Here is a 70,619-nt window from a genome sequence, read left to right as displayed (position 1 = left end):
GCAGATGCAAGCAATTATATATAGAATGGATAAGCAATAAAGTCTTACTGTAGAGCATAGGAACTATAGTCAATATCCTGTAACAAACCACAGTGGAAAAGAGTATGAAAAAGGAAAATATATACATGTATAACTGAATCACTTTGACGTACTTCAGAAACTCAGACAATGTTCTAAATCAACTATACTTCAATTTTAAAAAAAGAATCTTGAACTTACACACATACACACACACACAAAAGCCCTCTCCACCTGAGTGGACTTTGTCCCATATTTCTGACACCTGACTTCAACTAATTAAGATCAAATGACACCCTCATCAGGATAAGAAGATGAGAGTGGCAAACAGCTGACCAAAGAATCTGGGTCAGGCCTGTAAGGTTGATCCTACTGGTTCAATCAAACTGTTGGTCAAACATCTGTCTTCCTATCATAATGGAAAGTTATTGTTTCACTTCTAGCTATATTTTTGCTCCAATATTCAGGATGGAAAGAAAATGCTCTAGTAAAGTTGTCATAAAGTAGAGTTATTGGGATAAGCCCCTCATAATACCTATCAATGACCGTTCAGATGTTCCTAACGTGATCACTCACCCAGACCAACTGTCCTCTGACCTAATCTTTCAGGTTCAGGTTCTCCAACACACTAATATGCCCACCCCTGTCTGATACCATCCTCTGTTCTTAGAGATTAGACGTATTTTACCCTAGGACACCCTTGCTCTGTTCCTTACTTAATTGAAAAATGTCTCAAAGAGAAAAATGCAAGGAAATTGTGCTAGCAACTTCCTTATATCAAGAGTCTAGTTGACTTTTGGAAAACCTGCAAGAGAAGTGATCCATAGTTTAATAAAATTGTGTTGACAGAACTCTCAGTTCATGAGGCTATCAATGGGAGAACCCTGGCGGGGATCGCCTGTGCTCCCTGGGTTCTATCTTCACACGTGGTTTTGGAACCGACCCAGCTTCCCAAGGATGGGCACATAAATGTCTCAACAGCTGACAAACAGAAGGTTTATGTTTACTAGGACATCACATTGCCCCGTTGTCTACACGTCAGGAAATAGATAAACTTCCTTTCTGTCCTCATTACAGAGCCGAGAGGTCCATGTTAGCAAAAGACACCAAGATGTGTGCCGAGTCACTTCAGTTGTGTCCGACTCTGTGTGACCCCGTGAACTGTAGCCCGCCAGGCTCCTCTGTCCATGGGGTTCTCCAGGCAAGAATTCTGGAGTGGGTGCCATGCCCTCCTCCAGGGCATCTTCCCCACCCGGGGACTGAGCCTGCGTCACAGGCAGTGGGCTCTTTACCACTAGTGTCACCTGGGAAGACCAAGAAACCACGATACCTGGGGGCAAAATATTTTTGTTCTGAATACAAGAATATATGTAAGCAGAGAGATAATTAGAAATCTATGAGCTACCATTGGTCAAACAGCTGAAGAGACTGCAGACAACACCGCAGCACAACAGCGTCCTAAATTCCTTACCCAACGTAGCGTTAGACAGTGGGCTTGCCTTAGAGGGTCTGCTGGCCAGACAAGGAGCCGTTTCTGCTACGCGCACACTGCTTGTTCTACTTATGGCAATGCCTCTGGAGAAGGTGAGACTTGCCTAGAAACAACTTCCCCAAAGGCAAGGTAGTTACAAGACGTCAGGAAGACTGACCCCTTAAGTGACCTGTTCTAGGTAACATCTTTCAGGAGTAAGCTGTTTTTTCCCACTCTGCTTTACAAATGATCATTATATTTATATATATGCTATCATCCTCTTCCTAACTATCAAGCTATGTATGCTATGTATCACTGCTTGCCTGGTCTGCTGCTAAAATCACAAGTATTATGTTTCTGTGGCAATTTGATAATGGTTGATAATACATATAGCTTATAAAATGCTTCCCCCATCGATATATATCCATTGCATTCAATTAGTTACCCCCAAATGAGGATAAGTAGGCAACACTTTTCCTATAAGAAATAAAAATACAAAAAAAAAAAAAAAAAGAAAGAGATTGATCTATGATCAAGGGACATGATGGACCCAAGGCAGGCAGAAATCACCCTGGCATTAAAGGACTAATATTTTTTTGATAATTTAAATTATTTCTTTATTTTTGGCTGTGCCGGGTCTTCATTGCTGCACGGGACTCTTCTCTGGCTTGTCATTGCAGTGGCTTCTCGTTGCAGAGCACAGGCTCTAGGACGCCAGGGCTCAGTGCTCACAGCTCCCGGGCTCTAGAGCACAAGCTCAGTAGTTGTGGCTCATGGGCTTAGTTGCTCCGTGGCATGTGGGACCTTCCCGGATCAGGGATCGAACCCGTGTCCTGCATTTGCAGGTGGATTCTCTACCACTGAGCCACCAAGGAAGCCCCGAGGGACAAATATTTTGATCATCAGTGCTTTCTATAGAAAGATTTACAATCAAAAAAGGGGAAACGATAACAGAAAATTTCACATTTTCTGGCAAGTTATTCTGGCTTATACTTGAGTTAGCTTGAGTCTTATGCTGACTAGAATAGCCTGTTTGCGGTCTATCAAGCATGCATCGCACGTCTGCTTTAATTATTGAAGAAAAGGGCGCATTGACCAGAATGAAAGAATGTCCATGTTAAAAATAAGGATTAAATGCCTCTCTTTCTGGAGCACCAATGCTTGTATTCTTTTCAATGATAAGACTCTCCTCCCAGGTGCCAAGGCCATATTTACTCGCTGGGTATGTACTGATTTGATTTTTGAAACCTTGAGGGAATATGTTCTTGACTTGTGTGATGCTCTTTGTTCCGACCAGACATAAAACTGTGCTGGAAACCATGCTTCTCTGGAGCAGCTTTTCAGAGTAATCTGAGAAACTGGCTTCTGGGCTGTAGTCCTCAGTTTGGCTCAAATAAAACCCTTTTCTGTACCTCTGATAAGTTGTTTATTGATTATTTTCCCCGACAGTAGGAAGGGGGAAGGAAGGAAGGACAGACTTATCTGTAGGTTCCTATCTTAATGCTGTTCCCCAAAGATCTGCAAGACTACGAACGATGCCTATCTTATGCCAGTGATTTTCATCAGGCAGACGCTGTGTCTCCTGCCTGAGGCTGAGCCAGACGTGAGAGATGCAGCTAAGCCTCTGGAGGTGCTCGTACACTCACTTTGTTGTGAACTAACATCTAAGAACTTCGGGGATTTCACCCAAAACCCCAGATTTCTGGTTCTTTGGAAAGTTGGAAGCTTTGGCACCCTGGGACTTATTCCCATGTGGCAGCTTTGCCAGGAACCAACTCTCTGTCATTTGGAGCCTAAGATGGGGCGTGAGTGTTCATGGACGAGAGCCAGTGTCACCCCTGTCCATCCAGGTGTGCGTAGACACCTGTGTCTACATCTGTCCTGTTACTGCCGTTGCCTGCCTCACTGTTTTCTTCACTCATCTATTCATTGGTTCATTCATTCAACTGATATATATCAAATGCCCTCCGTGTGCCAGCTCTCGGGAATTTAAACATTTAAGGCATTGTATTAGTTTCTTGGTGCCGCTGCATCACAAACTGCCTGGCTTAAATAACAGAGGTTTAGTCTCTCGTAGTTCTGGAGGCCAGAGGTGTTGGCAAGGCCGCGTCCTCTCTCCAGCTCCTGAGGGTGGCCAGCAGTTCTTGGCTGGCAGCTGCATCACTGTAGTCTCTGCCTCCGTCGCGTGACCTTCTTCCCTCTGAGTGTCTGTCTTCACATGGCATTTTCCTCTTTGTGCTCCTGTCTCTGTGTCTCTTTCTAGAAGGACAACAGGCATGATGGATTAAGGGCACCCGCCCTCCTCAGTTCAGTGCGACTTCATCTTTATATTTATATACATATATATATTTCTTTATTTTTGGCTGTGCTGGGTCTTTCTTGCTACATGGGCTTTTCTCTAGTTGTGGCGAGCATGGGCCACTCTTCATTGTGGTGAGCAGGTTTCTCATTGTGGTGGCTTCTCTTGCGAAACACACAGGCTCTGGAGCACAGTTTCTGGGCTCTAGAGCACAGGTTCAATAGCTGTGGCCAAGGGTTTAGATGCTCTGCGGCATGTGGAATCTTCCAAATCAGTGTCTCTCATATCGTCAGGCGGATTCTTTCCCTCTGGGTCATTGGGGAAGCCCTGACCTCACCTTGATTACATCTGCAGCAAGCGGCAGCTACAAACAAGGTCTCACTCAGCCTCATCAGGGTCAGGACTTCAACGTCTCTTTCGGGAGGGTGCAATTCAACTCACAACAGACATTAAAAACAAACAAACAAACAAAAACCAACAACTCCGGCTTCCCTGGCGGTCCAGTGATTAAAAATTCACCTTGCAATGCAGGGGACTCTGGTTTGATCTCTGGTCTGGGAATATCCTACAGGCTGTGGGCCAGCTCAAACTGTGCACCACAGCTATGGAACCTAGGCTCTGGAGCCTGTGATCTGCAAGTATGGAGCCCACTGGGTCTAGAGTCTATTCTCTGAAACAAGAGAAGCTGCCACGAGAAGCCCCTGCAGCAGCTCTAGAGAGTGGCCCCTGCTTGCCGCAAGGAGGGAAAGTCTGAGCGCAACAAAAACAACCCAGCACAGCCAAAATAAATGAATAATTATAATGAAAAAACCCACCTCAAACAACCCATGGTCCTTGCTCATCATCCGCTTTGGGAGACAAGACTCCTGAAACGTCAGCAAAGCACGCCAGTGACAAGTTGTGGGGAGTATGTACACTGACGCAGTTTTGTGCCCTCCCAGGTGGATTGCTGTGACTTTACTTTGCAGATGAGGAAACTGAGGCAGGGAAGGGTTACACTGTGAAGGTCACCAAGGAAGCAGAGCTCAGTGTGGAAACAGAACAGTGTTTTCCAGTGAGTGGGTGAAGCTCAGCAAACTGCTTTCCCTTGCCCATCTGACTCTTCCCCTTGCGATGTAGACATCAGACAGCGTGAAGCTAGCCTGTGTCTTGGCCCCCATCATGAAACCTAGTGCTTATCTCATTTACAGTCCCCTCATTTACAGTCCCTGCTGCTCCAGGGACTTCCCAGGGCGATTGCAGAGGCTGTGCGTGTCATGTATGAAAGGTCCGATTGTTTTCTTGACTGGAAGGGTGATGTCTTTACATTTGAACAAAATATAGTCCATATTTAGGGTCAATTTCCTATGCCTCTGTTGCATTCTCTCGTAGATGGAAGAATCATCCAGAAAACCATAACAAGATGCTCTAAATAACCTTTATTTTGTGGTACTGATCTAGCTAAGTAAATATAGTTAGTACCAGATGGGACTTTTGCAGAGCAGAATTCTGAACGAGAGAATGGATTCATTTTGAGTTCCCTTAAATTAGTTGAGAGATTTTTTTCCTGGGGTGATCGACTCCCACATTCAATATTCCCAGTATGACATTTTGTACTGTTAAACTTGGTAAGTTAAGCGCAGCTATTCTGAGCTTCATGTGCAAGGAGTCTGAGCTCAGAGTTCCTTTTTTAGTTTAGCTCATAAAGGCTGCTTGTATGTTTGGGTATTTCATACAGAAAGAAGTCTTCTGGGCTAGGTCACTCACATTTCATACTCTCTTGCTAGGTATATACAAAGTTCATGGCTATTTTTAACCCACAGCTTGGCTACCTTAAAACCACAGTCAGAATTTAAAGCTGTGACTGACTTTTTCAGTTAGGATAATGTCTAAGTGAAAGCTAAGTGAAATAAGCCAGTCACAAAAGGACAAATACTGTTTAAGTCCACTTATATGGGGTTCCTAAAGAGGGCAGATTCAGAGAGACAGAATGTAGAAGGATATTGCCAGGGCCTGAATTGGGGAGGGAGTAGAGAGTGTAAACTTAAAAAGTATTCATAACCTAAAAGTTGAGAGTTATGTTTTATTTGGTGAGAATTTTTGGTACTTCAAGCCTGGGAGAAAGCATCTCAAGTAACCTTGAGAGAACTGCTCCAAGGAGGCGAGGGAAGAAGCCAGTTTATACAGAAGCTTTACAATGACGGGTAGGTAATCTGAGCATCAAAATATTATTGTTAAAAAACAAAACAAAACAAAAAATATTATTGTTAATTTAAGAAAACCAGATATCCCAAGTTAAGGAACTTAGTACTTTTCTATGAATGGGAAAATGTAAGAGTCTGGGCTCACTGAAGTCATTCATTTCATAGGCACCTCAGCAATCCTGGGTCAGTATTCTGTGGTTTTCACATCCCAAGCTCCCCTGGGCTCACCATAGGGAGTGGCTGCAATCTGATGGCCGTTAGATAACGGGTATTCTTCTCCTTCCCGAGTGCTCTTAGGCTCACATTGGAAGGCTAGAATTGCTGATGACTGTTACATCCTTGCTTACTGATATGGCAAGAACTATTTCCATTCTCAAAAGTTAGTGTTTAATAGGGACAGAGTTTTAGTTGGGAAGATGAAAACGTCCTGATGATGGATAGAGGTGATGGCTACACAACAACATATATTATATAATGCCACTGAACAATACAATTAAAAATGGGTAAAATGGTACATTTTATGTTATGTTTATTTTACCACAATAAGGGAAAATGCCTACAATAACCCAAGTCACTATAAATCCATATAATATATATTTATTTTGTTGTTCAGTCATAAGTCATGTCCGACTCTTTGAGACCCCATGGACTGCAGAACACCAGGCTCCTCTGTCCTCCCCTCTCTCCAAGAATTTGCTCAAATTCATGTCCATTGACTCAGGGATGCTATCTGACCACTTCATCCTTTGTTACTGCTCTTCTTTTTTTGCATTCAATCTTCCCCAGCATTGGGGTCTTTTCTAATAAGTCAGCTCTTTGCATCAGGTGGCCAAAGTATTGGAGCTTCAGCATCAGGCTTTCCAATGAGTATCCAGGGTTGATTTCTTTTAGGATTGACTGGTTGGATCTCCTTGCTGCCCAAGAGACTCTCAAGAGTCTTCTCCAGAATCACAATTCAATAACGTCAATTCATTGGTGCTCAGCCTTCTTTATGGTCCAACTCTCACATCTGTACATGACTACTGGAAAAACCATAGCTTTGACTATACTGACCTTTGTTGGCAAATTGATGTCTCTGCATTTTAAAATGCTGTCTAGGTTTGCCATAGCTTTTCTTCCAAGGAGCAGGCATCTTTTAATTTCATGGCTGCAGTCACTGCCCACAGTGATTTTGGAGTCCAGGAGAAGAAAATCTGTCATTGCTTCCACTTTTTCCCCTTCTCTTTGCCATGAAGTGATGGGACCAGGTGCCATAATCTTAGTTTTTTGAATGTTGAGTTTCAAGCCAGCTTTTTCACTGTCTTCTTTCACCCTTACCAACATATAGCTAACATATCTGTATATATACCAAATATATAAAACCTCACATTGCCACAATTAAATATGATATACATCATAAATATTGTTAACAATTACATGTATAGTTTTATAAAATTTGTTCACTGTTTTATGCTTTTCTGTATTTTTTAAGTTAAAAAGTTCCTTGGCAAATATACATAATTTTAGCTCTGACTTTCTGTGTGACTTGGTGCTAGTCTTTTTAGCATTCTGAGCTATTATTATCCTGTAAAATAGGGACACTAACTCTACAGGGCTACCAAAGAGGGAGGGAGAGTTAAAGACATGAAATAGACTCTGCAACACAAGTGGAAACCAAAGTAAATTGAGATCACCCCTTAGTAGGGTTTACAGTGTAAAGGAATCAGTGTGATTCTGGAAATTTCTTAGTCCCTTAGAGCAAGAGTGACAGCAAGGTATGAGTCAGGTAGTAAGGAATGGCCGGGACTATAGAGACTGTGGCTGCCGTGTGTGCTCAGTCGTGTCCAACCCTTTGCTACCCCATGGACCGCAGCCCGCCAGGCTCTTCTGCCCATGGGATTTTTCAGGTGAGAGTACTGGAGTGAGCTGTCATTCCCTTCTCCAGGTAATCTTCCCGACCCAGGGATCGAACCCTAGTCTTTTGCGTTGCAGGCAGAGTCTTTACCGTCTGAGCCACAGGGAGCAACCTTATTTTTTTTTAAACATAGAAAAATTTATTTAATTTCATCTTACTGCCTAGATCAAGTCATCCCATAGTACAAAATTTTTTTATTTTGATAATAGCTGCCAGTTCCCAACAAAATCCAATGCTCAATGGTAGGCAGAAAATTTGATATACTTACTTTATGCCAGTAGCTTTTAAAATTGCAGTTATCTGGGGCTTTCCTGGTGGTTCAGTGGTTAAAATCCATCTTGCAATGCAGGGGGCACTGACTCGGTCCCTGGTCAGGGAAGACCCCACATGCTACAGGGCAACCACGCCTGTGTGCCACAGCTACTGAGCCCGCGTGCCTCAACGTGAAGCCATCCAGCCACAGAGCCCGTGCTCTGCAACAAGAGAAGCCACTTCAATGAGAAGTCTACACACGGCAGCTGGACGGTAACCCTGCTCTCCGCTACCAGAGAAAGCCAGTGTGCTGCAATGAAGACCCAGTTCAGCCAAAAATAAACAAGTATTTTTTAAAAGCTTAAAGAATTGCAATTATCTGTATCTGGTTGTTTGCATTAAAATGCCAAAAGGAGTTCATTGGACATCTTCAGGTCTCTGCTTCTGCTGGGCTTCTGAGAGATTTTAACATGTCTTGCAAAAGATAGATTTTTCTCTGGCTCTTCGGTTATTAACATCTGTTGTGAGAATTTGGATTATTCTAAGAAAACTCTGAACCAGCACGAGCTAGCCTACCTAGAATGCATATGGCCCCTGCAGGTGTGTTGAGCTTGGCGAGGAGGGGAGGAGGGGAATGAAATGCCTGAGGCCATCACGTGCTCTGGGAAGACCAACACACTCCTCCACTCCCCACTAATGACTCTTTCTGTTTATTTACTTATGGCAGTGTTGGGTCTTAGTTGCAGCACATGGGATCTTCGCTGGGGCACCTGGGCTTCATTGACCCTTGGTATGTGGGATCTTAGTTCCCCAACCAAGGATCAAACCCAAGTTTGAAACTCCTGCATTGGAAGGTGATTCTTAAGCACTGGACCACCAGGCAAGGTCGTGATCTGTCTTACTAAAGCAAGATCACAGTGCCGTGCTGTGAAATTGAGATTCTCTAGAAGGAGAGTTCAGAGGTCAAACGTGTCATCTGACCATGTCTGGACAACACCACGTGCGGTCATTGGACCTGGCCCCCTGGACAGGGAACAGATCCATTTATTGCTCTGCCTCTGGCCGTGTGGCTCTTTAGCCAGAGCTTTGGAAGTTGTGTCCTCATGGAAGTGGTGAGCACCGAGGAGACTCAAAGGAGACCCTCATTTAGGAATGGAATTTAAAACCATTCCGATCCCATGCAGCCCAGTCAGCATTTATGGAAGCATCCCCAGGGTCAGGCGCTGTGGGGGCCATCAACATGAATAATCTTCCTAAAACAGTGGCCCATGTCTATTCAACTCCTGCAGATTCTGAGCAAGGTTCTTTTCAAGGGTTAGAAGTCAGACTCCGTGGTGCTAACGGAGCTTTGGCTGCGAGGGGAACTCCGGGGAACAACTCGTCCCAGTTTGCTCAGGACTTTCCTGGTCTTTCCACTCCTCTCTGTCCCAGCAAACCCCAGCAGTGAGCCACCCTGGGGAGGGCACTCGTTTTATCTAAATTATCTGGTATGGCATCAAGTGGAATAATAATAAAAAAGTGGGCCAAAAGTATGATCAAGATCGAGTTCTCTAGGACGTACACTGCAGGGGATGGCCAGGGGTAAAAGCCGTGTAGTGAGGCCAGAAGAGTGTTTGTTAAAATGCTTATTTTTAATTATTTTAGAGCAGCTTTGGGCCCATGGTAAACTGAGCAGAAAGTACAGAGAGCTCCCCTCTACCCCTCGCCTGCCACAGGCTCCCCACAACCCACCCCACACGCACACCCCCACCAGGCGGGACTTCTGTTCCAGTAGATGAACCTCCAACGACACATAATTAGCACCCAAAGTCCATAGATTGCTTTGGGGGTCACTCTTGGTGGACATTTTATGTGGAAGAGCATCTCAAAGAAACTGGAAGGACGTAAACTGGATCACTGGTCCCTTATCAAGCACACCTGTGCCGGGCGGTCACCTAAGATTCTTTCTAACTGGGTTGTGGTGACAGGTGGTTGAGATGCGCTGCTTAGAGTTGAGGGGCCAGGGACACATCAGGCTGAGGAGAACCTGGAAGGCTCCCTGGGGTAGGGAGGAATCCCCGAGAAGCCCCCGGGGAAGGGACTGAAGAGACAGCTGGGAACGTGGAGGGAGGAAGGCAGGACGGGGCTGGAGGACTCGGAATCTTGGGGACTTGGAAGTCGGGGGGTGGGGTGGTGTCAGGGTTTGACGCCTGCTCTGTGGCTCATTGATGTGTGACCCCAGCGCATACTGTACCTCTGGGGACCCCTGCTTGTCAGCCATGAGACGGGGGTGGTCATGGCGCCTCCAGGGCAGGTGGCGTTAGTGTCAGGTGACGCAGTGCCTGGAGTGTGGGAAGAAGCTGTAATATACCTGCTGTTACAGTCAGGCTTTGTTTCGGAAGGTTTGGGGGCAGCCACTCCTAGAAGAGCTGAGGGAGGTCAGAGACGGTGTCTGACCAGGTGGCCGGCAGGTGTGGGGTGCGGGCGGGGATGCCGAGGGCCCAGATGAAAGATCTGAGCTGGGGGAAAATTTGTTTTGGCCATTCTTTCACGTTCTGCTTCAAGGGGCAGAGATCGCCCTGAGATCACCGTGTTTGTTGTATTGACTTGTCCATGGAGTGGAGGTTTGACCTCAGGGCCAGGGGGGGATGTAGATTTTGGGGGCTCCGAGGAGACTCCTGCGGGACCCCAGGCCTCCCACTGTGACATGCCTGGCTCTTTGCTCGTGTAGCTGGAGTTCCCCAGGGTGGGCCCAGCACAGGTCAGGATGCCTTCAGCAGTCAGATGCCATCTTTGGCCACTTTCTCTTTTAAACCAAGTGACCAGGGATGTTGCTTCTTGGCCAGTTCAGCTTGGTCACCTTGGATGGAGCCTATGCTGAATTCAGGGTCGCTGCCACCCCTGGACTGGAATGGGTACCACGTCTTCTTCCAAATGATGCTATGTGCCTTCTCTCTGCCCTGACAACCCCTCTAGCTCTTGCCAGGCCCCTCCTGGAGAATGCCCGTGTTCCCTCCTCCACCTTGGCAAGCCCGTTTTTGTGCCTGTTTATGGACTGTTATCCCCTTCATGGATCACAGCCTTGTCCTTGCGAAGGGGCTTGCACAACTCAGTGAAGCTATGAGCAATGCCAGGCAGGGCCACCCAAGACGGACGGGTCATAGTGAAGAGTTCTGACACAATGTGGCCCGCTGGAGAAGGGAATGGCAGCCCACTCCAGGATCCAGGGCGGTTACGGCTATTTAGGGAGCCCCACATCCACCCAATAGCTTCCTACTGCTCTTTTGAGAAGCGCCATGGCCAATGACTTCCCAGGCTGAACAACCAAGTCTGCTACTTTGAGAGATCTAGACTTTGAAACAAAAAGATCCATTTATCATGCTTCATCCTCCCAAGGGCCATCAGGGGACCAAAGGTTTCTCTGACCCTCTTTGAGACACTCCATTGCTTTTCAGCCAATTTCCTGGTGACCGGATGCTACAATTGGCGTCCAGGTCACTGTGGCACCCAGAAGGTGTCCTGCCGCATCAGCTACTGGGTGCTGAGTATCAGGGTCAGTGATGAGACCCCATCGCCTCAGGGGACGGGGTGTAGTGATACTTGCTACTCAAACAGCTGCGAAAGAGTCATCTTCAGCTGAGGGGCAATGGGCCTGAGACAGCATCTAATGCTAACCTTCAAGGATCTCCCCCAGTGGCCCTGACTTTCCATTCATCCAGCAACACACCTTGAGTACCTCCTCTGTGCCTCCAAGAACACCGACTTTCTATGTCTGATGCAACGTGACAACTGCTAAATCCAGAATACCTCGCGTTCAGAGAAGCACTGTGGGCTGGGGTGGGCAGGAAAGGAGACCCAGCCTCGGAGGGAGAAGGAGAAGGAGGGGTGTTGGCATCTGTCCTGGGGCGGTGAATAGCAGGAGCCAACCACGGGGGTGGAGGTGTGGAAGCAGAGACCGCGTTTGGAAAGAACGTGAGTGGCCCCAGCGGTGGCAGGCAGGGCTGAGAGTGTGCTGGGGAGGAGGGTGGGGCCAGATGCTTGTGGGGCGTGCAGTGTTATAGCCACCGCTTTTGATGGGCTAAGAAATCGATGTTTATCGGCCACCTCCTGAATACAGGCCATGCGTGAGGCCCCAGGATACGGCGATGACCCGACGGCTGTGGTCCTTGCTCTCGGGTGTGGACAGACCTAAACCAGAGACAGTGGGAACCTGATGAGCTGAGCACAAAGCGGAATGCGGCTGACTTGGAAAGTGACAGATTCCACAAAGCCGCACATTCTGAGCAGCAAGTGGCCAGAGGAACAGAGCGGGGGGCGTTCCAGGCAGGGAACCGCAGGTGTAAGGGCTCACAATGAAACAGGGACACGGGCTCGTGGAGGATGAAGAAGCGGTGACGTGAAGTGTGAAGGGTGACCGCAGGTGTGTGCCTGAAAGCGGTGGAGGGAGAGCTCCCCGAGGTGCCTAGCAGCGCGGTGGCCGCAGGGGAGCTAATGCTGGGCAGCGTCTGCCCTTCTGAGGCCTGGGGCGGGGCGAGAGGCAATGGGCCTTGGTCCGGGTGTGGTGAGGGACCAGGGGGATGGATGAGGGGAAGGCGGGGTGCGGGGTGACCGGTCCTCTGGTGTCAGGCTCTGGGAAATCCCAGCAAACTGGCCGCTGTCCCCACTCTCGGGACCTGTGGCCCGTGGGGGACTCCGAAGCCCCCAGGGGCCGCCCTGGACCTTGTATAGGGCAGGTGGAGGACAGCTGGGCCCTTGGCAGATTTTTTTTTTAAAATATTTATTTATTTGGCTGCCCTGGATCCTTCAGTTGTGGCAAACTCTAGTGGGATCACTACGGGACCACTTAGTGTGAACTCAGGCTGGATCTGAGTTCCCTGGGCCCCTGCATTGGGGGTGTGGAGTCTTAGCCACTGGGCCACAGGGAAGGCCCATGACAGGTTTTTATAAAGGGCACCTGTGTGCATTCCTTCCTACGGGCCACAAAACTCTCTGTGTGTTACCCACTGGGCTCCAGATCTTTTACCTCCATGCTGTTTTTTTTCTGTCAGTATCTGAAGGATCGATATCTGAAGGATGAATTGAAATCTCTTCCTAAGACAATGGCTCTGTGCCTTTCTCTCTTAAGTTCTCTCAGCCTTCACTTTAGAGATCTTGAGTCTGTGTTATCACTTACACATTTTATTTTCATTGAAGTCTGGTTGGTTTACAACATTGCTGGTTTCTGCTGTATAGCAAAGTGACTCTGTTATGCACACAGACACACACATATATATATATTCTTTTTTAAAATATTCTTTTCCATTATGGTTTATCACAGAACATTGTTCCCTGCACTCTACAGTAAGACCTTGTTGTCTGGTACACACTTGTTTAAAGTCACATCACTGTCTTGGTGACTTGGTCACTTTTCTGTCATTTACTGACCATGTCTATTCCTGGCAAAGCTGAATAATAATATCTGTGTGTGTGTTAGTCGCTCAGTCTTTGCAACCCCATAGACTGTAGCCCGCCAGGCTCCTCTGTCCATAGAGAATCTCCAGGCAAGAACACTGGAGTGGGTTGCCATGTCCTCCTCCAGGGGATCTTCCCAACCCAGGGATCGAACCCAGGTCTCTTGCATTGCAGGCAGATGCTTTACCGTCTGAGCCAGCCAGGGGAGCCCAGAGCCACCAGGAAAGCCCAGTATTAAGGTGTAACTCAATACAGTAAACTGCACATGTTTAAGATGTATAATATAAGTTTTGACACATGTCTGTGCCTGTGAACACGTCCAAGATGACAGAGCAGAAGGACGTGCGCTCATCCTCTCCTTCGAGAACACCAGAATCACAACTAGAGGCTCACAGCCATCGACAGGAGAACGTTGGAACCCGCCAAGAAAGATACCCCATGTCTCAGGACAGAGGAGACGCTGCAACGAGATGGTAGGAGGGGCGCAATCACGTTAAAATCAAACCCCATACCCGCCAGAGGCTCTTGGAAGGCACAAACAAAACCTTGTGCTCAGCAGGACCCAGGGGAGAGGAGCAGTGACCCCCACAGGAGGCCGAGCCAGACCTGCCTGTGAGTGTCTGAGGGTGTCCTGCGGAGGCGTGGGTCAGCAGAGGCCTGCTGCGGGGTCAGGCGCACTTACAGCACCAGTCAGGGGAGGTGCGGCATGTTAGCTTCAGTTCTCATGGTGCGGGTTGCTGTTAGCCTTATCATGGAGGCTGTAATGCTACCACAGAGACTGCGGACTGGGCCACCTCAGGCCAAGCTACAGGGAGGGAGCACAGCCCCACCCATCAGCAGAAAACTGGATTAAAGATTTACTGAGCTTGGGCCTGCCCACCAGAGCAAGACCCAGTTTTCCCCAGAGTCACTCCCTCCCATCAGGAAACTTACACAAGCCTCTTATTCTCATCTGTCAGAGGGCAGACAGAAGAAGGAGGAACTGGTATCCCACGACCTTCAGAATGAAAACCACAGAAAACTAAGCAAAATGATCACATGGATCACAGCCTTGTGTAACTCAATGAAACTACGACCCACGCATGCAGGGCCATCCAAGACAGACAGGATCACGGTGGAGCGTTCTGACACAACGTGGTCCACTGGAGAAGGGAACAGCAAACCGCTTCAGTATTCTTGCCGTGAGAACCCCATGAACAGAATGAAAAGTCAAGAAGATATGAAACTGGAAGATGAGCCCCTCAGGTTGGTAGGTGTCCAATATGTTCCTGGGGAAGAGCAGAGAAATAGCTCCAGAAGGAATGAAGAGGCTGAGTCAAAGCGAAAATGATGCCCAGTTGTGGATGTGTCTGGTGGTGAAAGTAAAGTCTGATGCTGAAAAAAACAGTACTGCACACGAACCTGGAGTGTTAGGTACATTGGAAGTGGTCAAACAGGAGATGGCAAGAGTGAACATTGACATTTGAGGAATCAGTGAACTAGAATGGATGGGAATGGGTGAATTTAATTCAAATGACCATTATATCTACTACTGTGGGCAAGAATCCCTTAGAATGAATGGAATAGCCCTGATAGTCAACAAACCAGTCCGAAACGTGGTACTTGGGAGCAGTCTCAAAAACGACAGAATGATCTCCATTCGTTTCCAAGGCAAACCATTCAACATCATAGTAATCCAGATCTACGCCCCAATCACTAAGGCCAAAGAAGCCAAAGTTGAACAATTATATGAAGACCTACAAGACCTTCTAGAACTAACACCAGAAAAAGATGTCCTTTTCATTATAGGGGATTGGAATGCAAAAGTAGGAAGTCAAGAGATACCTGGAGTAACAGGCAAGTTAGGCCTTGGAGTACAGAATGAAGCAGGGCAAAGGCTAACAGAGTTTTGCCGAAAGAATGCAGTGGTAAGAGCAAATACCCTCTTCCAATAACACAAGAGATGACTCTACACATGGACATCGCCAGATGATCAATACAAAAATCAGATTGACTATATTCTTTGCAGCCGAAGATGGAGAAACGCTATACAGTTAGCAAAACCAAGACTTGGGTTTGACTGTGGCTAAGGTCATGAGCTCCTTATTGCAAAATTCAGACTTAAAGAAAGTAGGGAAAACCATTAGGCCATTCAGGTGTGATCTAGATCTTTTCTCTTATGATTATGCAGTGGAAGTGACAAATTCAAGGGATTAGATCTGATGGACAGAGTACCTGAAGAACTATGGACAAAGGTTTTTAACTTTGTACAGAAGTGGTGACCAAAACCATCCTCAAGAAAAAGAAATGAAAGGAAGGCAAAAGAGTTGCTTGAGGAGGCCTTACAAATAGCTAAGAAGTAATAGAAAAGAAGAGAAGTGAAAAACAAAGGAGAAAGGAAAAGACATACCCAACTGAAAGCCGAGTTCCAAAGAATAGCAAGGAGAGATAAGATCGCCTTCTTAATTGATCAATGCAAAGAAATAAAGGAAACAATAGAATGGGAAAGACTAGAGATCTCTCAAGAAAATTAGAGACACCAAGGGAACACTTCATGCAAAACTGGGCACAGTAAAGGACAGAAATGGTATGGACCTAACAGAAGCAGAAGAGATTAAGAAGACGTGGTAAGACTACACAGAACCGTGCAAAACAGGCCTTAATGTCTCAGATAACCATGAGGGTGTGGTCACCCACCTAGAGCCAGACATCCTGAAATGTGAAGTCAGTTGGGTCTTAAGAAGCATTGCAATGAAAGCTAGTGGAGGTGATGGAATTCCAGCTGAGCTATTTCAAATCCTAAAAGATGATGCTGTGAAAGTGCTGTACTCAATATGCCAGCAAATTTGGAAAACTCAACAGTGGCCACAGGACTGAAAAAGGTCAGTTGTCACCCCAATCCCAAAGAAGAGCAGTGCTGAAGAATGTTTAAACTAATGGACAATTGAGCTTATTTCGCATGCTAGCAAGGTAATGCTCAAAATCCTTCAAGTTGGTCTTCAATCGTATGTGAACCGAGAACTTCCAGATGTACAAGCTGGATTCAGAAAAGGCAGAAGAAACAGAGATCAAATTGCCAACATCTGTTAGATGGTAGATACAGCAAGAAATTTCCAGAAAAACATCTATTTCTGCTTCATTAGCTATGCTAAAGCCTTTGACTGTGTGGATCACAACAAACTGGAAAATTCTTAAAGAGATGAGAATCCCAGACCACCTTACCTGTCTCCCGAGAAACCCGCAGGCAGGCCAAGAAGCAACACTTAGAACCGGATGTGAAACAATGAACTGGTTCCAAATTGGGAAAGGAGTACGTCAAGGCTGTATCCTGGCACCCTGTCTATTTACCTTATATGTCAAGTACATCATGAGACATGCTGGGCTGGATGCATCACAAGCTGAAATCAAGATTTCCAGGAGAAATAGCCACAACCTCAGATACAGAGGTTCCTTGGTGGTTCAGATGGTAAAAAATCTGCCTGTGATGCAGGAGACCTGCGTTCTATCCCTTGGTTGGGAAGATTCCCTGGAGAAGGAAGTGGTAACCCACGACAGTATTCTTTCCTGGAGAATTCCATGGATGGAGGAAGCCTGGAGGGCTCCAGTCCGTGGGGCTGCAAAGAGTCAGACTCGACTGAGTGACTAACACACACTTCAGATATGCTGATGATACCACCCTAATGACAGAAAGCAAAGAGGAACTAAAGAGCCTCTTGATGAAGGTGAAAGAGGAGAGTGAAAAAGCTGGCATAAAACTCAACTTTCAGAGAACTAAGATCATGGCATCTGGTCCCATCACTTCACAGAAAATCAGTTCAGTTCAGTCTCTCAGTCTTGTTCGACTCTTTGGGACCCCATGAACCACAGCACGCCAGGCTTCCCTGTCTATCACCACCTCCCGGAGTCCACCCAAATTCATGTCCATCGAGTCGGTGATGCCATCCAACCATCTCATCTTCTGTCGTCCCCTTCTCCTCCTGCCCTCAGTCTTTCCCAGCATCAGGGTCTTTTCCAATGAGTCAGGTCTTCACATCAGGCCAAAGTATTGGAGTTTCAGCTTCAACATCAGTCCTTCCAATGAACACCCAGGACTGATCTCCTTTAGGATGGAGCATATCTGAGGTTATTGGTATTTCTTCCCCAATCTTGATTCCAGCTTGTGCTTCATCCAGTCCGGTATTTCTCATGATATACTCTGCATATAAGTTAAATAAGCAGGGTGACAATATATAGCCTTGATGCACTCCTTCCCCAATATGGGACCAGTCTGTTGTTCCATGTCCGATTCTAACTGTTACTTCTTGACCTGCATACAGATTTCTCAGGAGGCAGGTAAGGCTGTCTGGTATTCCTGTCTCTTGAAGAATTTCCCACAGTTTGTTGTGATCCACATAGTCAAAGGCTTTAGCATAATTAATTAGGCAAAAACAGATGTTTTTCTGAAATTCTCTTGCTTTTTCTATGATCCAACAGATGTTGGCAATTTGATCTCTGGTTCCTCTGCCTTTTCTAAACCCAGCTTGAACATCTGGAAGTTCACAGTTCACGTACTATTGAAGCCTGGCTTGGAGAATATTGAGCATTACTTTGCTCGTGTGTGAGAGAACTCAATTGTGCAGTAGTTTGAGCATTCTTTGGCATCGCCCTTCTTTGAGATTGGGATGAAAACTGACCTTTTCTAGTCCTGTGGCCACTGCTGAGTTTTCCAAATTTGCTGGCATATTGAGTGTAGCACTTTCACAGCATCATCTTTTAGGATTTGAAATAGCTCAGCTGGAATTCCATCACCTCCACTAGCTCATGGCAAATAGATGGGGAAACAGTGGGAATAGTGACAGACTTTATTTTCTGGGGCTCCAAAATCACTGAGGATGGTGACTGCAGTCATGAAATTAAAAGATGCTTGCTTCTTGGAAGAAAAGCTATGACAAACCTAGATAACGTATTAACAGGCAGAGACATCACTTTGCTGACAAAGGTCCTTTTTTGGTTTGTAATTTCCAGTCATGGCTGCAATAGGTGTGTCATTGAATACATTAAAATCAGGGTATAATGGACTCAGGGTCTCCTGGAGGTCAGATTCAAGGCCATATTGATTCCAGTTTGTGCCATCTGGTTTTTGTTTGTCTCTCTCTAGAGCTTCCTTTCTTATCTCTAGAATCTGTGGCTTAAAGATTTATTAACTCATGGTAAAGGTGGGGGATGGTAGGTTTTGAGCAAGGGCCTGGCACAGCTCTGGCAACAAAATTGGCCATATTTAAAATTTATTTTCCTTTAAATAGAACACCATTTAATTAATTTATTTATTTTTAAAATATTTTACTTATTTGTTTGTGTGTACTGGGTCTTAGTTGTTGCATGTGGGATCTTCCATCTTCATTGTGGCACGCGGGACAGTTTTCTGTTTTCTTTTCTTTTTTTTAGTTGTGGCATGTGAGATCTAGTTTCTTGACCAGGGATTGAACCTGGGCCCCCTGCATTGGGAGTGTGGAGTCTTAGCCACTGGACCACCAGGGAAGTCCTTTGTCCATCTTTTTAATTTCAGCCTTTCTAATAAATGTTTAGCAGCACCTCATTGTGGCCTTAATTTGCAGCTCCTTAATGACTAATGATGTTGTGCATCTTTTTATATGCTTTTTGCCATTTGTGTGTCTTCTTTGGTGAAGCGTCAGTTCAAATTTGTTGGCCTTTTAAAAAATTGTGATGTTTGTTTTCTAAGTTTCAAGAGTTCTTTATATATTCTGAATAGAATTCATTTTTATTTTATTTTACTTTCGTCCTTCTCAGGACTCGACTTATTCTTTCACCGTGAAGACTTGAATCTCTTTTCTGCTCTGAAAAGTTTTATCGTTTCTCCCCTTTATTTTCCTCTTCTGAAAAGTCCTAGGAGATGACGGTGTAAAGACGCTTAGGTTTTCCCTCCTCTGCTCCATCGTCCCCTTGTTGAATGCAGGTGCCCTTCCTGGTTCCTGGGGCTTCGCTGGTAAGCAAATTGATACCCGGCCCGCCTTGTTCTTGTGGAGTGGGGAGGCGGCGTGAGTGATGCTGTGAACTGTATCCTTGTCGCAGAGGAAACTGGAGCAGAGGGAGGGGGAGGGGAGGCTGCCCCAGGAGCTGGTGGTCAGGGCCAGGCATCTGGGAAGAGCTGCCGGTGGAGGGAACAGCCGTGCAGAGAGACGGGGGCCGGGGGCCAGGGCAGAGGGAGAAAAGGGGCTGCAGACGATGTCTGGTCAGACAGGAGCAGGGTCAGGCCACAGGTGGAGGTCAGTCTGGTTGCGGCATTGAAGGACAGACTCTGGGGGTGGGGAGCTGGGAGGAAGGGCTTGGCCACTGTCCGGTGAAGGATGGGGTCAGCTAAGGAGGCATGAGGCCTGGCAGCTGGTCTCTTTATTTTGCTTCCCTGATAGCTCAGTTGGTAAAACATCCACCTGCAATGCAGGAGACCCCAGTTCGATTCCTGGGTCGGGAAGATGCCCTGGAGAAGGGATAGGCTATCCACTCCAGTATTCTTGGGCTTCTCTGGTGGCTCAGCTGGTAAAGAATCTGCCTGCAATGCTGGAGACCTGGGTTCGATCCCTGAGTTGGGAAGATCCCCTGGAGAAAGGGAAGGCTACCCACTCCAGTATTCTGGCCTGGAGAATTCCATGGACTGTATATAGTCTATGGGGTCTCAAAGAGACTGAGAGACTTTCACTTTCTGAGAAGCAAGGGAATTAAAAGTTTGAACATGAGCATGTCTGTGGGAGGGAACATGAGGAGGTGGGCAGCCATGCAGGTCTGACCCCAGGGAAGGAGGGGAGGCTGATGGCATTCTGGGAGGTCTGCAGCCTAGGAGAGGTCCTGCCAGGCCATCAGAGGAGCTGGCTCCTAGGAGCAGGCCTGCTTTCTCCACCTTGCTGCTCTAGGTCCCTGACTGGGAGGGGCTGCGGGGAGCATGAATTTCAGACTCAGCGGCTGAGACCCTGGGTTGATTACCATTTTTGGATCTGTGGGGTCCACATTCCCTCGCCCACGACTGGCCTGGACTGGGCCCCTCCCTTCCACCCCTGTGATCCCAGGTGCGGTGGTCCAGGGGAACAGTGGCCCTAATCAATGCGTTCATTTGTCACCAGTTCCTGCTTGCTGCCTGATGTGCATGTCCTTTGCTTGGAGGGTCAAAGTCCCTGTTTGATGGGTATGGGGGTTAAAATGGAACGTGATTCTATTGCTACATGGAGGTCCCAGCAGAGAAAGAATGGAAAATCAGGTCAGGAGATCTAGGAAAGAATGTGGGTTAATTAAAATTTAAAACACAGATGTCTCTGCAGTGGTTCCGTGAGTCAGCGTGGAGCGTAGGGAAGGAGGCCCAAGATGCAGGAACTGTGATGAGGTCCCGCCTGGGGGTCGCGGCCGCTGGCTGGTGCCCACACCACTGTCCCCGCTGGGGAGGGCAGCCCGAGTTTGCTTTTAAGAAACATTTAAATTCACCCCTGTACATCCTGGCCTGCCTGGGAAACATCCTAATTCAAGCCGAGAATCTGGGTCAGCTGTTTGTAAGAGCAGTCTTTGCTGGATGGAGCTAGCAGCCGGACAGCGGGTGACTTCTTGGGGAGAAGGAGGGGCTGGACGGAGGAGGGATTTGGCCTCTGCTCTGTGCTTTGCTGTTGTTCCTACTCTCCGGGCCTTGATCTGAGTGCAGAGGCTGCTGGGTGCCGCCTGGAAAGATGGCTCCCTGGGGCTTCCCTGGGGCTGCGGATGTGGTGAGAGCCACCGGTACCTGCAGCACAGGTGACATAGCGTCTGTGACCTGGTCCACACACACACACACACACACACACACACGGCTCACTGGGGCTGGGTGGGGTTTCTCCGCAGTGGTTTTGGGTGAGGCGAGCCCCCGCTCGAGCCCCCCGCTTCTGGGCTCCTGCCTTGATGGTCCCGTCTGGGTTTGAGCTCTTCTCTGGGTGGGGCTGTAGTCACATCTCCTGGATTCTGACGGGTCCCGGGACTCTGTTTTCTTTGTCTTTTTTAAGATTCAACATCCATCTCATGGACCGAATTGTGTCCACCCAAAATTGGCCGGTTGAAGTCCGAACCCCCAGTGTCCCAGAACGGGGATGTATTTGGAGACGAGTCTTGACAGATGCTGTCAGGTCAAGAAGAGATCACTAGGGGGGTCCTGATGGGCTACGACTGGTGTCCTTACAGGCAGAGGGGATGAGGACTCAGCTGCACCCAGAGGGAGGATCATGGGAGGTCGCAGAGAGAAGACGGGTGTCCCCAAGGCGAGGAGAGAGGCCTCGGGAGAAACCAGCCTTGCTGACACCTTGATCTTGAACTTTCCAGCCTCTGAGACTGTGAGAAAATTCTCTTGTTTAAGACCCCCAATCTGGGGTAAAAGTAACATCCTGGAAAACAGTGCCTGGTGTATTTGGGTAACTTAATAAACATTTGCGGAATAAGTATAGGTGGGAGCAAACTTTTAAAAAAATCTCTTATTTACTTATTTTTGGCTGCGGTGGGTCTTTGCTGCTGTGGGGGCTCTGTCTAGTTGCGGCAAGCCGGAGCTGCTCCGTAGTTGTGGTGTGTTGACGTCTCACTGCGGTGTCTTCTCTTGTTGTGGAGCACAGCCTCTAGGCATGTGGGCTCAGTGGTTGAGGCATGCGGGCTCTAGAGCTCGGGCTCGGTAGCTGCGGCTCGGAGGCTTAGCTGCTCTGCGGCGTGTGGAATCTTCCTGGACCAGGGATCGAACCTGTGTCCCAAGCACTGGGAGGTGGATTCCCATCCACTGGGCCACCAGGGAAGTCTGAAATAATTGACATATAGCTAATGCACCATGTCGTGTTAGTTTCAGGTCTACTACAGAATGATTTGACATGCGTGCATTGTGATCATCAGGGTCAGTCTGGTAACCATCTGTCCCCGCGCAGAGTTATTACAAGATCATTGACCATATTCTTTATCCTGTATGTTGCATCCCAGGACTTATTTACTTCCTAACTAGAGGGTTCTCCCTCTTGATCCTCTTCTTCAAATCACTTCCCTCCACCCTCCAGCACCCAGCCCTTGTTCTCTGTCTGTGAGTCTGTTTTCATAAGGCGGGAGCCATCTTTAGTAAAATCACCAAGTGAAGTGAAAGTTGCTCAGTCTCTTTGGGAACCCATGGACTATACAGTCCATGGAATTCTCCAGGTCAGAATACTGGAGTGGGTAGCCGTTCCCACCTCCAGGGGTTCTTCCCAACCCAGGATTCGAACCCGGGTCTCCAGCATTGCAGGCAGATTCTTTACCAACTAAGCCATCACCAAATCCTGGTGTAACTCTGCAGTGGAGGCCGGTGAGGCCCTGGGGAGGAACCCACGGCTGAACTGGATGTTCTGGCTGGAGCTCAAGTCCCAGGCCTTGCGTCCTCCTGAGAGTTCTTTCTTTCTGAGTGGGGAAAGGAGGGGCCGCGGTCCCTGCTCTCCGCACTTCCCACTGAGCTTGGGGGCGGGGGGGGCGCTGCCCCAGGAGTGGGGGCAGGGGTGCGGGTCACACCTGGGCCTGAGGGTGTGTGTGCTTAATCACTCAGTCATGTCCGGCTCTTTGTGACTTCGTGGACTGTAACCCACCAGGCCCCTCTGTTCGTGGGATTCTCCAGGCAAGAGGACTGCAGTGGGTTGCCATTTCCTCTCCAGGGAATCTTCCCTACCCAGGGATTCAGCCCTCATCTCTTATGTCTCTTGCAATGGCAGCCAGGTTCTTTACCACTGAGCTTTCTGGGAAGAAGCCCTAGGCCTGATCACTTGAGCTCAAAGCTGTGTCTCCTGTTGTCAGGCCCCGAGGGCCCAGTGCTGACCCCCGAGTGCTCTGGGTAATAATGGAGGCAGGTTTCTTTCCGTGGGTCCCAGTTGAAAGTGATGAACTTGCAGAGGGGCTCTGCCTTGGACTCCATCTCTGTGTGGGTGTGCTCCCCATCTCCTTAAGGCAGAGAACTTTCCAGCAGTTCCCTAGGATGATGAGAGAAAAGCCAGAAGAACACCGGGAAGACTCACTCACAGGTCTGTAAGGTCTCTATGTCTCAAACTCTCATCAGCACCCTCCCCCGTAGTGTAAGGCTGTTGACGTTTAGGAAGGTGTCCAGCAGTGTGGCCCACACTTTGAACCTGACGGATCACTTGCTCGGGGGCCGTGGACTTGCCCCGGTGTTCCTGGTGACCAGCTTGGACCCAGGCTCAGTCTCTGCCTTTGGCAGTGCTGGGCACAGAGGCGGGAGCCCAGGCGAGGTTCCGGTTGGCCGGGCCTCAGTTGGTTTGAGTGTGGGGTTTTCTCTGGCTGGGAGTGACGGCTGCAGGATCAGGTCTGTAGGATAGCTCTCTATCCTGGTGCTGGCGTGACTGCTTCCTGGTTTGTGTTGGCCCTGTTGGCCTTGTGTACAACCTGGGACAATGTAGTAAGAGTTCTCGTAGGGAGGCAATGAGAAAATTGACTTGAATTTGGGAGCTCCAAGATGGCATTGAGAGTCCCCTGGACTGCAAGGAGATCCAACCAGTCCATCCTAAAGGAGATCAGTCCTGGGTGTTCACTGGAAGGACTGATGCTGAAGCTGAAACTCCAATACTTTGGCCACCTGATGCGAAGAGCTGACTCATTTGAAAAGGCCCTGATGCTGGGAGGGATTGGGGGCAGGAGGAGAAGGGGATGACAGAGGATGAGATGGCTGGATGGCATCACCGACTCGATGGACGTGAGTCTGAGTAAACTCCGGGAGTTGGTGATGGACAGGGAGGCCTGGTGTGCTGCGATTCATGGGGTCACAAAGAGTCGGACACAACTGAGCAACTGAACTGAGCTGAACTGAACCAAGGTGGCATTTGGGCTTCCCTGATAGCTCACTTGGTAAAGAATCTGCCTGCAAAGCAGGAGACCCTGGTTTGATTCCTGGGTTGGGAAGATCCCCTGGAGAAGGGGAAGGCTACCCCACTCCAGTATTCTGGCCTAGAGAATTCCATGGACTAAGTCCTTGGAGTCGCCAAGTGTCGGACACGACTGAGCGACTTTGACTTTCACTTTGACTTTCAAGGTGGCATTTAGGGTGTCAGTGATTCTCCCCCTGCTGCCTAGATGTTAGGACCCCCGCTCCTCCACCCCCTCCCCAGATGGCTCAACCCTGCATCTTCCCCTGCTCCCCCTCCCCTTACACCAGCCCCCTCTGCCGGTCCTGGGCACCCTGTGCCTGGGTTCCCATCCACTCTGAGCTCAGCCCTGCCCCTCCCACCACCCCAGGCTGTCCTGGGGTCCAGCAGAGGGTCCAGAACCTGGGCTGATGCCTGGTGGGAGAGCAGCTGGTTGACCTGAAATACCAGAGCAATGAGTTAACATCGGGGTGCTTGCTGCGAGATTCATGCTTTGAGGTAAAACTCTTTGAACCCTATTGTAAAAAGTCTACTCTACTTGGGCCTGCAGAGAAGCGAACTTTTGGCTTATGAGTGTGGTATCCAGAGGAAGACAAGCTTGACTGACTTTCAAAGCAAACTTTGGAGCTTTTTACTGAAGTATTGAAGAAAACAACAGAAGGGGAAAAACTAGAGATCTCTTCAGAAAAATTGGAGATATCAAGGGATCATTTCACCCAAAGATGGGCACAATAAAGAACAGAAATGGTAGAGACTTAGTAGACACTGAAGAGATCAAGAAGAGATGGAAAGAATACACAGAAGAACTGAACAAAAAAGATCTTAATGAACTGGATAACTATGATGGTGTGGTCAGTCACCCAGAGCCAGACATCCTGGAGAGCAAAGTCAAGTGGGCTTTAGGAAATACTTCTTTCAATAAAGCTAGTGGATGTGATGGAATTCCAGTAGAACTATTCAAAACCCTAATGGATGATGCCATCAAGGTGTTGTGTTCAATGTCAGCAAATCTGGAAGACACAGCAGTGGCTACAGGACTAGAAAAGGTCAATCCTCATCCCAGTTCCCAAGAAGGATAGTACCAAAGAATGTGCTAACCATAGGACAATTGCACTTATCTCCCATGCTAATAAGGTCATGCTTAAAATCCTGCATGCGAACCAAGAACTTCCGGATGTCCAAGCTGGGTTTAGAAGAGAAAGAGGAAACAGAGATCAAATTTCTAACATTCGCTGGATCATAGAGAAGGCAGTGGAATTCCAGAAAAACATCTACCTCTGTTTCATCGACTACCCCAAAGCCTTTGACTGTGTGGATCATAATAAACTGTAGAAAGCTCTTAAAGAGATGGGAATACCAGACCATCTTACCATCTCCTGAGAAACCTGTATGCGGGTCAAGAAACAACAGTTAGAACCCTGCATGGAACAACTGGTTCAAGATTGAGAAAGGAGTACAACAGGGCTGTCTGCTGTTACCCTGTTTATTTAACCTACACACTGAGCACATCATGAGAAATGCCGGGCTGGATGAGTTACAAGCTGGAATCAAGATAGGTGGGAGAGACATCAACAACCTCAGATATGCGAATGATACCACTCTAATGGCTGAAAGCAAAGAGGAATTAAAGAGTCTCTTGATGAGGCTGAAGGAGGTGAAAGAGTCAGCTTAAATATTAAAAAAACTAAGATCATGGCATCCAGTCTCATTACTTCATGGCAAACAGAAGGGGAAAATGTGGAAGCAGTGACAAATTTCCTCTTCTTGGGCTCTGAAATCACTGCGGATGGTGACTGCAGCCATGAATTCAGAAGACGATTGCTTCTTGGCAGGAAAGCGATGACAAACCTAGACAGTGTGTTGAAAAACAGAAACATTACTCTGTGAATAACAGTTTGTATAGTCAAGACTATGGTTTTCCCAGTGGTCACGTACAATTGTGAGAGTTGGACCATAAAGAAGGCAGAACACTAAAGGACTGATGCCTTTGAACTACGGTGCTGGAGAAGACTCCTGAAAGTCCCTTGGACAGCAAGGAGATCAAACCAGTCAATCTTAAGGGAAATCAGCTCTGAATAACCCGTTGGAAGGACTGATGCTGAAGCTGGAGCTGCAGTATTTTGGTCATCTGATGAGAACAGCTGACTCATTGGAAAGTCCCTGATGCTGGGAAAGACTGAGGGCAGAAGGAGAAGAGGGTGTCAGAGGATGAGATGGCTGAATGGCATCACTGATGCAATGGACATGAACTTGGGCAAACTCCAGGAGACAGTGAGGGACAGGGAGGCCCGGCGTGCTGCAGTCAATGGGGTTGCAAAGAGTCAGACATGACTGGGCAACTGACCAACAACAAAACTGAAGTATGATCTACACGCAGAGTGCATGGCCCCGTGACTGACTGACTGACCCCTGTGGGTACCAGTGCTCAGATCACGAAATAGAACCTTACATCTGCACTTCGAAACCCCGCTCTTGCCCGGCTCTGTCACCCCAAAGGTGATATCCCGAGGTGTTTGGAAGGCTGATTTTCTCTAACCGTAAAGATGGCTGGACTGTGCCGGAGGCAGACCAGTCCTCCTCCTCTCCAGCTATGGACATGCCTCCCTGTCCTTCCCACTCAGTGCCACTGCTCCCCAAAGTGCTCATCTTCTTCAAAAGGGAGCCGGCAATGCTTTATCTGGAATGAATTGTTTTCTACTGAGATTCAGGAGGCGGACAAGTGGTCACCGATAAGCGGTTGTCATGGACGGGTTTCTAAAGAGGGTAACACTTGCCCCCTCTAGGACATGGCTTGGTTCGTGGGTGTGCGTATACGTGTCCATCTGTCTCTTTCTCCCTCCAACATCTGCATCAGCACAGCCAGTGGTTGCAAAGAAGACACTTCTGTGCCAGGACCAAAGACCCACCATATTGCCAGGTAATGTTTTGTTCATTACTGAATTGAAGTGTTTGAAGCATTTAAATATGTAGTTTTAAAAGTTTAAGAGATTTTACTTAAACTGGTTTGTCAGGGAGACAGAACATCAATCAAAGAAGGCCCCTGGTAAATGACTGTTAAAATTGACTGGATTTATAAAGGGGCTTCCCTGGTGGTTCAGCTGGTAAAGAATCCACCTGCAATGCAGGAGACCCCGGTTCGATTCCTGGTTGGGAAGATCCCCTGGAGAAGGGAGAAGCTACCCACTCCAGTTTTCTTGGGCTTCCCTGGTAGTTTAGATAGTAAAGAATCTGCTTGCAATGCAGGAGACCTGGGTTCGATCCCTGGCTTGGGAAGATCCCCTGGAGGAGGGCATGGCAACCCACTCTAGTATTCTTCTGGAGAATCCATGTGGATGGAGGAGCCTGGCAGACTACAGTCCGTGGGGTCTCAGAGTCAGACACAACTGAGCGACGAAGCACAGAACATAGAGTTTATAAACAGTAAAAGATTTTTAAGTTGGACGTCAGCGCTTAAGGAAAAGTTATGTTTTTAAATGTAGTATTTTAATAAATTGAATGTTTATTTAAAAAACAAAGCGACTGCTGCTAGTTGTTTCTGCACACAAAAGTCATCTTAAAAAAAACTCCAGAGTGCACGTGGCCACAGTGGCTGGTGTGGGATTGAGTCAGTCATGAGACCCGGAGCTGTGGACCAGCGGATGGCCCGGCGAGCTGGCGACAGAGTGGCGGGTGCGGGGTTCAGGAGGCCTGGCCATGCCTCTGCCACCCCCACCCGCAGCCAGCCACACGCTGTGGGCATGCCCTGGCTCTGTGCTGGTTCCGATGGCATCCGCCCCTGCGGCCACGGCAAAGCACAAGCAGATCCTGTCAAATTCAAAGGCCCCTTCACAGATGCAGTCACTACAAATCTTACTCTGAGAAATCCATCAGATCAAAGGGTGTGTTTCAAAGCGAAGACGACAGCACCTCGTGGGTCCTGTGTGAGGCCCAACAGCGGAATCACTGACCCAGGGTGGACGGTGACCCCAGTGAGATGAGTAAGCACAAGTTAACGGTACAGACCATCTTTGCTCCACCAAGCGTTTCAGACATGGAAGCCGTGTGGAAAGAGGCAAAACCCCATGAATTAATGGGTTCTCAATTGAGATTCTTGCCTGGAGAATCCCATGGACAGAGGAGCCTGGCAGGCTACAGTCCATGGGGTCGCAAGAGTCGGACACGACTTAGCGACTAAACCACCACCACCACAACTGAAAGGTCGGGGCATGCCCCCGGGAAAGTGCTACAAGGCAAATTCCGGAGGCTGGCTAAACTTTCAGGGGCTGGCCCCCTGCAGCCTGGTCCAATCAGGTACCAACACAGAGCCCTCGGACACTGACCACCGCTGTAGCCCGCGCTTTCTTCCTTATATGAAAAGACCTGGCCTGGACGCCCTGCCCGGACTATAAAACCCCTCCCCACCCCTCATACCTTGCAGACTCCCTTTGTCTCCTCACTCACCAGCCCCCGGGAGTTCTGCCCGAGAGCGAGAGCGACGCTTAATAAAAAGGTCTTTACCACCGGTCCTTAGAGGCGGCTTTTTCTTTCTCCCGCGGCGTTTTCTAACAACAACTGAGATGTGTATTTGAGATGCCCAGTGCAAATGATAAATAGAAGGACATGGAACCCAGCAAAGCTGTTCCTCTGAACGCTGCGAAGCTGGACAACCCCTGCCAAAGCCGCACTGTGTTACCCTCAACAAGACCGAGACGAGGAAGCTCATGGAAGAGTGCAGGAGGCTCCAAGGGGAGCTGGAAGAAGAAACCCAGCCCCTGAGGGAGGAGGCTGAAGCTCAGCAAGGGAGCACATCCGGATAAACCCGGATCCAGCTCAGCTGGGGCCTCTAGAGAGAACGACACCAGTCTCCTGCCTTCACTTCTTGTTGTCACCACAGCCATCGTCATTGGATTCTTTATAGGGAAGTTCACCTTGAAGAGTGACGTGTACAGAGTGCTATTTCTTTGTTTCCTTTTGACCAGAAAAGATTCATTGCAAAGACTGAAGCTGAAACTCCAATACTTGGGCCACCCGATGCAAAGAACTGACTCATTGGAAAAGACCCTGATGCTGGGAAAGATTGAAGGCAGGAGGAGAAGGGGACGACAGAGGATGAGATGGTTGGACGGCATCACTGACTTGATGGACATGAGTTTGAGCAAACTCCGGAAGATAGTGGAGGACAGGGGAGGCTGGTATGCTGCAGTCCACGTGGTCACAAGGAATCGGACGCAACTGAGCAACTGAACAACAGCTGCCTTACTGGTGCTGTGGTCCACGGTGCCCATGCTCTGCGTTCAGCGTCCTGTGGGCTTTGCCAGCAACGGTCCCGCGGTTAGAAAGAGACGTGGGCGAGCAGAGCCTGGGTTCCAGACAGCGCCATTGTCACCAGACCATCCCTACCGGGTGTGATTGCACATTCAGTCCTTTATGAAACTCACAAATAAAGAACTGTTCTTTCTTTGTGGTTTTAATAAGAGTCCAAGAATTGTCCAGAGTCTTGCAAATGTTATTTTAATGATCCCTTTGAATTTTATCTGTTGCTGTTAACACTTGAAATATGATCTATTTAGATTGCTAATCCCACTCATTCAGGAAATGCCAGGAGGTATTCTATGGGGAAATGGTGCCTTATACAGTGTAAATTTTCTCCTTCACCTTTGCTCATATCATGGCAGGATTTTTCTCATCCCTTGTAAAGCGGTTGTTGACTGAGTTTTTCATTTTTCCAATCTGGCCCCATGGTATTTAACACAAAAATAATAAAATTGTTAACAGATTCTTGCTTGATAAAAAAAAACCTGCAAACCTTTTACTGCAGCAAGTGCAGGCCTTTGGAGGGGTGGGGGTGGGGGGGAGGGGGAGGAGAGTGTGACTGCTGGGAGGGGTGGTGCCCACAGGCTTCAAATCTAGTTCCTGCACTTAACTTGCTTGCTAAGTCACTTCAGTCGTGTCCGACCCTGTGCGACCCCATAGACGGCAGCCCACCAGGCTCCCCCATCCCTGGGATTCTCAAGGCAAGAACACTGGAGTGGGGTGCCATTTCCTTCTCCAATGTGTGAGAGTGAAAAGTGAAAGTGAAGTCTCTCAGTCGTGTCCAACTCGTAGCGATGCAATGGACTGCAGCCTACCAGGCTCCTCCGTCCATGGGTTTTTCCAGGCAAGAGTACTGGAGTGGGGTGCCATTGCCTTCTCCAGCACTTAACTTGGTTTCCCCATAAAAAAGGAAGTGCTGCGGTCCTGTCACCTAAGGGGCCTGAGACTCACTAATGACATCAGGTTAGGGGATTGTGACCAGCATTTTAAAGGGCTGTCAGGTAAAATACAGGAACTCTGTTAAATCTGAATTTCACACAATGAAGGCATTTTTTTTTTCTGTATAAATATATCCCCAGTATTATACAGGGCTTACACATACTAATAAAAAGTCTTTGTTGTTTATCTTAAAGTCAGATTTGACTGGGAGTCCCATATTTTTATGGCTAAATCTGGCAACCCTAAGTGGTGTAGAAGTGAAAGCCTCAGAAAGGGCCTCACAGTGTGGGAGTAAATGTTACTTCAGGTGTCTGTGTGAGTGTGCACAGGGTCACACCTGAGATGCATCTCCTACCATGGACTGGGGTGTGAAAGCCGCTGTCCCGGGTGGCCCTGTTAGTGTCAGAGAACCACAGAGGAGGTAACACTGCCTGGTGATAATAAGGGCACTGCTGCTGTAATAATCAGTGTTGCCCCATTCTCTGCCCTACTCCACGCTTTTGTTTTGGAGAACATTTCTCTCTTAAAAAAAATTTTTTTTTTTAATTTGGTTGCACCAGGTCTTAGTTTTGGCATGTGTTGACATGTGGGATCTTTTTTTTTTTTTTTTTTTAAGTTGTGGCATGTGAACTCTTCGTTGCAGCACGCAGGATCAAGTTCCCTGATCAGGGATGGGAACCCTGGCCCCCCTAGCATTGGAAGCTCGGAGTCTTAGCCACTGGACTACCAGGGAAGCCCCATGGAGAGGATTTTTCTTGAAAGAACTCTAAGCTTTCAAATGTTGACTGCAATAGTACTCCGAAAGTGTTCCCTGTTGATCAGACTCTCAGCTCTCTTTGGAAGGAAAGGGACCAGTTCCACGCTCTGGGCTCACCCGGGAGCAGACGCCCCCATGTGGGCAATGCGCCCTTCCCATCGAACACCTGCACGCTGGACCACGAAGTGGCGGCCCGAGGCTGCGATCTGGCCGAAGCGACTCCGCCCGTCAGGCGCCGGCACCGCGGTGACGCGCTTCCGGTCGTCCCCGCCAGCGCCCCCGGGGCGTGCCCTCTGCTCACCCGGAAGCTACGGCCCGGGGGGAAGAAGCCCTCGGGAGTCGGGAACCGCCCGGTGAGCGTGGCCCGAGGGCGCCAGGCCTGCGGGCACTCCAGGTGCCGCTCCGGGACGGTCCGCCCCAGGGCAGGGCGGCTGGGACCGGGTTAGAAGCGAGCGAAAGGCCGCGTAGCCGAGAGGAGGCGCCCGGGGCAGCTCCCCGCCGTCGCCCCGGTGTTGTCCTCGCCTCGCAGCCGCGCCCCCTTCTCCTGGCGCACCTGCTTCCCGCCACCCGCCCAGTCTTTTCGCTGCTGGTCTCCGCCGCTGGTTTCGGGTTGGTCTCCGCTCAAACGGATCTCCAGGCAGAGCAGCGGGAAGAGGAAAGAGCCCACGAGGAAACCAGAGCTCCAGTATAGACAGAAAACCTTCAGAAGTCACTGCAATCTTCGCCGACTTAAAATGAAGCTTGCTGACTTTACCTTCGTTTTCCGTTACTCGGAAGTGTAACCATGACCGTGGATTATTGAGTCATCCGGTAGCAAGTCTGATGTTTCCACTTTCCACTTCTTTCACGTTGTCATTTCTCCTTTTGTCACTTAATTGGTTTGAATAAATCCGTGTGCGCGCGCACGTTTGTGTCATTCGCTGCAACTTTTGCATATAGTGGTTTTTTTGGTCTTAATTTAAAAATCTGGTGAGTTGAATCTTTTCTAACTTTCTGCTAAAATAGTTTCCAGATTTGATTCAGGTGACCAAATAACCAACAAAACACCAATATTGTGTTTGATTTATTTAACTCTGTTGAGATAACTAATGGCCCAGCTACTCAACACTGCTGGAAGGGGAGCCTCCTTGAGATATTCAGGTGTTTTGTTCTGGGAGGAGGCCTTTCCTCATTCTAGATCTGGGCTCCCAGCCTCCACACCCCAGCCCTGCACCCACATCTGCTCTACTGCCAGGCTTCTGGGAGTCGAGGCTGGGTGAAAGTCTGGGCCTGGAGGAGAGGCGGTGGCTTCTGGGCGTAGGGGGAGGTGGGGGTCAGTCAGGGTGCATTCACACTCTGACGGGGGTGGAGAGGGGGTGCTGGAGTGACTGCCCACCCAGTGGTGCCAGCCTGGGCCCACGTGGGCCCTCAAATGGGCTCCTCTGCAGACATGAGGGTGGATGAAGGCTGGAGCATCCACCCCCACCCTCTGGGTGCGTGTTCTTTAGGGTCTGAGGACGGAGAGGGGTGTTTCCCGTGGCCTCAGCCTTTGGCCGTGGGAGCTGAGCTGGATTCCTCAGAGTCCGTTCTTACCTGGGCTGGACAGACTGACCCCGGGCACCCGAGGTCTGGGCTTACCCTGTGTTTCCCACCTGTGCCCACCCTCCACTACCCACGGCCTTGCCTCCACTGGGCCCTACTCAGCTGGCTGGGTGTCACCCTGCTCACAAGACGCCCGCCTGCCTCAGGCAGCAGACCCAGGCGGGGGTGGGGCCAGACAGTCAGGTTTTGGAAAGGAAAGTGGGTGTCAAGATGAACCTTGAGAGCTGACAGTTCTGTGGCAGGCCTGTTGTACGATTTTGTTTCATGAGCATTTAAGATGTGGGAGAGATGATCCCAACATGGTTCCATCTTTCCCTTTCCTGGAGAGGCCCATCTCTGTGTCCTGCTGGCTGTTGTAACTGAGTGGACCCCACGGGCCTTCCCTGGACAGACCCCTCCCCCAGGCCCTCTGCTTTAGCTCTTCTTTGAAGTATCCAGATAATAGTACCTGGTGTACATTTCCTGAGTTGTTTTTACAGGTGCTAAAATCACCCCAATGGGCGAAATTAACTATTAATACTTGATGAGCATGAGCACATAAGCCCCCAGACCTCCTGGAGCCTGAGGATTGATAATGTTAACCCTTGTGACATCATCCTGTTCTTTCACCATCAACCAATCAGAACTGTGCACGAGCCATTCACATACCCTACAATTTCCTTCCCCTCTCTTGCCTTTTAAGAGGCCACTCTGGGACTTTCAGGGTGGTACTGTGGATAGGAGTCTGCCTGCCAATGCAGGGGAAATGGGTTTAATCCCTGGTCCAGGAAGATTCCACATGCCATGGAGCAACTAAAACCTGTGGGCCACAACTACTGAGCCGGAACTCTAGAGTCCACGAGCTGCAAGTACTAAGGCCTGCACGCCTGGAGCCTGTGCTCTGCGACAAGAAAAGCCACTGCAACGAGAAGCCTGCACGCTACAGTGGAGAGTAGCCCCTGCTTGCCGCGACTAGAGAAAGCCCGCACACAGCGACGAAGACCCAGCGTAATAGAAAAGAAATACATAAATAAATTATTTTTAAAAATGACTTTTAGAAAAGGCTGCCTTGAAACTCACTGGGGAATTTGGGCTTTTTAGCATTATCTGTTCCCAGCTCCTTGTCGGGAGCCCTGCAATAAATGCTGTGCTTTCCTTCACCTCCACCTGGCATCAGTAGATGCTTTAGTGCATGTGGTCAAGCAGACCAACACTGGTTCAAAAACAATTCTGTGTCCAGGGTGGAGCCTGAGTCCCAAGTGGACATCCCCCTGGTGGCACACTGGTTCCTGGGCACTGGTGGCTCCTCAAAGGGGAGCTGCATGAGTGTGTTTGTCTCCGGGACAGCCCCAAGGGCTGGCTGCCAATCAGGTGTAGCTGACCGTCAGCACCTTTGATTTTTTAAAATTAATTAATTAATTTTAATTGGACGATAATTGCTTTGCAATATCGTGATGTTTTTTGCCATACAGCGACATGAATCAGCCATGGGTGCACATGTGTTCCCCCATCCTGAACCCCCTCCCACCTCTTTCCCCACCGCATCCCTCTGGGTGGTCCCACAGTGCCGGCTTTGAGTGCCCTGTTTCATGCCTCGAACTTGGACTGGTCATCTGTTTTACATTTGGTAACATACATGTTTCAATGCTATTCTCTCAAATCATCCCGCCCTCACCTTCTCCCACAGAGTCCAGAAGTCTGTTTTCTTTTGCTGCCTTGCATATAGGATCGTCATTACCGTCTTTCTAAATTCCATATATATGTGTTAATATACAATATTATTGTTTCTCTTTCTGACTTACTTCACTCTGTATAATAGGCTCCAGTTTCAACCGCCTCATTAGAACTGACTCAAATGCGTTCCTTTTTATAGCTGAGTAATTCCATGTACATATCCAACCATTCCACTACGTATATGTACCACAACTTCCCTAACCTTCATCTCTGCTGATGGACATTTAGGTCGCTTCCACGTCCTGGCTGTTGTAAACAGTGCTGCAGGGAACACTGGGGTGCACGTGTCTCTTTCAGATCTGGTCTCCTCGGTGTGTATGCCCAGCAGTGGGATTGCTGGTTTGTATGGCAGTTCTATTTCCAGTGTTTTAAGGAATCTCCACACTGTTCTCCATAGCAGCTGTACCAGTTTGCAATCCCACCAGCGGTGTAAGAGGGTTTCGTTTTCTCCTCACCCTCTCCAGGATTTATTTTGTAGAGTTTTTGATGGTGGCCATTCTGACCAGCGTAAGATGGGACCTCATTGTGGTTTTGATGTGTATTTCTCTGATAATGAGTGATGTTGAGCATCTTCTCATGTGTGTATTAGCCATCTGTAGGTCTTCTTTGGAGAAATGTCTGTTCAGTTCTTTTGCCCACTTTTTGATTGGGTTGTTTGTTTTTCTGATACTGAGCTGCATGAGCTTCTTGTGTATTTTGGAGATTAATTCTTTGTCAGTTGATTCCTTTGGTATTGTTTTCTCCCATTCTGAAGGCCGCCTTTTCACCTTGCTTATAGTTTCTTTCATCATGCAAAAGCCTTTAAGTTTAATTAGGTCCCATTTGTATATTTTTGTTTTTATTTCCATTACTCTGGGAGGTGGGTCATAGAGGATCTTGCTATGATTTGTGTCAGAGAGTGTTTGGCTATGTTTTCCTATAAGAGTTTTATAGTTTCTGGCCTTATATTTAGATCTTTAATCCATCCTGAGTTTATTTGTGTGTGTGGTGTTAGAACGTGTTCTAGTGTCATTCTTTTACATGTGGTTGGCCAGTTTTCCCAGCACCACTTGTTAAAGAGATTGTCTTTTCTCCATTGTATAGTTTTGCCTCCTTTGTCAAAGATAAGGTTTCCATAGGTGCATGGATTTGTCTCTGGGCTTCCTATTTTGTTCCACTGATCTGTATTTCTGTCTTAAACACATTTGGGTAACTCCTTTGGTCTTTACCTTTGGCAAAGCAGTAGAGGGAACAGGGCTCTCGCCTGGGCTGACTGAGATGTCTGCGGGAGACTCGCAGGTGATGACCCCAGGGCATCCTTCCCTGTTGCGTTGGCTTCACCTCCCGTAGAGCGCTGGCTGGGATTTTCCCTTTTGAACTTTTGGTCATTTGACTTGGCTGGGAATCTTTTCTGTGGCTGGAAAACTGTGCTCCTGAGAGACCGATTTGCATTGTGCTGGTTTGTTTGTTTGCTATTTGCCAACACCAGCCATGAATAATTAAGTGTGAATAATCAGAGCTCTGTTCCGTCTTGTAGTCCCCTTAGGGTGTATTTTGCAAAACTGGGAGATCTTCAGTTACACTCCCATAAATGAAAGAAAATGATCCTTTGGTTGTAATACTCTTTGGGTTTAGTACTCCCTGATACCTGGAGAACAAAGACCCCAAATAACTCTGCAGTTACAGCAAAGTGAGTCTTTCGGAATTGGTCTGGCTTTGTCTTGGGTACGTGTGTGAGTGTCTCTGTACCTGAGTCCATATCCTGTTCTCTCTTCCTGGCTAGACATTTGTTAAGTGTCTTGGTAACTTGAATGCTGATTCATGTTCCTCTTTCTGAAAGTGAAGGATGTGAATGTGAGTGAATGATGTGTGTTATTGTTTATTACTGTTAGACAGTAATCGACATATTTGGAAAGTGAAAAAAAAATCCCTGAAAATGGCCAAGGTGGCTGAGTTTTGCCTAGGCTGTTAGAAGAAGCCAGTTTTCTAGGATGAACCTACTTTTGGGATCTAAGTGGTCTACCTGGCTCTCAGGAACTTCTGCTTAATTATCTGTGATCCCTGAGACTGCAAAGAAAAATAAAGGGCTTTTAAAATTTAAGCAGGAAAATTTTGAGTTCTTTGTCTATATGGATGGATGTCAAAATTAATTTGCAAATGAGCTCTTTTTAAGTGCCTTAAAGGAAATTGAGCACATATACAAATTCTCAGAAATACAAAAGAAACTGACCAGAATGAATCATTAAGTTAATACCTTGTATGAAAGCTAGCTTAAGTTCATAGGTTTGATTAATATGAACATGTATTTAGACTCATTAAAGTTAAATATAGTACTTCTGTTGTACCTAAGTTTGTGCTGTGCTGTTCTTGGTTGCGTCTGACTCTTTGTGACCCCATGGACTGTAACCTGCCAGGCTCCTCTGTCCGTGGGGATTCTCCAGGCAATAATACTGGAGTGGGTTGCCATGCCCTCCTCCAGGGGATCTTCCCAACCCAGGGATGGAACCCAGGTCTCCCATATTGCAGGCAGATTCTTTACCGTCTGAGACACCAGGGAAGCCCAAGAATACTGAAATGGGTAGCCTATCCCTTCTCCAGGGGAATCTTCCTGACCCAGGAATCAACCCAGGGTCTCCTGCACTGAAGGCAGATTCTTTACCAGCTGAGCTATTAGGGAAGCCCTGTACCTGGTTACTAGAGGTCAAATAAGACCTTATATCTGTTGCAAATTTGTCAGCAAGAAAACTAATTTGATGTGATAAAACTCAAGAAAATTATATGTAAATAAGATAGTTTTTTTGGGTGAACTCTTTTGGAATAATTATGTCTTAGGAACGTCTACTCAAATATAGTCTCCCCAGATTTTGGCAACTTGCAAATAGCAAAATCTCATTGACTATGTGGATCTCTTCAAAGAGGACAAAATATTGGAACATCAATTACTGGGTGGTTCTAAGTTTACTTACCTTTGCCTTCTTATGAAAAGAAAACTAAGGATGTTTGGGTTTGTTAGACACATGTCTTATATCACATTGAAGAAAGAAATTCTGCTATGAGTAAAGACATATTTCAAGAAGTTAGGGAATATGTTCATAAGTTCCATTCAGGAAATGTTAGTATGACAGACAGTTCACAACTGCTTGCTTCTTGTTTTTTCCTGAAGATTAAGGTTTTTAGGGGCTAAAATTATAGTATATGTAAATAAAGCTACTAAAATAATACGAGAAAAGTTTCAGTATGCCAGGAAAGTAGGATTGAAAGAAAGCATGAAGAATGAAAAATACATTCAAAAAATGTCTTTATTTTTGGCTGCACTGGGTCTTTGTTACTGCATGCCGGCTTCCTCTAGCTGTGGAGGGTGGGGACTGCCCTCGAGGTGCGGTGCTCGGGCTTCTTGCTTTGGTCACATCTCTTGTAGCGCACAGGCTGTGGGCACGCAGGCCTCAGTGGTTGCTGCCCGTGGGCTCAGTAGTTGTGGGCTCCAGAGCCCAGGAGATGTGGCGCACAGGCTTAGTTGCCCTGCGGCATGTGGGATCTTCCCGGACCAGGGATTGAGCCTGTGTCCCTTGCATTGCATGGTGAACTCTTAACCACTGGACCACCAAGGAAGCCCGAAAATACATTTTTCTCAAAGGGAAAAGGGTAATTTTATCCTAGAGCTAGTTGCTTCTGGAAGGAAGAATAAGGGCCAATTAACATGGACACAAAAAGTTGTGAAAGGTCTGTAGAAAGGGGAGCCCTGCAAAAGGAGTTTCGTGTATGGACAGGCTGAGATTAGATGGAATTTAACTAGGTAAATTGATTCTGTTATTAACAGTAGGCCTATGCAGGACTTGGTTCAAAGTTTTCTTGGAATGCTGCCTTTGATAACAGATCATGTGAACTTCTTTGCCTTTAAGTGATCTGTATTTGCTTTTTAAATCTTTTGTCACTTTGATTAAGTGAATAAATATTCCCAGTGACCCCTGATCTTATTTGACCAAGTGTTTTGAAACTGATACTGTTTGACAAACTTCCTATTAAATTCTAATTAAAGTTCTTTTGACCTCCAGCTAACTTTGGAATGCTTCAGAGGGCCCCTAAGGCATGGCAGAGAGAAATATTAAACGAACGAGGAATGGTTGGTATGTTAAATTAAATGGGAAGCTTTGTAAAGGAGTGACAAGCCTCTGTAGATTATACTGTATTGGTAAATGCATTAAGATAGACATTCTAGACACTGTGTACATTTCTGAAATTCGGGTATGTCCTGGTATAGTGTTACCAGTCATAATTCTAGTTGTTATCTTAAAATATTGTATGTCATAGCATCTTGGTTAAGCTTCTTTGTCAAAAACGTTGTAATCAAATCTTTAGCCTTGTCTTTTAAACACTTAAAAACATGTATTTATTATTTCTTTTGGCTGCGCTGGGTCTTCGTCTTCACTGCTGCTCGAGGCCTCTCTCTCTCTGGTTGCAGCAAGTGGGGCTCCTCTCTAGCTGCGGTGCGCGAGCTCCTCGTTGCGGTAGCCTCTCGTTGCAGAGCACGGGCTCTGGGCGCGCGGGCTTCGGTCGTTGCTGCGTGTGCTCAGGAATTGTGGCTCACGGGCTCCAGAGCACCGGCTCAGTAGTCGTGGCACACAGGCTTAGGTGCCCCATGGCAGGTGGGACCTTCTCGGACCAGGTGTCAGACTGGTGTCCCCTGCATTGCAAGGCAGATTCATAACCCCTGGACCACCAGAGATGCCCTAAACAATTTTTTAATTGATGTATAGTTGCTTTACAGTTATGTTAGTTTCTGCTAATTATGTTAGTTATGTTAGTTTCTGCTGTACAGTAGTGTGAATCAGTCTGACTTTTCAGAGGCTCTCTGCCCTTTCATTTAGATTTAACCTCTCAAAAAGACAAGACTCTCTTGGAGATGTATTTCATCTCTCAGTCAGCCCTGACACCCATTGCAAACTCCAGAAATTGAAAAAGGGCCCTCAGACTCTCCAGTCCAAACTCACTAGACTTTAAGGTCTTTAACAACTGAGATGAGGATGTATGAAAGGAAAAGAGGGAAGGACTTGAGAACCGAGATAATCTTTCCAAATGATTGCCACTGCTATCGATCAGCGAGGCCTTCAGGATAAGACTGATCCAAGGCCCCCTAGTCAGCGAGAAGGGAAACAGCCACTGAGCCCCACTGCTGGCTTCTACTTCAGCTGCAAGCAAGTGGGGCACTGGAGTTGAGCTTGCCTGGGAAAGCTACCCCCGGGACTGTGCCCACTTTGTAAACTAGCAGGGCGCCGGAAGCGAGATTGTCTCTCCTTGATTCGAGGGGACAAAATCTGCTTCTGGAACCAGCGATGCCCCTGAGGTGACCTCCCCTACCCCCATGACTCTTTGAGGACTTCTACAACCTTCTACCCATCCGGCCCCGATGCTGGTCCTGGCTCCACGACGTCAGATTGACTTGGCCAAGCCTCCGGTAACTCTCTTCATAGCAGGTAAGAAAATCAATTTCTTAATTGATACGGAAGCCCCTCACTCTGCTCTTCTTGAGCTTTCGGGTCCCTTGATTCCCTCGCCTATCACCGTTATCAGAGTAGAAAGCAAAACTCAACCTATGTTCCAAACCTTTGACTTAGTATGCTCACTGGAGGTCAGATCTTCTGGCATCCTTTCCTTGTCTTTCCCAATTGTCCCACCCTACTCCTAGGCGGGGGCCTTATGATCAAATGAAGGACCCAGCCAATTCTCCAGCCATAAGCCTCCTTCCCTGGAATCTTAGGAGGCTCATCCTCTGATGCTCAGCACTCCCCTCTCCCACTAGAAATAAATAGATTCCCTCATTTGTGTGGGACATCAACCCCCTGGAGAGGGCCTCTCATCTAACTTCCTGTCACTATCACCATGAGGGACCTCTCTCACCCTCAACATCCTATGAAAGTGGAAGATCTGAGGGGGTCTTAGATCTCAAAGACCCCTCGATAACAAATTTCTAAACGCTGGACTCCTTGGACCTACCAACTCCCCTTATAGCTCCCTATTCTCCCCGTCAAAAAGGCAGGTGGCACCTATGGCCCAGCCCAGCATCTACTCGTAGTTAATGAGGAGGTGGTCCTTCTCCACTCTGCAGTCCCAAATCCCGATACCATCCTTGGTTCAGTTTCTCCTAACACTCGGGTCTTTACTGTCCTCCCTCTAAAAGATGCTTTCTTCACTATCCCTCTCTCCTGAGAGTCTCAGGATATATGTGCTTTTACATGGACGGACTCTGACACTCTCAACAACTCACCTGGCCTTCCCTCCTTCAGGGATTTAGAGAGCCCCCACCTCTTTGGTCAAGCCCGAGCCTCTGATTCATCCACCCTGGTGCTTCCAGGCAGCACTCTTATTCAGTATTTTTTTTTTTATCAGCAGACTTTATTTTTGGGCACTTAAATTTACAGAAAAAATTGAGCACATCATACGATAGTACCAATATGTTACCCCCCATCTCTGCCCACATTGCTTCTATTAGTGACATTTTACATTAGTGTGGCATATTTGTGACAATTAATGAGCCAATATTAAAGCATTATTATTAACTTGGGGCTTCACTGGTGGCTCAGATGGTAAAGAATCTGCCTGCAATGCAGGAGACCCATGTTCAATCCCTGGGTCAGAAAGATGCCCCTGGAGAAGAAAATGGCAACCCACTCCAGTATTCTTGACTGGGAAATTCCATGGACAGAGGAGCCTGGTGGGTTACTGTCCTGGGGTTGCAAAGAGTCGGACATGCCTGAGCGAATTAGTACATATATATATTATTAAATTAAGCCCACACTCTATTCAGATTTCTTTTGTTTTTCCCTGATGTCCATTTTCCATTCCAGGACATCATCTAAGACACTACAGCTAATTGTGATGCCTCCTTAGGCTCTTTCTGGCTGTGACAGTTTCTTAGACTTTCCTTGTCTTCAAAGACCTTGACGTTTTGAGGAGTACAGGTGAGGTATTTTGTAGAATGTCCCTCAATTTGAATTTGCCTGTTCCTTTTGTAGTTGGAGGACAATTGCTTTACAATGTTGTGTTGGTTCCTGCCATATAACAATGTGAATCAGCCATATATATGTATATACACCCTCCCCCGTGAGCCTCCCCCCAGCCACCCGCCATCCTATCCCTCTAGGTCATCCCAGAGCGCTGGGCTGAGCTCCCTTGTTATCCAGCAGCTTCCCACTAGCTATCTATTTCACACATGCCTCATGTTTTTTATTATGATAACTAGGGTTTTGGGTTCTGGGAGGAAGAGCTCAGAGGTGAAGTGTCATTTTCCTTACGCTGTATCAACAGTATAGATGATCACCATGAGCCGTAACCATCGATCTTGACCTTCCTCACCTAGCTGAAGCAGTATTTGTCAGGTTTCTCCAGCGGGAAGTGACCTTCTTTCCTCCCTTTTCCATAGTGTTCTATTTGGAAGGGAGTCACTATTCACAGCCCACACTCAAGGGATGGGTCATCACATCCTCCTCCTTTAGGTGAAGTGTCTACACAAATTATTTAGAATTCTTCATGGGAGATTTGTCCAGCTTATTGATTTGCTCAATCATTTATTTATACCAATACAGACCCATGGATAGTGATTGTATACTTTGGGTCATAATTAAGTATTATTTATTGATCTTGTTCAATTGCCCAGCTCTGGCCATTGAGAACACTCTCAGTTGGCTCCTTTGCCACTTTGAAATACTCCCATAAATGTGTTGTTATTGTTGTCATTTGAGAAGGCACTAGAAGGCTTGTATATATCCAACCCCAGTCGTAGAAGCAGCCATTGATCCAAAGAGCCCCAGCTGCTTCTATTGGATCATGGACTTAGAAACCAAAGTTTGTGCAATGGACCTACTTGTTGCCAACAGGTGGTGTTTGCTTAGGCCCTCTCAGCTGACAGGGACAAGAAATATGAGTGTGTACTAACCTGTGTGTGGTGGGCTGAAAATGCTCCCCCACCTCCAAAAAGAAGATATCTACCTTAAATCCCTGGATCCTCTGAATGTACATTTTTTGGGAAAATGATCTTTGCAATTGTGATTAACTTAAGGATCTTGCAAATGTGGAGATAACCCTGGATGATCTGGGTGGGCCCTAAGTGCCACAGCATATGTCCTTATAAAAGAGACAGAGAGGAGAGATGCTCAGAGAGGAGGAGGTGATGTGATCCTGGAGGTGAGACTGGGGTGAGGCAGCCACAAGCTAAGGAATGCATGAAGCCACCCGAACCTGGAAGAAGCAAGGAACAGACTCTCCAGAATCTCCAGAAAGAGGGCAGCCCTGCTGACATGTTGACCTTGGACTTCTGGCCCCTGGCATTTTGCTTGCTTTAAGCAACTGTGGTAACAGTTACACAGCCACAGCAATCCAAATCACCGGTGTATACACATAGGCACATATTTCTATCATTTGTATCTACATTAAGTTAAACACGCGTTCTTACTGATATCTCCAACTCTAATCCATTACATGGGTCATTCTCGCCTCCTACCCTTGCTGATTTGTAAATTCCCACTTGCTCAGAGAGAAACCTGGCTCCTGCATTGTCATCCATTCATTAAACTGTTCAAATCCTCTATGCATGTAGAGCAAATCTTCCCCGGTAGCTCAGTTGGTAAAGAATCTGCCTGCGATGCAGGAGACCTGGGTTCGATCCATGGGTTGGGAAGATCCCCTGCAGAAGGAAATGGCAACCCACTCCAGCATCCTTGCCTGGGAAATTCCGTGGACAGAAGAGCCTGGCAGGCTACAGTTTATAGGGCCACAAAAGTCGGACACGACTGAGCGACTAAACTGCCACCGTGCACGTAGAGCCGCATCGCAATTCCCATTCTTCCAAAGGAAACAGTTTTGTCAACCGTGGTATGCTACCACGTGCAGTTTCTTTTGCCCTTCACCTTACAGATTCTTCACTTCAAAAGTTAAGTCAGCAAATTCCCCCGTCCCAATTTCTTCATGAGGTTGTTTCACATATTTGTAATACAGTTAGAGTCTCTTGATTCTGCATTAGAGTCTGCATTTTTCATGATATTTCCTGATCTCTCCAATTTTTAAAAAAATTTGCTTACATTACAGTTCACTCTTTGTGCTGTAGGGCCTGTCAGTTTTGACAAATAAATGCTGTCACATATGCACCATTGCAGTGCCATGAGAACAGTCTCATTGCTCTAGAAAATCCCCTGTGTTCTCCCTGTCTAGCCCACTCCCTCCCCAGACCCCTGGAAACCACTGATCTTTTTGCTGCTCTCTCTCTAGTTTTGCCTTTTCCAGAATGTCATATAGTTGGAATCCTACAGTATATAACCTTTTTAGACTGGATTCCTTCACATAGCAATATGCATTTAACATTTCTCCATTCCTCGTTGTGGCTAAGTAATTTGTTTCTTTAAAACATTTTTTAATTGAAGGATAATTGCTTTACAGAGCCGTGTTAGTTTCTGCCGTACAACATCGTGAATCTGCTGTGGGTGCACATATATCCCCTTCCTCTTGAGTCTCCCTCCCCCCATCCCACCCCTCTAGGTCACCACAGAGCCCTGAGTTGAACTTCCTGTTCCATACAGCGGCTTCGGGCTAGCTGTCTGTTTTACAAAGGGCTGTGTCTACATGACGATGCTACCCTCTCAATCTGTCCCATCCTCTCCTCCCCGCGCCGCACCCCCCCCGCCCCCGCCCGCAGTGTCGAGTCCTGCCCCAAGGCCACAAAAGTGGAGCCCAGAACCAAGGTCACCTCCAAAGCTGACTAAGCACCTCTGTAACCATTGCCAAGAGCCTCCTGATCATCACTAGCAGGTTTCCTGACTCCAAAGTAGGCAAAGATGCCCGCTCCAATAAACACCCTATAGCACCCTAACCAATCATCTAATGCCAACCTTCCAGCAGAAATTTTCTTTGTCTTGAGGCTGTAAAAATTGACTGTTAACTCAAAATACCTGTCAACTCTCCCTGGTCTGTCAGGAGGTTGGCCCACAGTGTTCACATTATCTTTGCTCTTTGTTCTTATAAACTCACTCCCTTCTGAAATGCTCTCTGTCTAGAAATTCTTTTCCGACCTGCATTCACTGCCTCAACACACAGGCCCATTCTCTGTGTCTGCATCTCTCTTCCTGCCCTGCCAATAGTTCATCAGAACCATTGTTCTAGATTCCAAATATATACACTAACGTACAATATTTGTTTTTCTCTTTCTGACGTACTTCACTCTATATGACAGACTCTAGGTTCATCTGCCTCACTACAACTGACTCAAATTTGCTCTTTTTTGTGGCTGAGTAATATTCCATTGTATATATGTAGCATATCTTCATTATCCATTTATCTGTCAATGAACAGCTATGTTGCTTCCATGTCCTGACTATTGTAAATAGTGCTGCAATGAACATTGGCGCACATTTGTTTTTTTGAATTATCATTTTTCTCAGGGTATATGCCCAGTAGTGGGATTACTGGGTCATATGGTAGTTTAATTCCTAGTTTCTTAAGGAATACGCTTCTCTACAGGGGCTGTATCAGTTTACATTCCCACCAACAGTGCAAGAGGATTCCCTTGTCTCTGCATCCTCTCCAGCATTTATTATTTGTAGATTTTTTTGATGATGGCCATCCTGACCTGCACGAGGTGATATCTCATTTTAGTTTTGATTTGCATTTCTCTAATAATGAGCATTTTTATGCATCTTTTCATGTGTTTGTTGGCCAACAGTATGTCTTCTTTGGAGAAATATCTGTGTAGGTCTTCTGCCCATTTTTCAATTGAGTTGTTTGTTTTCCTGACATTGAACTGCTTGTATATTTTAGATGTTAATCCTTTGTTGGTTTCTTCCTTCGCAATTATTTTCTCCCATTCATAGGGTTGTCTTTTCATCTTATTTTTAGTTTTCTTTGCTGTGCAAAAGCTTCTAAGTTTAATTAGGTCCCACTTGGTCATCTTAGTTTTTATTTCTGTTACTCTAGGAGGTGGGTCAAAGATCTTGCTGTGATTTATGTCAGAGAGTATTCTGCCTGTGTTTGCCTTTAAGAGTTTTATAGTTTCTGGCCTTATGCTTAGGTCTTTAATCTGTTTTGAGTTTATTTTTGCGTACCGTGTTGGGAGTGTTCTAACCTCATTCTCACACATCTTCTGTACTCTGCTGACGGCCTGCTCCTCTGTTGCCGGGACCACCCTTACTGACACCACCGCCCTCCTCGCCCACTCAGCTCTGCAGGGTTACCGAGTTTCTCCTTCCAGAGCACAAACTAACCAAGTCCCAGTCAAACATCTAGAATTTCTCTTGTCCCCAGGACAGCAAGCAATCATTATTCAACACAAAGAGCTTATAGCCTCTCTCCTGCCTCATAACGAAAAGGAGTTAAGGGTGGTTCTGGCCCTCACTGGTTCCTTTCGCATCTGGATATCCCATTGTGGCCTGATAAAGGAACCTCTTTCTGAGGCCCTCCAGGGACTTGAAAATGAACCCCTGGAAGGGAACTCTTCTCTCCCGTCAGCCTTTTCCTCCCTCCAGACAGCCCTCACCTCTGCTCCGGCCCTGGCCCTCCCAGACTCAGAGAAGCCCTTCTTAACGATACAACTGTGAGAAGAGGGATCACCCTGGGGGTCTCAGCACAAACATATCACCCCAGTTTCACCTCTCAGATTACCCAACAGGTGTCTCAAGCTCTAGACATTAAGAAGGCGTCCGAGGTGGCTCTAGTGGTAAGGAACCCACTGTCGATGCAGGAGACATAAGAGACAAGGGTTTGATCCTGGGTTGGGAAGACCCCCTGGAGGAGGAAATGGCAACCCACTCCAGTATTCTTGCCCGGAGAATCCCATGGACAGAGGAGCCTGGCGGGCTACAGTCCGTGGGGTCGCAGAGTCGGACACGACCGAGCGACTAAGCACGCACAACGACATTCTCTTTGAACGAGCGACCCTCGTGGGACTTCCGTTTGTCCTCCTGGCAGATGCGCCGCCTGCCGCCTGGCCTCGCCTGTAGATAACCCGTGGCACTTTCCCTACCCAGGTGAAAGTAGGACCTGTCCCAAGTACATCGGCTCTTTCTTTCCCCCAAAAGCTTGGAGCTTTGATTTTCAATAATAGCTTCTCACATAGGAAAATAACACCTCCAGCCTTCCCAAAGTGTCTGCCTGCTCAAACCCATTGGCGGGACTTGCTCCAACTGTCATCTGCCCCCTGCTAGAAGGCTCAGGTACAAGCTTCTGAACATGACTCTTAGAGCCTGCATACCCTCCTTCCGGACCTTGGCGTATCTCTGTACGCCTCCTACCTGGATCCAAACCCGCACCACCGTACTCCTGTGACCCCGATGCACCCCCGCACCAGGCCTGGGCCTCTCCCCACCTTTTCCGATACTGGACTAAACGAGAACCTCTGTCGGTCCCGGTAACTGAGGCCACAGCTCTGGCTTCAGGCGCCAGCCCTGCACTCAGCCATAACTGACAGACTCTGCTCCTCCATTTGGGCTCCTGTCTTTTTTCTTTCTTAAATCCTTACTTCTTTGTTTGGCCGTGTCGGATCTTAGCTGCAGCATGGGGACCTTCGTTGCCATGCTGGATCTTTCCTGGTGGGGCCCAGACCTCTAGTTGCTGAGCACAGGCACTTAAGTGCAGGCTCAGTAGTTGTGGAGCGTGGGCTTATTGCCCCTTTGCATGTGGGATCTTAGCTCCCCAACCAGGGATGAACGTGCATTTCCTGCATTGCAAGGAGGAGTCTTAACCACTGGACCACCAGGTAAGTGCTCCAGCCCCTGTCTTATCAGGTTTCTCCTCTCTTTTCTAAAAAAAAAAATCTCACTGCCCTTACCAAACCTTTCTTCAGGGGTCTTGCCTTTCAGATCATTCACCTCCAAGACAACCCACCTGGCCTCCCAAGGAAAATAGCTCTATTCCCAGCTCAACAGGAAGAAGTTATGGAAAAGGAGCCCTCAGCCTCAGTTCTGCAAAAATGGGTCAGCTGGGTTCCATGTAACCCTGCGGTACATGCATGCTCAGCTGCCTCAGTCGTGTCAGACTCTGACTCCACGGACGGCAGCCCGCCAGGCTCCTCTGTCCATGGGATTTTCCCAGCAAGAATACTGAAGAGAGTTGCCATTTCCTCCTCCAGGGGATCTTCCTGACCAGGGATCGAACCCAGGTCTCCAGAATCTCTAAAACTGTAGGCGATTCTTTACCTTTGAGCCATCAAGGAAGCTCATGTAACACAAGAATAAGTTACTATTCAGAGGAGGGAAATGAAAACTCATCTAACACTGTTCAAAATAGAGTAACATCTGTCAAGGGCCACTATCAAGTCTCATTCAGACACCCAAGGACTGGAAAATTACTGAAGACAAGAAGTTACAGATTCCCAGAAAAACCACATCTTATAGAGAGCAGCCCGCCCGGATACTGCTAGAGACCAGAATAGACGTGAGCGCGCCCCCTCTTTCCTGAAACTTGCTCCTTAAACTCAATAAAAGACTCAAACCCCCCACCTCCAAGGCCAGAGCCACTCCATGCCTCTGCCCCTTTCCTCCCTGGAAAAGTGAATAAAAACTTTCTTTTCTTCTCTTGTTAACACTTCTATGAATTCTTTCACAACCCACCTTGATTCACCTAACAGTTAAAATGGTAAATGAGGGCTCCTGGTCTGCTGGTTAAGAATCTACCTGCCAGTCACATTGAGCAGCTTCAGCTAATGCAACAAATTCTGATAAATTCTGTTTTCATTCTGTTACAAATATTTTCAAATTTCCCTTGTTATGGCTTTTTAGATAGAACTGTCATTTAAAAGTGGACATTTAAATTCCAAATACCTGGGGTTTTTAAAGTATCTTTGGTAGTAACTTCTCATTTTGATGTTAATTTCTCATTTAAATGCTTTCTTCTTTGCAATCATCCTCTCTCTTTTTTCAGTCTTATGACTTTGTTGAGGCTTTCAATGGCTAAGTTAAAGATCTCTCTTGGTAAACATCACATTGCACTTGAAAACAAGTGAGTTATTTTCGAATATCTTTTGATGTTGATTTCTAACATAATGCTACAGTGATAAGAGAACAGACTATGGTTTCAATGCCTTTGGGCAAGGAAATTTTTGCACCTTTGTTTTTTATGTACCTGGATATGTTCTGATGTCTCCTGGTTTATAGCCTATGGGAACTTGAATAGAATTGTTATCCTACTGTTGTGTGAAAATTGTATGAATCTTACTTATGTTGATTTGGTTCAGAGTGCTTTTCAGGTCTACTCTAGCCTTCTACTTTCCTGTCTATTCATTGTTTATTTTTGAGAGTTTGATATTGAAAGTATTAGTCGCTCAGTCGTGTCCAACTCTTTATGACCCTATTGACTGTAGGGTCTTCTGTCCATGGGATTCTCCAGGCAAGAATACTGGAGTGGATAGCCATTCCCTTCTCCAGGGGAATCTTCCTGACCCAGAGATCGAAGCTGGGTCTCCTGCGCTGCAGGCAGATTCTTTACCATCTGAACCACCAGGGAATCCCTCTAATTACATTGAATCGGTTCATAGGCTTTTCAGGTGGCTCAGCTGATAAAGAATCCACCTGCAATGCGGGAGACCTGGGTTCGATCCCTGGGTTGGGAAGATCCCCTGGAGAAGGGAAAGGCTACCCACTCCAGTATTCTGGTCTGGAGAACTCCATGGACTGTATAGTCCACAGAGTCGCAAAGAGTCGGACTGAGCAATTTTCACTTCGTCCCCCTCTCCACCTTGGCTGCAACTGATGGGCTTCCCTGGTGGCTCAGAGGTTAAAGCGTCTGCCCACAATTCGGGAGACCTGGGTTCAATCCCTGGGTTGAGAAGATCCCCTGGAGAAGGAACTGGCAACCCACTCCAGTATTCTTGCCTGGAGAATCCCATGGACGGAGGAGCCTGGTGGGCTACAGTCCATGGGGTCGCAAAGAGTCGGACACAATGGAGTGACTTCACTTTCTATCTTTCTACTTTTCTATCTACACATTCTATTTATTTTTGAGAGTTTGATTTTGAAACTCCAACTAAAAGCTTAATTTACTTACTTAAAGGAGTAATTGCAATAGGGAACCCGCCTGCCAATGCAGGGGACACGTGTTAGCGTGCAGGTCTGGGAGGATTCCACATGCTCCCAGGCAGCTAAGCCTGTGCGCTAGGGCTTGTGAAGCCAGCGCCCCGAGAGCCTGTGCTCCGCCACAGAGGGAGACCCCCGCAGTGAGCGGCCTGCACCCCACCTAGAGAGGAGCCCCGCTCGCAGCGGCAACCGAGAAAGCCCTCGGGCAGTGATGACGAAACGGCACAGCCAAAAATAAACACATAAAACTTTAAAAAATCAGCTCCTTATTAGAGAAGATGGTAAAAGATATGTGTGTTGTGACACAATAAAATAATTTTTAAAAGTGAATTGACAATAAAGTTTCGTATATTTTAGAAAATATTTATTTGTTTGGCTGAGCCGGGTCTTGGCTGTGGCACACGGGATCGATCTTTGTTGACACATGCGTCTAGTTCCCCGAGCAGGGATAGAACCCAGGCCCCCTCGCTTGGGACTGCAGAAGCTTAGCAGGCGGTCCACAGGGAATGGTCATAGCGCTTATATATGTATATATATATATGTATGTATTTTTTTTTTTTACAAGGAAGGCAAGTCCAACACATGCTATAACATATATGAACCTGGAGGACTTTAAGCTGAGTGAAGTAAATCATCACTAAAGAACAAATACTGTTTGGTTCCACTTACACCAAGTTCCTAGAATACGCGAATGCATGGAGATAGAAAAAAGCAGAGGGGTTGGCAGGGGCTGGGGGAGGGAGTGTGGGGATTTAGTATGGAGACAGTTTCAGTTTTGCAAGAGAAGAGTTTTGGAGGGGCTGGTGGTGGTGGTTTTGCCCCAAAATGTGTATTAGTTAATGCGGTTCAACTGTACACTTAAAAATGATTGAAATAGAAATTTTGTGTTGTATATATTTTACCACAGTTTGTTTTAAAAGGAAAGAAATCACAGCTATACGTAATTTCTCATTAGTGACAGATTAAAAAAAACAACCTAAACAAAAGTGCGTTCTTACTACTGACAGGGATGGGGTGGAAGGATGGTGGTGGCGTGGTCCGCTGTGAGCACAGGATTCGTGTGGCCTGCCCAGTTGCATGGCCTTTGCTCCATCCTTGGCTTGACCCAAGACACCAGGGAAATGTTCCTGGGTTAATGAATGGACCTGCCACTCCCGGGGTGCTCGGAAGGGAGCTAGAAAGTTGCAGAGGAAGCTTCTCAGGCTATCATGCAACGTCCCGCCCTTAATTTCTTTTGTTTGATAGAGACTGACCGGGAAAGTCGGTGACTCAGAAGCCTCGGCGAGGCTGTCTGCCCAGCTGGACGGATCAAGGGAGTGAGATGGGCCGGCGGAAAAAGAAATCAAGAGAGGAAAGAGAAGGAGCAGACAGAAAATTCAAAGGCCAGCCCAGAAACAAAAGATGGAAGATTCTGGCCTGGTTCCGCAGGCATCGAGACCCCCAGACTGCTGCTGTTCCTCTGGCAGAGAGCTCTGAAGGTACCCGGGTCACTCTCACCTTTTCCATCTGGCGGAAAGTGGCGTCTGCCCCTTCCTTCTTTTGTTCCTCATCCATCCCTTCCTTCAGTATTTATTGCACGCCGCCCTCGAGGCTGTCATGCGGAGGGTTTGGGGGGACCTGGCAGAGTGATGAGACTCCTCCTTCCCAAGCCTGGAGGACCGCACAAGATGCGGGGGTGCTGGCTTGTTGATGATAGCTGTGATGGGGGTGGGATGGAGCTGAGCCCCGGGCCGGGGGCAGGGCGGGGGGGCCTCGGGCTCACACGGAGGGGCAGGAATGGTGCCCACAGAGTCCATCAGCCAAGAGTCGTCCCTCTCCTGAGACCTCACCGTGGATCTCACGTGAAGCTCGTTTCAAAGCTGAGGCAACGCAGGTTCCGAGAGGCTGAGTCACCTGCCCAGCAAGTGAGGGGGTCAGTGTTCCAATCCAGACAACCAGAAGTGGGTATGGGGTTGCGCCCCCGGCTCTGTGAGAGTGAGAGAAGAGGAGCAGGGGCTGGGCGTGTCTGGTCTGTGGGGGGCCCCATGTGTGTGTACCCACAGCCCGGCTCGGCTCTGTGTCCAGGGAAGCTCACTGGATGGCCTTGAGTGGGGGAGTGGGGCTGGACTGCCCTGTTAATTAAGGCTCTGGTCTTGGGGGGCGTTTGGGGAAAGGCTAGGGGGGTTTTTTTGGAGGAGCTGGTGTTTTTAAAAGCTAGAGAGAGTTCTCTTGAAGAGAAAAGGCTTCATGCTTTCCGTGTGGGCAGTGGAAAGTTGCAGAATTGCAGTGGGAGCCCAGGGTCGTGGGGGCCGCTGTCTTTATATCTCTGATATCTGGACGGTGAGCATCATCATCACCTAAGGGACAAGCATTTTTCAGTCGATTCACAGGAGATGGGATCTCGGAGGGAGTCTCCCGGGTCCTTACTAGCCTGGTGACGTTGGGGCACTTTTGCCAGGAGGGTCACTGTGCCAGGGTCATTCCCCTTCCTTTCCCAACTGTGGTGGCCAGTGTGTGGCTGGTGGGGAAACCAGGAGATGGTCAGGCGGTCGGGGGCAGCCGAACTGTCCTCGGGTTCCCGGCCGGTGGAAGGCATGGTGGGTGCTGGCCAGGCCCATCTGCCTTCACTCAATCGCTCGGGTGTGTGTGGAGACAGCAGGGGCCACCACCCCATGTCTGACCTTCGTCAGCCTCACCCTGTCCCCGCCAGTGTTCCTGCTGACAGATAGCATCAACACAGCCGTGTTCGTCGGAAGCCTGAGGGACCTCAGGACTTTGTAAGGGTGGCTGGCCTGTTTGGGGAGGGGGATCGGTGCTCCCACCCAGAGGGGGGCCAGGGTGGGGTGGGATCAACAGGGGTTTCCTCTCTGAGGTTCAGGGTGGGGGGATGCATGAGCTCCAGGAGGGGGTTGTCCTGTAGAGACACAGCGTGAACCACACACAGGAAGCTTTTGTAGTCACGGGAGCAAATAAAAACAGAAATAGGTGAAATTATTTTACTGATATAGTTTACTAGGCTAAAGCAGTATGTTAGCATGCTTCAGCATTCAATCAGCATTATCACTATTAAGATGTTTTAGAGATTTCCCTGGTGGTCCAGTGGTTAAAGACACTGCCTTTTCCCATGCAGGGAGCCTGGGTTCCATCCGGGGCCGGGGAACTAAGATCCCATGTACTGCGAAGCATGGCCATTCAGACAAACAAACAAAACCTTGTGAGATATTTTGCATTCCTTTTTCCCTATGCAGTCTGTGAAAACTGATGTGGGTTTCGCACGGACAGCACAGCCCAGCTGGACAGTCCAAGTGCCCAGCGGCCACGTGTGGCTCGTGGTTGCTCCCTGCACAATGCCTCTCTGGAAAGAAGGGCAGTGATGCCGGGGTGGCCCTGAGGCTGCTAACATCACAGAGACGCCAGGAGCTAGATTTCCTGTTTTCGAATCTCACCTAATTCATTATCATAAAGGAGCCAAGCGGGGGAATGAGTGGGACAGATTGAGAGAGTAGTATTCGCATAAATACGCTACCATGCGCGTAAAATAGACAGCTGGTGGGAAGCTGTGTAGCCAGGGAGCCCGGCCTGATGCTCTGTGATGACCTAGATGGGTGGGAGACTCTAGAGGAGAGGATATATATGTAGTTATGACCGATTCATGTTTTTTTTTTTCGGCAAAACCCAACACAACAGTGAAAAGCAATTGTCCTCCAGTAAAGTTAATTAATTAAAAAAAAAAAAAAAACGGAGCTATTTACTAGGAGTACGTAGGGGCTCTTCACCCCTGCCAATGTAGTCAAATTGGAGGCTGTCCTCATCCAATATGTCCTGGTTCAAAGGTTTTCGTTATTATGATGTACATTCACCTGCTTTCCCTGAGAGCCCCAACAAAACAGTGGTTTAAGCAAGATAAAATTTACATTTTTTAGGGCTTGCCAGGTGGTTCAGTGATAAAGGATCCGCCTGTCAATGCAAGAGACTCAGATGCTGGTTCAATCCCTGGGTCAGGAAGATCCCTTGGAGGAGGGCTGGCAATCCACTCCAGCATTCTTGCCTGGAGAGTCCATGAACAGAGGAGTCTGGTGGGCTACCGTTCACAGGGCCGCAAAGAGTTGGACATGACTGAAGCGACTTAGTGCGCACACACCGGTGCTCCAGAGAGCTCAGTTCAGTGCGGTTCAGTCGCTCAGTCGTGTCCGCAGCACACCAGTCTTCCCTGTCCATCACCAGCTCATGGAACTTGCTCAGACTCATGTCCATCAAGTCAGTGATGCCATCCAACCATCCCATCCTCTGTTGTCCCCTTCTCCTCCTGCCTTCAATCTTTCCCAGCATCAGGGTCTTTTCCAAAGAGTCAAGTTTTCGTATCAGGTGGCCAAAGTATTGGAGTTTCAGCTTCAACATCAGTCCTTCCAATGAACATTCAGGACTGATTTCCTTTAGGATGGACTGGTTTGCTCTCCTTGCAGTCCAAGGGACTCTCCAGAGTCTTCTCCAACACCACAGTTCAAAAGCATCAATTCTGCGCTCAGCTTTCTTTATAGTCCATCTCTCACATCCATACATGACTACTGGAAAAACCATAGCTTTGACTAGATGGACCTTTGTCAGCAAAGTAATATGCTGTCTAGGTTGGTCATAGCTCAGCGCCCATAGAGCTCAGGGACCCAGACTTTGACCTTGAGGTCTGCTGCCAGACGCTACGAGGGGGGGCTCCTGCCTCGTAGCTCAGGGGGGCTGCCCTGCTCCTGTTTTCATAGGTGCGTCCAGTAGTCAGGAAGCAGGACTGGGGAAGAGAAGAACATGCCTTTGCCCTTGACAACGGAAAGGCCCAGGACCCAACTTGAAATACAGCTCCCTTCCCACTTGGGAAATTCAGGAGTTAAAGTGAACGCCCTTTCAGGCTAAAGTCCCTGAGAATGGATGCTGAGGTGTTCAGGTGCCTTTGAATTGCCCTCCTCCCACCGCTACTCCTTTCGGCTGGAGTCTGATCAGAACCTCTTCCTGTGGCTGCAGGCTGGGCTGTGTCGCTGAGGACCTTTGGAATCCAGAGCGGGTTTCTGCCCTTCTGGTCTCTCCCTGCCTGGAGGGGTCCTTGGACCATCCCTTCCCTGCCTGACACCCACAGCATTTAGGAAATAAGGTCATCCCTAGCCCCTAAGTGCTTTGTCCTGGAACTTCAAGGTGTCATCCTTTTTCCCTCCAGCATTTTCAAAACCTCTTCCTTTCATTCTTTTCTCCAAGCCGATTCTTGGCACCTTTGTGCTTACTGAGGGGGAGCTGAGAGGCAGCATGGCTGCCACCTTCATCATGAGCTGCTGCCCCCCACCCTACATACTGAGACGCTGAGGCCTTTGAGGCCGTCAGCTGCTGGACCGTCCAGATGCTCCTGGGCCCTGGGTGGCTGCCCGCTGGGGGGTAGCCTCTCTGGCCCTCCGGGTCCCCAGTCCAGGGTGCGGCACCCATGGGCCCAGCAGGACAGTGGGTGACCCTTCTTGTCCATTATTGCCCCAGCTGGCTCCATGCTGGTGGGCAATCCTGACCCACTCCCTGGGGTCTAAGGGCCTCCCATCCTGTGCCCCCATCACACACCCCTTAGTCCTGGAGAGAGCCACCCCCTGGGCCACGTAACTACGGGTCTGGGTGCCTGCTTGGGTGAAGTGGTCTCTGAACAGCCCAGGGTGGCCAGGTCACAGGTGGTACTGGGGCTCCCGAGAATGGGGTGCTTAGATGGGGAGGGGCAGGCAGGGCAGAGGTGAGAATGGAGATGAGGGGACCACGGGGAGGCCACCCTGTGTCCAAGGGCGCGAGTGGGCACCAGCCCCAGCAGAGGGACTCTCCTGTCCATCCACCTGTCCGTCGCTAGACTGGCCTGATGTGGCCAAGGTCACTCTTTTTCTCTGAACTTTTGGGGAGAAGACCAAGCACCTCATCTCGGAGGCTTTGCCTCCAGCTGCTGCTCAGGCCTGGGCTGCTTCCTTGTCTGGAGAAGGGGCTGAACCTGGGGAGTCCCAGGCACCCGGGGAGGGGAATGGAAGGCACAAGCTGCACCCCACCCCGCCCCTCCGGGGATGGTTCTATGACAGCTGGATCTCTGTCTGTCTGTCTCTATCCTCTGTCATTTGTCTGTCATCCATCCATTGTCGATCCATCATCTATCACCTCCCTGTCGTTTACTATCTTTTATCTGTATCTGTCATCTGTTTCTTCTCTCTGTATCCATCAATCATCTCTCTCTCTACCTGTCCCGCGTCTCTCTACCTGTCCCGTGTGTGGAAGGAAGCGGGGTTTGGTTGCCCTTGGATACTGTTGAGAGGCAGGTCTCAAGTGCGATTCCGGGCCCAGCACCTCCTGCCCCACCTTGAAACCTGGCAGGAAAGCAGACTCCCAACCTGGGTGCGGATGGCCCCAGGGGGTCCTGATGGGCCTTCATGCGGAGAAGCCCTGTGCTGGAGTATTTGCTACCAGCTCTGGGGGACTTCCTCCTGGCCGCCTCTGTGTCCTGGCAGGGTGCTGATAACCATTCAGTCATCTGATGGGGACTCAGGTCTTGATCCGCCCTGGAGCGTAGAGGCTCACAGATGTCATGGCGGGCTCTGAAGGGGACCACATGAAAAGTTCACTGGGAAAAACCCTGTGCCCTTCTGCTCCTGTCTGGTCCCTAGACCTGGGCCCCAAAGGCTCTTCAAGCAGGCCGCCTCGTCTTCTTGCCAGTACCTCTGATGGATAGGCGAGTTCAGCACAGGCACCCCCAGGCAAACGAGGTCGCCCTGAGGAGCCCCACGGCAGCCCCCCGCCCCCTCACCCACCGTCCTCTCCTGCAGCCCCCACTGAGCCACCGGCCTCGGGTTCCTTTCTTCCAGGATTCTCACAGCTGGTCTTGGAGGGCCGCTTCCTGGAAGCCTGCTGGAGCATCTCATCCTTGGCAGAGGATGGGCAGGACCGTGGCTCCCAGTACCAGATCGTGGCCCAGGGCATGTGGCAGGTCATCCGGGAGGCGCTGGAGGGCGGCGGGGGCAGCCGGGAGCTGCAGAGGCAGCTCGGGTCGGTGGCGGCCGCAGTGGAGTGGGCCCGGGGCTCCTCACGGGAGCTGGGTGGTGACCTGGCCTCCTGGGACTGCCAGCTGAGAACACAGCTGAGGAATGACGCCGAGAACCGGGTGCCCCCGAGCCCCGGAGACCGAGTGCCCCTGAGCCCGGGGGACCAGCTGGGCGGGTACCTGGCGGAGCTGGCCGAGGCCGTGGATCGTGGCCTGGACCCCCGGAGGGCAGGCTGGCTGGGAGCCCGCCTCTCGGCGACCGACAGAGAGTGCTTCCAGGAGGTGCTCCTGGACCGTCTCTCTGTGCTCCTGACCTGCAGCGGAGACCCGGACAGCTGCCGGGAGCTCTACACCTGGGCCAGGAAGACCTTGTTTGGGCAGCTGGCGTGAGTCCGCCTCGGGGCCTTGGGGTCTTGGGCCAGGACACCGCCGTGGCATGACGATCCTCGGGCTGGGGCGGTCAGAAGGGCCTCCTGGGGCGGGAGCGAACTCAGGGGACAGCATGAGCACACACGTGCGTGTCTGCGGGTGTGTGTGTCAGTGTGCTCCTGGTGCGGCATGGGTACGGACGGGTGTGCGAGCCTGTCGGTGAGTGTGTGGGAGCTCACGTCACGAGCTCACGCTCAGAGATGACCGCGGAGACTTTAGTTCCCATGCGTGGCCCCCAGCCGTCCTCTCCCTGAGCAGGGGTGGGTCCGGCCCGGAGTGCACTGCCCTCAGCTCTGAGCCAGCCCTCCCCGCTCCGCAGCTGGGCCTGTGCCCCTCACAGCTGCTTCCAATCCTGCAGGAAGACGCCGGAGCCTGCTGCCACCAGGAAACTCTCGGACCCACTGATGTTTGTCACCTGGATGTCCCAGGTGCAGAGCCGGCTGGTGGAGCTGATCCAGGTAACTGGCTTCTGGGAACGTCCACACCGGGCCTCCTTGTCCTGCATCTGGGGGTTGAGCTGGAGCCCAAGTCCACCCCTAGGACGGATCCAGGCCCTTGACCACTGCCCCGTGGGTCTGTGTCACAGGACATGTTACAAAACGGCCTGTGGGGACTCCACCCTGGGTCCCGTTGCGGCTTTGACCAGCAGTGCAGTTTGGCTCCCCAGGCCCCGGAGCCTGGGAGGCTTGGATGGGGAGTTGGTTGTCCCCAGAGGGCGCAGGCAGTTAATCCATGGCAGACACGGTAAGACTGTAGCCCAGTGGGCTTCTCTGTCCATGGAGTTTTCTGGACAAGGATACTGGAGTAGGTTGCCATTTCCTCCTCCAATTCATTCTCCTCTCTTTCAAACACGATGAGCACTTACAGCGCCATCACAACTTTCTACCGCAACCATTTTTTAAAAAACGTGATTCGCTGTCACAAACGAGACACAGGACTTGTATATATTGAGACTGCAGTTTTCCGGTAACTGATAGAAATGTCCGGCCTCCTCCTCGGCGCACACAGACGTGCTGGCCTAACTCAAGGCTCCGTCCCCTTTAAGCACCCGGGTCAGAGCCTCCTGTTCTTGGAGTCTCTGCCTGAGAATCCGGGCCTTGTCGTCCTCTGCCTTCCACACTCGTCCACTGAGCTGAGCTGAGCAGAGCTGCTGGGTGTCAGTTCAGACCCCCAGGCAGGATGAAGGGATCCCGCTGCTGGGTCCCCACGCCGCCCCCCGCTCCAGCCGCCCTCCCCTGGGAAGGGTACCAAGGGCTGGGGCACGTCTCCCTGCCCTACACCACCAGCCCTATAAAGTTCCTGCTGTTTTAGGGACGTGGGGGTGTGGGGGCGTGAGGGGCGCAGGGCTAAGAGTGGAGAAGTACTGAGTGCTGGGCAGGCGTGGGGCAAAGTGTCCTCTGCCAGGGCCCCCGTAAGCCGGCTCTGGCCGGCGGTGTGGGAGGGGGCTTCCTCCTGAGCGTTTGTCCTCGCCTTGGACCTGCCTGAGGGGTCACCCCGAGCTTTTCAGAGGGGCGCCATTGGCCTGGGGATCCCCAGCCCAGCCAGGCCTCTACAGGCTGTGGTAACCTCCCAGCTGTGGCCCAGGCCTTGTCAGTCCTGGTGTCCCGTGTCCTCTTGACCCCCAGTCCGTTGGTATCTGGGCACCCCTGTCTGATCTGGTCACTGCAGGGACCCTGGACCCCGACGAGGGTAGCTGTTCATCCCCCCGCCCCCGACTGAGTGGTGATGACAGAAGCGGTTGTCTTCTCAGGGCTAGGGGTGGGATCCGGAAGGTGTCAGACCTCCCGTGATGGGTTGATGGATGTGGGCCGTGAAAGAAGGGCTTTTCTCAGGAAACCGGGTCCCCAGGTGGGGGCATTTCAGGCTCTGGTTGGTGGGGATCTCTGGGCTGGTCAAAGACTTGCCCCTCACTCCTGTCCCCAGTCGGGGTACCCCAGCCTCAGCTGTAGGGTGGCTGGACCTGGCTGTGCCCCAGAGAGAACACGGGGATGGAAGTTGCTTTTATTGTGTTCCGAGCAGAAAGAGTTGGAAAAACAACTAGAAGATGTCCTGACCTGTGATCAGAAAGAGTCGGCCACCTCTTCCTGCCAGGCATTCCTCAAAATCTTCCAGGTATGCTCACCACGAGGGCCGCTGGCACCTTCCTGAGTGGCCGGCCTGGAGGAGGAGGGGCCTGGAAGGACAGGGGTGCTGGGAGGGGCGTGGGTGTGGCAGAGACAGGAGGGGCTGAGCGGGGGAGGGGCGCTGGAGCAGGGGTGGTGCTGGGGGGTACACGGTGCCCAAGGCCAGGCGAGGAGCGGAGCAGACAGCACTCAGCCCAGGCCTGTCTCTTGGGTGGTGGGGTCCCAGTGCTGGGGTGCAGGAGCCTCTGCAGGAACCTCTCATCTCATGAGGACCCACTCCTGGGTCTCACTTAGGACCTGGAAGAAATGGGTGTCTCGGGAGGGTGGGGCTTCAGTGGGGAGGGCCCTGAGGCTCCAGGAGACATTGTGCAGTCCACCTGGTGTAAAATGTTTGGTCCATGAGCATGAGTGTGAACATGTGCATGCATGTACATGAAAGTGTGCACATGTGTGTATATGCACATATGTGCACGCACACACGTGCATGCATATGCATGTGCGCCTGTATATGGGTGTGTATGTATGTATAAGCACATGTATGTGTATATGTGTGCATATACACACATGTGTACATGCATGTGTGAGCATACCCATGTCTGCAAGCATATGTGTGTATGTCTCTGTATGTGCGCCTGTGCATATGTGTAAGTGCATGTTTGTATGTGTGTGTGTGCATGTGTTTGGCTTTCTTCGTAGGGGTGAGTTGGTGTTTCTGTTGATTTTTGTGGCTGCTGGGGCTGGAGAGAGAGAAGACGATGAGACACTAAGAATCCTCAATGCCTTTATCAGAGACGCCCTGTTGAGAGCATCGGGAGGGAGTTGAGCTGGGGCATGGGCGGGGGGAGAGTTGGCAGCCCCTGTTGAGGAGGCTGGTGCAGCCTCAGGGTGTGTGTCAAATGGGAGAAACTCCAGGTGTGTGAGGCTGAGGGCAGGACCCAGGCTGGGTGCGAGTGTGGAGGCCTGAGGAGACAGGGGGAGCCTGGTGGGAGGGGTCTGCCCCTGGTCATCTGCAGCAGGCAGGCTTGGAAGGGGGCAAGGTGTGGGGACAGCTGGGACAGGCGCGGAGTTGGGGGGCCGCATCCTCCCAGTGGTCTGCCCCGTCCCCTGAGAGTCCACTTGCTTTGACTGACAGCTGTTAAAAGGAACCATAGATTCGGTGCAAGACATCGGGCCTCCCATCACCAGCCGGGTTCAAGCCATGGTTCTGAACACGTTTTTAGAGTTTCTGAAAAGGTAAGTGAAAAGGCAGCCCTGCCCAGGTGGGGAGGCCTGGCCTGGGTTCAGCTAACCCATGTCAGAGCGTTCACCTCGCCACCAGCTGCCAGGCCGGGGCCAGTTCACAAAATGCAGGGGGAGGGCTGGTTGGCTCCGGGTGACCCCCGTCCTGCCCGCTCCGCATCTCGCCTTGGCTTTGGAGGCAGCCCTGTGTGACTGCAGAAACGTCCAGCCTAGAGGCCCCGGTCCGGCAGCTGTCCAGCTAGTTCTAAGGGGGCATGAGGTTTAAATTTTATTTAATTTCACCTAACTGACATTTGAACAGCGTGTGGGGCGTGGGGCTCGTGGCTCTCTATTGCACGGCAGCGCGAGCTTAGGGGGAACCCGGGTTCGGTTCCCATCCTTCTTTAAAATTTGTGCATCCTGGATTTTGTTACGCTGATGTTAAGGGGTTTTTTGTTTGTTTCATCTTCTTTTTTGGCCAAATAACGGCTTGTGGGATGTTGTTCCCCAGCCAGGGATCGAACTGCTGCCTCAGAGCAGTAGAAGCACAGAGTCCCAACCACCAGGGAATTGCCATCGAGCTTTAAAAACTGTGATAAAGTACTATTTCTCTCGGTTACTGGATCTCAGGGCGCTCCTTTAAACCTTGCGGCTGAGCTGAGAGCCTCACTCCCTGCTCTGGTTATCGCAGCAGGATTTGCTGTCAGTCTCCTTGGTCCACGCCCAGCTCTGCCCTGGCCCCGGATTTGGGGGGGGGGGCTCCCTCTCTCCCAGGGGGCTGGGGTGAGGGTGGCTGTGGCCAGGGTTGCCCGGACTTAGTGAGAAGCAAGTCTGGGGTGCAGCGCTGTGTACCGGGGCGTCACGGGGCCCCTTTACCGGGATTTCCAGTGTGGCTGTGTTCACCAAGCACGAGGCTCTCTGAAGGGCCTGGCACCAGGCAGGTTCCTCATGAGAAGCCAGAGATGTGAATCTTTAGATGAAATCAGCCAGGTTTTAAATGTTTAACCAAACACCACGGGGTGACTAGTTGATCGTAATTTATATTCTAGGAATTTAAAGGCACTCCTTCTTTCCTGCCTTTGGGGAGCGGGGGTGTACGTGCCTCTCCTGGCTCCTCTCTCCCCACTCTGCTGCGGGGGGCATTGCAACGGCCCAGGCAGGGTGTGGGGTGCCCCCTTCCCTCCCCGTGGACCCCCCCATCACTCCCAGGAGGACTTGTTTCCTACTCCTTCCTTCACCTGTCGGGAGAGTGCAGCGTAGCTGTGACTCCAGACCACAGGAGAAGCCCAGTCCTGTTCCGTTCTAGAAGCGTTTACCACAAAGGGCCGGGGACAGCATTACAGGAAAAGAGCCTTGGGAAGCGTCCGCTCCAGCGCCTGGCGCAGAGCCGGCCCCAGTTGTCCACACGTTGACCACGACCCCCCACACCTGCTGTTTCATGGAAGAAGCAGCAGTCAGGCTGAGAAGGGGGCCGGCTCGCACTGCTGGATGCGGCCGACTCACGGGGCGGCGCCTGCATCTCCGCCTTCACACGCAGATACCGGGGTGAGGGTGCCCCCCACTTCCTCCAGCAGCAGGCCGGTGCCGGACCCTCCGCCCAGCTGCACGTGCTGCAGAACTGCTGCGTCCTCAGGTGGGTCCTGGTGTGGCCCAGGTGTGGGCAGGGCGGGCAGCCTCGGACCCGGCGGGCCACTCTGCATGGATGGCAGACTGGGTGCCTGTGAGAGAAGTGGGGGATGACCCCCCCAAGCTGGATACCCGGTGGCAGGATTTCACACAGGAAACGCCGGATGCCAGGAACACTGGCTACCGCTGGAAGGGGTTTTCCTCTTGTACCTTTTTTCATTTCATGCTACGGGAATATAACACTTATTCCATAAATAAAAAAGAGTGGGGATGAAATAGACAGCCAGGCGCAGAAACGAGTCTGTCTGCCCGAGGGTACACAGAGGGTCAGCAGCAAGAGGGGTGTGCACGGCTCAGGGCTGCGGATGGGCCTGCAGGGCTCCCGGCCAGGCCCCACGGCCCTGTGGGTTTCCTCCAACAGGAAAACGTGGCAGGATCTGGGCCAGGCCCGCACTCCCCTGGCGGACGTGGTGCTGCGTACCATCAGCGCCATCGAGGACCAGAGCCAGGACGACCTTGTGTCCGTGGTCAGAAGCCAGTACCGGGTGATGTACCCCCAACTCCAGCCCTTGTGCGGGCCCTCTGCTGCTCCCAATGGTGTGGCCAGAGGGTGCCTCTGTCTCCCCGGCTCCCTCCAGCCCAGGGCAATGAGAGGGATACAGCAAAGCCCAGGCACAGCTAGCTTCGAGTTGCCTGCATCCAGCCTCCCCCATGCCCGAGCCTGGGCCTTGGTCTGCAATGGGAGGACAGCTCAGCTTCTCGTCTGGCCAGAGACGGGCCCTGTGCAGCTGAGGGGGCTGGGGCTGGCCTTGCCTCCACTCAGGAGGCCCGGCTCCACCCTCACAGAGGGCAGCTGCCTGGGCAGGGTCCACGTTTGCAGTCTGTCCACGGGCAGACCCGCTCCTGGCTCTGTCTACCTGTGGAGCCACCTGTCCTGCCAGGCCAGTGGAGGCTTGACGCCCTGCCCCCTGCCCCGATCCCACTCTGCCCCACATGCCTCCCAGGCAGGGAAGTCTAGCTGTGACCCCGTCCCAGGTCTCTGGAGCTGAGACTAGGCAGGGAAGCCTCCCTCAGACTTCGTGCCATGCTGTGGTTTGCTGGGGACCCAGAGGAGAGTGAGGGACTCCAGGAAGACTCAGGGGGGCTCCGGGGAGGAGCCGGCATCAAGGGTTGCAGATGGAATCAGGGAGGCTTCCAGGAGTCGGCAGGAGAAGGTGGACCGAGCTTGGGGGCAGACAGTGGGCAAGCCTCTGGCTCCTGGGATGCAGGCCCTTCTGATCCAGGGCTGTGGGCCTAGTGGGGAGCAGGGCTGGGGAGGTGGGGCCTGTAGGGCTGGAGGAGAGAAAGGGCAAGGACGGGAGACAGGCTGGGCTCAGGCCTCAGTGACCGTGACGCTCCTGTGCTCAGAGCCTACTGGGGCATCACTTTGGGAGGGAAGACGAGGAGCTGGCCCAAGCTCTGCGATCCCTCAGGCGGGGCCTGGAGCACTACCCCGGCCTGCTTCCTCCTCCCACGTACAAGGTAGGAAGGAGCAGAAGGGGGCTCCCGGGGGCTCAGCTCTGCGTGGCTGCTGGCATCTCCCCCGGTCCCAGGGCTGTGGGCGCTGTCCTGCCAACAGGGCTGCCCAGGGCCAGAGACAGGCAGGGCTGCATGGCCCTGGTCATCAGTTTGGCTCTTGGTCTCCCAGGGGAGGTGCGGGGCCAGCTGGCAGTCACCCCAGGAAGGAGCAGCTTTGTCGTGGAAGCCCAGTGGTCAGGGGTTAGGCCTGCCGAGTTGGGGGCCAGGCCCCACAGACCCAGCTAGAGGGGCATTGTGGACCATTCTGCTGCCCCCACCCCCAAGGCTGAGCCCCTGAGGCCAGGAGACCTTGTCCTGGGACAGCTTCGCTCCACCCTTCGCATCCTCTTTCTTTTGGGGGGGCAGAGCCTTGTGCAAAGCCTGTACAAAGCAGTCTTCACTGAGTACCTCCAGGCCTTGGTCACCCATCTCAAGAGGCTGAAGCCCCGGAAGTGGGAAGACCACCGGGGTCAGGTGGAAACGGACTTCCGGGAGCTGCACGAGGCTTTCGGGAGGCAGGAGGTGAGCCCGGGACCCTCGGGGGTTCCGAGGGGCCGCCTTCCCCTTTCTGGTGTGTCTCTCTTCTCCCCTGACCGGCCTGGACCCGCTGTCCCCTCCTGGCCCATCTGTGCCAGGCTGGTTTCTCAGGGCGGCCCTGGAGCCCTGGGCAGAGGGGAGGCAGGGCCTGGGGGGGCACCCTGGGGGACTCAGGGGGTGACACGGGCAGGCACACCCTGCTCTCCCCGGCAGGGCCGGCCTGGGGGTCTGTGCAGTGACCCCGGGGTGAGGCCCGTGCTGGGTGAGGCTGGGAGCTCCTCTCCGCAGGGCCTCGGTGATGGAGCCCCTGGCCAGGAGGCCTTCATGGAGGTCTTCCAGCTCAGCGGGAAGCAGGGCAACCCATGTCTGGATGAATGGCTGGACTCCTTCAGGGACAGGTTCCCAGACTACGTGAGGTGAGAGGCAGAAGGGGGGCAGGTAGACGGGGGAGACTGCAGGGGGCTCAGCCCGGGCCTGGGTGGGGGCGGGACTGAGCTAAGGGCATGGGCGTGTGAAAGGTGAGTGTGAAGGGTGTGAAGGGTGTGAAGGGTGAGTATGAAGGGTGTGAAGAGTGAGTATGAAGGGTGTGAAGGGTGTGAAGAGTGAGTATGAAGGGTGTGAAGGGTGTGAAGGGTGAGTATGAAGGGTGTGAGGGAGTGAAGGGTTGAGTATGAAAGGGTGTGAGGTGTGAGGCGAGTTGGGGGTGTGAAGGGTGTGAAGGGCGAGTATGAAGGGTGTGAAGGTGAGTACATGAAGGGTGTGAAGGGTGTGAAAGGGTGAGTATGAAGGGTGGTGAAGAGTGATATGAAGGGTGAAGGGTGTGAAGAGTGAGGTATGAGGGTGTGAGGGTGAGTATGAAGGGTGTGAAGGTGTGAAGGTGAGTATGGAAGGTGTGAAGAGTGAGTATGAAGGGGTGTGAGGGTGTGAAAGTGAGATGAGGGTGTAGAAAGGGTGTGAAAGGGTGAGTATGAAGGGTGTGAAGGGTGTGAAGGGTGAGTATGAAGACGTGTGAGGGTGTGAAGGGTGAGTATGAAGGTGTGAAGGGTGTGAAGGGCGAGTATGAAGGGTGTGAAGGGTGAGTATGAAGGGTGTGAAGGGTGTGAAGGGTGAGTATGAAGGGTGTGAAGGGTGTGAAAGGTGAGTGTGAAGGGTGTGAAGGGTGTGAAGGGTGAGTATGAAGGGTGTGAAGAATGAGTATGAAGGGTGTGAAGGGTGTGAAGAGTGAGTATGAAGGGTGTGAAGGGTGTGAAGGGTGAGTATGAAGGGTGTGAAGGGTGTGAAGGGTGAGTATGAAGGGTTGTGAAGGGTGTGAAGGGTGAGTAATGAAGGGTGTGAAGGGTGTGAGGGCGAGTATGTAAGGGTGTTAGAAGGGTGAGTAATGAAAGGGTGTGAAGGTGTGAAGGGTGAGTATGAAAGGGTGTGAAGAGGAGTATGAGGGTGTGAAGGGTGTGAAAGGTGAAGTATGAAGGGTGTGAAGGGTGTGAAGGGGTGAGTATTAAGGGTGTGAGGGTGTGGAAGGGTGAGTATGAGGGTGTGAAGGTGTGAAGAGTGAGTATGAAGGGTGTGAAAGGGTGTGAAGGGTGAGTATGAAGGGTGTGAAGGGTGTGAAGGGTGAGTATGAAGGGTGTGAAGGGTGAGTATGAAGGGTGTGAAGGGTGTGAAGGGTGAGTATGAAGGGTATGAAGGGTGAGTATGAAGGGTGTGAAGGGTGTGAAGGGTGAGTATGAAGGGTGTGAAGGGTGAGTATGAAGGGTGTGAAGGGTGTGAAGGGTGAGTATGAAGGGTGTGAAGGGTGAGTATGAAGGGTGTGAAGGGTGTGAAGGGTGTGAAGGGTGAGTATGAAGGGTGAGTTGCCGGCAGAGACTGGGAGCCCTGGGCCGGAAACACACATCTCAGTGCCTCCTATCCTCAGGAGGGAATCCAAGGCCAGAGAAGGGCAAGGATTTGCCCAGGGTCCCCCACAGGCCGGTGCAGGCCCCTCACTGGTCTCTCTGCCTCCTGACACTGAGATCCACCCAGCTGGACCCTCGGAGTGGCCCAGTCCAGATCCCTTCCCGGTGACCAGGACTCCCGGGTAGGCTGTCTAAGCGTCCTGGGGGTCGTGGTTGGTGGTTGGCGGGGGGGTTGGGGACTGGGGGAACCGCCTGCTGTCCCAGCTGCCCTGGAAGACGTTGCTCTAGACCCCACTCTCGTCTTCCTTTGTGCGCCCGCGGGTGCACAGAGCCCTCTTCCTGTTGCTCAGCACACAGGGCCAGCCCGAGGAATCTGAGCTCAGGAGCTGCTGCCCTTGCTCCTGGGGCTTCCTCATGCCTTTCACAATGTGACCGAGGGTGTGAGGGCTCCAGGGCCTTCTCCAGAGACGCCGGTAGGTCAGGATCCAGCCCTGGGCGGAGTGGCTGGGGCAGGGGCTTGGGGGTCTTGGAGGGGACCAGGCTGAGGGGCTGGACTGGAGTGAGGGCCCAGTGACTCAAAGCACACACTGCACTGCCCGCCTGCAGGCAGCTCCCTGGGCCCCGAGTCAGCGGTTCTTGAATATTTTGGTTGCAAGACTCCTTTAGTCTGAACAATTATTGAACTGAAAAACTGTAGCTTATATGGTTATATCGATTGATAGTTCCATTATTTGAAATTAAAACTGAGAAATATTAATTCATTTTATAAGATGTTTGGAAAAAATAATAGAAATTCACTGGAATGCCCTTCCCACCTGCTGGGATTCTCCTCCCTCTAGGTCTGGCTCCTAGACACCCCACCCCCCACCCCACCCCAGTCTATTTTATTCGCTTCCTTTCCTGAGATGCCCATCACCATTGTCTTGGCCGAGAGCTGTCCTGTCTGGTCCCTGGCAAATGTCTTCATGGCGGAGGACCAGCCTCATATCTGGAGGACCAGACAGATGTTTGTCTCCATCCCCTTGGCGCCTGGTGGCCCGCTGGCTGCCCCAAGTGGAGGTGGAAGCGAGCGCTCATTTCCGGGAGCCTCTCCCCCTGGGGCTGTGGACGTCGTGTGGCTCCGGGACCCGGTTAAGGTGGAAGATGTGTGTGCCCCTGGCCACTTCACAGGCGGCAGTCTGAAATCCAGAAGGAAGCCATCCTTCTCAAGCCTGGACTCCTCCACCAGAAGGAATCCTGAGTCAGACACCTGGCGATGAAAGGCTGGCCTCCTGCACGGTCCACCCAGAAGAACCAGAGGGCGAGGGCGGGGCAGGGAGAGGCAGGGCATGGAGCATCTCAGCAGCCTGGCTGCGTGTCCTCTCCTGGTGGACAGCAGCTTTACTGAGATGCAATTCACATGCCATGTGGTTCACCCACACAAGTTTCACATACCATTCAGTGGTTTTTAGCATATTCACAGTTGTGCAGCCATCACCACAGTCAATGTTAGGACATTTTCACCTACCCTAGAAACAGACCCTATAACCTTGTTGGCATGACCCCAAACCCCTCTTCCCAGCGTGCCCCCAGCCCTGGGCGGTCACTGCTCTGCTTTCTGGCTGCATAAACGTGTCTGTTCCGGACACGTCACATAAAGTGAATCACATAGTATGTTGCCTTTTGTGATTGGCTTCTTTCACTTAGCATTGTGCTTCAAGGTTCATCAGTATTGTGGCTTGCATCCATGTTCCGCTCATTTTTTAAATTTTCTCCTTCTTTGTTTGGCTGTGCTGGGCCTTTGTTGTGGCACTCAGCGTCTTTTCAGTTGTGGCACTTAGTTGCAAAATGTCGGACCTCGTTCCCTGACGAGGCATCGAGCCCAGGCCCCCTGCCCTGGGAGCGTGGAGTCATTCATAGCCATTGGCCCGCCCAGGAAGTTAGCTCCCCATTCATTTTTATAGTCGAGTGACACTCTGTTTTATATTTGGTTCCGTCATACATTTGTTGATGGGCATTTGAGTTGTTTCCAGTTTGGGGCTGCTGTGAATAATGCTGCTGTGAGCACGTGTGTACAAGTTTTTGTGTGGACATGTGTTTTTAGTCCTCCTGTGTTCCACCTAGGAGTGGAATTTCTGGGTCAAATGGTGACTCCGCGTTTAATGTTTTGAGACACTTTACAGTATTTCTCCGAAGTAGCTGCACCATTCTGCGTTCCCACCAGCGATGCATGAGGGGCCCAGTGCCTCCATATCCTCATCAACATTCCTTATGTCCGACTTTCTGATGATACCCACCCTGGCGGGTGTGACGTGGTCTCCCACAGTGGTTTTACTTACTCACTTATTTATTTAATTTCGTCTGCCCTGGGTCTTTGTTGCTGAGCAGCCTCGGCTGCAGTTGCGGAGAGCAGGGTCTCCTCTCTTGTTGAGGAGCACAGGCTCCGGGCACCTGGGCTCACTCAGCAGCTGCAGTGTGTGAGCTCAGCGGCTGTGGCTCAGGAGCCGTGGCCCTTGGGCTTGGTCGCTCCGCGGCACGTGGGGTCTTCCCAGATCAGGGTTGGAATCTGTGTCCCCTGCGTTGGCAGGTGGATTCTTTACCACTGAGTCACCAGGGAAGCCCCTCACTGTGGTTTTGATTTGCATTCTCTCTGATGAATAACTTGGAAAAGACCCTGATGCTGGGAAAGATTGAGGGCAGGAAGAGAAGGGGACGGCAGAGGATGAGATGGTTGGATGGCATTATAGACTCGATGGACATGGGTTTGGGTGGACTCCGGGAGTTGGTGATGGACAGGGAGGCCTGGCGTGCTGCGGTTCATGGGGTGTCAAAGAGTCAGACACAGGTGAGTGACTGAACTGAACTGAACTGATGAATAACAATGTTGAGCATCTTTTTGTGTGCTTATGGGCCGTATGTATATCTTCTCTGAGAAATATCTGTTCAAAAACTACTGCTTATAAGTTAGGTTGTTCGGCCTTTTGTTACTGAGCTGTAAGAGTTTTTTTAAAAAAAAAATCCTAGATTCAAGTCCCTTACGAGACCCCCCCCACCCCAAGCCCATGGCTTCAACGGGATGGACACTGGCCACCCAGAAACAGGCTGGCTCTTGGTGGGGGCAGCGTGGGGGCAGCTGAGGGGACCGCCTGCAAGTGACCCTGGGCCGCCCTGCCCCGCTGCTGAGGCTGCCCCGGGTGGGCCGAGGGTGCAGCACCTGTGTCCAGGTCCCCTCGGCCCCGGCGAAAACCAAGACCTGGAGGATCTTGATCGGGAAGCCTGACAGGGGAAGACACACAAATGGACAGGGTACGGGAGGGAGACAGCGCAGGACCTGCGCCCCAGGGAGGAGGGCTGAGCCCGCAGGAGGCGCTGTGTTTGCCGCAGGGCGGTGGGTGGGCTGGGCTGCGGTGGGTTGGGGGGGAGGCGGGATGCACCCCCTAGCCAGGGTTAGGAGGAGGGTAGGAGTTTGTGAGCGCACATGGGGAAGGTGGGCGAGGAGAGACAGACGGGTGGGAGCCGGGCGGGTGCACGGCTGAGGCAGGTGCAGGGGCGGCTGGAAATGGTGGGGGGCAGGCAGGCGACCCAGGAGCCCTTGTGCCAGGCCAGCACACTCAGGCCTGTGGGCAGCGGTAGCTGAAGGGCTTCCATCAGGGGGTAACCCCGTGTGGCCTGTTGGCCCAGCAGCTGCTGGCAGAGGGTAGGGGGCTGGGCAAGATGCCATGACCCTATGTTTGAGGGGCCCAGCGCCTCTGTCCCCTGGGAGGGGAGGAGGGACTGGGCGCTGTGGGGCATCTTGTGGGTGCTTGCACCATCTTGTCTGCACTGCCTCATCTCTGACAACATTTTGACATAGACCCGACTGCTACCGATTTTACAGATGAGAAGACCGAGGCTCAGAGTGGAGTGCAGCTTGTTCGGGGCCAGCCTGCTCTTCAGTGTGGGTGTGGGGACAAACCCAGGACTGCCTGCCCCCCAGTCCTTGAGAGCGGTCCACGGATGGTACAGGTCCCTGCAGAGGGTACCAGTGCCCACCAGAGGGCGCCAAAGCCCAGCCTTTGTGGGCAACGCCTCCCCCGGTGACCGAGGGTCCCAGAGGCAGCCCCTACTCCCAGGCCTTCTGCAGGCTGGCCGGCTCCAGGCTTGGAGAGCTGCAGTGCTCGGGTCCCGGGGGGTGGGGGCACCCTGTCTGCTCCCGACAAGAGCAGGGATGAGAGCTTGGCCACCGGAGGGGGCAGTGTGAGAACCCGAGGTGACCACAAAGGAGCTCTGGGGCGCCTTCACTGTCCTGAAACCTTTGGCAAACTCTTCAAGCTCCTGGAGGGCCCTGGGTCTTTGCAGAGCCCCTGCATGGACCACTGTGGTCTGAACCAGCATTCCCCCACCCGCAGAGGCCGCTCAGGAGGAATTCCCGCCTGTCCCCACGCCCGTCCCCTGGGCGGATTGTGACAAGAACACTTGGGTCCATAGGCCTGGGACTAGCCCCCCAGTTCCTCCCTACCTCCAGCCGGGAAAATGTGCAGAGCCGGCCGCAGCCCACC

At 50.5% G+C, this 70,619-nt stretch overlaps 1 protein-coding gene and 1 pseudogene across 1 annotated transcript; both read left to right on the top strand.

Moving 5' to 3' along the window:
- The first annotated feature begins 28,162 nt into the window (after nt 1–28,162).
- LOC122419780 lies at nt 28,163–31,834 on the top strand (annotated as a pseudogene).
- Nucleotides 31,835–36,318: 4,484 nt separating this feature from the next.
- Nucleotides 36,319–68,140, top strand: LOC122454755. Its single transcript, XM_043489294.1, has 15 exons — nt 36,319–36,351; nt 38,714–38,785; nt 50,954–51,186; nt 56,545–57,106; nt 57,508–57,607; nt 59,169–59,261; nt 60,405–60,505; nt 62,028–62,123; nt 62,538–62,661; nt 63,524–63,637; nt 64,040–64,195; nt 64,499–64,626; nt 66,123–66,284; nt 66,460–66,575; nt 67,008–68,140. Exons 3-15 carry the CDS (start codon nt 51,030–51,032, stop codon nt 67,235–67,237), a joined length of 2,139 nt encoding a protein of 712 aa, XP_043345229.1. The 5' UTR covers nt 36,319–36,351; nt 38,714–38,785; nt 50,954–51,029; the 3' UTR covers nt 67,238–68,140.
- The last annotated feature ends 2,479 nt before the right edge of the window (nt 68,141–70,619 follow it).

This window comes from Cervus canadensis, chromosome 17, assembly GCF_019320065.1.
Source record: "Cervus canadensis isolate Bull #8, Minnesota chromosome 17, ASM1932006v1, whole genome shotgun sequence".
NCBI lineage: Eukaryota > Metazoa > Chordata > Mammalia > Artiodactyla > Cervidae > Cervus > Cervus canadensis.
The sequence above is the reverse complement of the archived record's forward strand: the minus strand, read 5'-3'. Positions and strand labels throughout refer to the sequence as shown.

What these genes read in the sequence shown, in the direction of transcription:
- LOC122454755 (XM_043489294.1), top strand. Translation starts at nt 51,030, where the DNA reads ATGGGCCGGCGGAAAAAGAAATCAAGAGAGGAAAGAGAAGGAGCAGAC. An exon ending in CAGAACTGCTGCGTCCTCAG is followed by an intron (nt 62,124 to 62,537) that starts GTGGGTCCTGGT and finishes TTCCTCCAACAG; the next exon opens with GAAAACGTGGCAGGATCTGG. An exon ending in GGCCTTCTCCAGAGACGCCG is followed by an intron (nt 66,576 to 67,007) that starts GTAGGTCAGGAT and finishes TCCTTTCCTGAG; the next exon opens with ATGCCCATCACCATTGTCTT.